At 45.7% G+C, this 60,948-nt stretch overlaps 1 protein-coding gene across 1 annotated transcript; it reads right to left on the reverse strand.

Moving 5' to 3' along the window:
- Nucleotides 1-5,205: 5,205 nt before the first annotated feature.
- Nucleotides 5,206-54,310, reverse strand: LOC140735929 (RNA-binding protein 38-like). The gene is made up of 4 exons (XM_073061541.1): nucleotides 54,040-54,310; nucleotides 47,182-47,305; nucleotides 44,695-44,749; nucleotides 5,206-6,518 (listed from the first exon to the last, which is right to left on the reverse strand). Exons 1-4 carry the CDS (start codon nucleotides 54,205-54,207, stop codon nucleotides 6,239-6,241), a joined length of 627 nt encoding a protein of 208 aa, XP_072917642.1. The 5' UTR covers nucleotides 54,208-54,310; the 3' UTR covers nucleotides 5,206-6,238.
- Between the last annotated feature and the right edge of the window lie 6,638 nt (nucleotides 54,311-60,948).

Consider the following 60,948-nt stretch of genomic DNA (forward strand, 5'->3'; position numbering starts at 1 on the left):
GGGTGAACTTTAGTTGTGGAGCAAGACTGGATAAGCTGGGTTTATTTTCCCTGAGTGTAAGAGGCTGAGAGGAAACTTGATAGAGGTACAGACAGGGTAGTTAGAATTGTGTGGGTACAAAAAACAAGAGCAAATAGGGTTAAGCTGAGAGGAGGGGTTTTAAATGTTATCCGAAGAGCAAATCTTCAATTGCCAGAGAAGGAGATGGAATCAGATATAGTCCCTACATTTGAGAGACTAAAATAGGTAAGGAAAATTACACTTAAATGGGTAAGGAAAAGAAACATACAGTCCTAATGTGGCCAAATGGGATTAGTGGTTGCTCAGGGTCCTTAATAAAGGACGCTGCCTTTCTGAGACACCACTCCTTGAAGATGTCCTGGGTACTTCGTAGGCTAGTGCCCAAGATGGAGCCGACTAAATTTACAACCTTCTGCAGCTTCTTTCGGTCCTGTGCAGTACCTCCCCCTCCATACCAGACAGTGATGCAACCTGTCAGAATGCTCTCCATGGTACATCTATAGAAGTTTTTGAGTGTTTTTGTTGACATGCCAAATCTCTTCAAACTCCTAATAAAGCTGTCTTGCCTTCTTTATAGCTACATCAGCATGCTGGGACCAGGTTAGGTCGTCTGAGATCTTGACACCCAGGAACTTGGAACTGCTCACTCTCTCCACTTCCGATCCCTCTGTGAGGACTGGTATGTGTTCCTTCATCTTACCCTTCCTGAAGTCCACAACCAGCTTTTTTGTCTTACTGAGGTTGAGTGCCAGGTTGTTGCTGCGACACCACTCCACTAGTTGGCATATCTCACTCCTGTACGTCCTCACGTCTCCATCTGAGGTTCTACCAACAATGGTTGTATCATCAGCAAATTTATAGATGGCATTTGAGCTATGCCTAGACACATCACTTATTTATTTTTTTCTATATTCTTCTTATGGCAAATTATAGATATTTGTTATTATGTTTTACAATGTACTGCTGAATCATATCAAGAAATTTCACAACATATGCCAATGATATTAAACCTGATTCTGAAGAGTCACTGCATGGTGAGGTTCTACCAATCCCCAGGGTTGTGAAGGACGGGCACGTTGTCACACAATGTTCCACTCAGTTGGATCTTGCCACGCGGCATTGGAAAGTTCCTTCAGAGGAAGCACCTTTGACCAGTAGTCCATCAGGCAGTGGTCAGCACGAAGTATCCTGCCGGCAGAGCGGGAGATAGACATGGTGGGTCCTGTGGATTGGCTCCCTGAGGAGTAGTATGTGGCTGCATCAGTGTGCCCTCATCATGGCTATGAAAACACAATGCATAGTTTGAACCTGTCCATCGCAAAGATGTTTTGCACAGAGAAACGCTTCTGACTACAGACCCATCAGGATATCCTTGTTGTTCTGCAGGAAAAGGACATGGTGGATTCAGGTGGGATGACTATCAGTGTCATTTGTCAGAATGCCCCATCACCCAAGTTCTCCAACAAGCACCAAGACCTAATTTGGCTAGTAGTGAGAACGAACTCCCACCCGCAACCCCTCCCCCCACGTCAAATCCTTCCTACACAGGCAAACCCCCCCCCCCCCCCGCTCCCACCACACACCATCCTTGAGGTGACCACAGTGTGGAGGAGACAGTGGTCCACCTCCTCATGGATGGTGCATTTGCTGAGAAGGCGTGGAGAGAGACGCTGGGGTTCACCCCGAGTGGCTCTGTAACACAGGACTCCACAATCTGTGGCCTCTTCCCAGGGATGCACACTGAGACAAACAGTGTCCATGGTTATTAACTCGGAGAAGGACACACTCTGGTTTGCTTGATGCTTGCTTGTCTTCGGTGTGAGGAGGAATGGACAGGCACATTCCTGGGTGCAGGGGTACGTGCTGAGGGACACACCGGTGCAGCAGCACCCCGATCCACCCTGCCAGGGAGGATGACAGTCGGGGGCCCTGTCACCATATAAAAATAACACCCTTTCTGCATCAAGCGGGGGAGAATTTTTCATCACAATAAGTTCCGCAGAAGCTGGAAATCCAAAGCAACACACACAAAATGCTGGAGGAATTCAGCAGGTCAGGCAGCATCTATGGAGGGGAGTAAACAGTCGACATTTCAGTCTGAGACCTTTCACCAAGACTCAGGATGAAGGATCTCAACCCAAACCGTTGACTGTTTATTCCCCAACGTAGCCGATGCCGGGCTGAGTTGTGAGTTTTATTTAGTTTCAATGCATCACTGGATCTTCTAAACAGAGTACACTCAGTAAGTTACGCCATCTCTCTGGGACAGATGATCAAAACCCTTCACCACCCATCTCCCTTGGCAACAGCTCAGCTGATTAGTGTATCCCGTGGTATGAACCGCCAATCAGCTCAGGGTCAGCTGGGCAGCCATGATAAGGAGCGAGTGAGGAGTCCTGGCCCTGGCTCTCCACCAGCTCTTTGGCCGAGACCAGAAGCCAGGTGCCTCTTGATAATCACCACAGCAGTTTGCCTAACTGCAGCCCACAGTCCTTTCTTTCTCCTGCAACGTACAAATCCAAAGGCACTCCTACGCGGATGCAAGAGGTGCCGTTGTACACTGTTGATAGTTCTAACCGAGTTTGGACTGACAGAGATCAGTTGGAAACAGCGGCAGATTCCTCACTGAGGACCTGGAGTGGAAAGTGTTGCACAGAGCATTACCACTGAGGAAATTGAGGGCCCAGTGTCTGCAAACCCACAAGTTCACTGGAGGCCAGAGGCCAAAGATGGCCTGTCCTGGGGTTATAGGACTGTGTATGTGGTGTGGGTGGGCAGGAGAGGGGCACGGGGCTTGTTTTGCTTTGTCACTTGGTGTGGTTGTTGCGCTGAGCATTATGACATGCTAATTTTGCACTGGAATGTGCGGTGACACTTGCGGGCTGCCCCAGCACACCCTTGGGTGTGTTGGTTGTTAACACAAACAGCGCACTTCACTATACGTTTCAATGTGGACGTGATAAATAGATCTCAATCTGAATCTGGGTAACAGATTCCTAAGATGGTTATGGATTTCTCAGCCACTTATACAGGGAATATGGGAGAATGCAGCCTCCATATGAGTATGAAGAGCTTGCTCCTCAACTTTTGGCTGCACTTCAGCCTCGTATTCTTGGTCACCTGATGTGGAGGGGGAGCAGGGTGGGGTAGGGTTTGACTGTGTTCTGGATAGAGATGACCATGTTGTAGTTTGAAATTGTATATAGTGTGTATCATGAAGTACTGTAATGTGATAATAAAGTATTCTTGTAATCACTGAATAAACCTCACTTGGAAAAGGAAACAGATTCCCAGCACATTATCACGTTGCTGTTTGCGGGATTTTGAAGGTCAGGGAGGGAGGGAACAGCCAGTCAGAGTACCACACACTGGGTCACAATTCTCACACTACAGATGGAGCTCAGTCAAACAGCTCACCCTGCTCCACTTTGTCCCATTCCCCCACCCCCCACGTTGGGCGCTGCACTAAGGAAAGATGTCCTGGACTGCTGTGGGGCTTGGAAGGCTTCAGTTCTCCGGACAGCCTGAATGATATTAAGCCTGTGCTGATCTGAGGAACTTTCTACAAACATTGTACAAATATCCGCTGGAGTGGATTCAGTGAAATTATTCTCTCTGCTAGAGAATTGGCAATGAAGAGCTTTGATTAAACACAAAGTACACTGCAGATGATGTGGTCAAATCAACACGTACAAACAAGCTGGATGAACTCAGCAGGTCGGGCAGCATCCGGTGAAATGAACAGTCAACGGATGCTGCCCGACTTACTGAGTTCATCCAGCTTGTTTGTACGTGTTGATTTGATTAAATTTAGGAGTAAGGATGCCAAGGAATAGCACTTCGTCTACACAAGGGAAATCATTCCATCCACACGAGGGGCAGAAGAAATACAATCGCAAGAGGCTGCCAAGGGTTGTAGACTCAGCTAGCTCCTTCATTGGCGCAGGCCGCCACACCATCGAGGACAGCTTCAAGCTGTAGCTACTCAAGATGGCGGCTTCCATCACTAAGGACCCTCCTCATCCGCAACATGCTGCTTATATATATGGTTGTATATACAACCACTGGCGGGAGCTTGAAGACCCACACTCAGTGGTTTAGGAACAACTTCTTGCCCTCCACCATCAGATTCCTGAACAGCTTTGTTATCCCTTTATTTGGCACTATTTTTGTAATTTATAGATTCTTATGTCTTTGCACTGTACTGCTGCCACAAAAAAAAAATTCACATCATATGCCAGAGATAATAAATCTGATTCTGAAAACCTTTTGAAAGCCTGTGAATCTGAGGCGTGGGCTTCATTGACACAAGAGATTCTGCAGATGCTGGAAATCTGGAGGAACTCAGCAGGACAGGCAGCAGCTACGAACGATTAAACAAGACATTTTGGGCCAAGACCTTTCTTTATGACCGGCCATCTTCAACAGTCCTAAAGAAGGGTCTCAAATTGAAACATTGATCGCTCATTTCCCTTCACAGAAGCTGCCCAACCTGCTGAATTCCTCCAACATGGTATGTGTGTGTGTGTGTGTGTGTGTGTGTGTGAGTGTGAGTGTGTGTGTGAGTGTGTGTGTGTGTGTGAGTGTGTGTGTGAGTGTGAGTGTGAGTGTGTGTGAGTGTGTGTGAGTGAGTGTGTGTGTGTGTGAGTGTGTGTGTGTGTGTGTGTGTGTGTGTGTGAGTGTGTGTGTGTGTGAGAGTGTGTGTGAGTGTGAATGTGTGTGTGAGTGTGTGTGAGTGTGTGTGTGTGTGTGTGTGTGTGTGTGTGTGAGTGTGAGTGTGTGTGTTTGTATGTGTGTGTGTGTGTGTGTGTGTGTGAGAGAGAGAGAGAGAGAGTGTGTGTGTGTGTGTGAGAGAGTGTGTGTGTTGCTCAAGGGTGGGTTTCAGTTTTCTCAGCAGGGACACATGCTAACTCAGGAAAATGGGAAGCAACATCAACTCTTCTTGCTTTGACTGCTGAAAAACTCAAGGTTTCTTGTGTGATGGCTGATATCTGGGACAGATGACAGGAGGCTAGAAGAAATCACTCAGCTTCATTCAGTAGGGGAGGGTCTTGAGGTTGTCTGCAGATCTCAGAGTTGAGGAGAAAAGCAATAAACTGGCAGTTCACCCAATATCAAATGTTGGCACCTTAGCTCCCTGTTCTGCAAGTCACAAAAGCAGCATCAGAATAAAAAGAAAAACCATTTTGAGATTTTATGCTCCTTTAATATAACATTGAAAACATTTCTCCCAATATCAGCTACGGTCTAAACAGAATGGTGGTTGTTACTTAATTGTAGCTTTGAGCCTAAAATACTTCTTCTTTTTTAAAAAATACCTTCATTAAAAAAAATTAAAAATTGCATTTATAACTTAAAACATCCCTTTCATTCCAGGAGGGTTTAAAATGCAAATTTCAAATTTCCAGTCATTTAGTTTCTGCATGTAGCCCGTCTTCTTAAAAATAAGTAGTTTCAGTACATTACAGGATATCACATAGATCGCGATCACTAAAAATTACTCATCTTTTCCCAGATAAGTAAATTTTTAAAAAATATATACCCAAGTTGAGATGATTTTAAGATTAATTACAAAATTAAGAAAATAGAACAGTGTTCTGACTACAGAAATATTGCTTCCCTTCCAAGTTTTTTTTGCATATTGAAATTAATTAGCAACCTATTAGTTTATGATTTACTAAGAATAATTTACACAATGGTAGCTGAACAACTAAGTTTTCTTCCTCTTTCCCCAGTTTTGAGCACAGATCATTGCAATAAATATGAAAAAGTTGACACATTTTTTCTCCTCTGTAAGATGTTGATAAATTAAACATTTTTATACATCAAAAAACAGCATTTAGCATGTTTTCTGTTATTTGTTCTGCTGCACTTTGTACCTCACAACGAACAGCTTTGCTGCTAACACATGGGCAGGAGGAGGGAGCGTGACGTAATCGGAGAAGGCACGGGGGAAGAACAGGAAGGCTGGAAGAGAAGAGGTGACAGAAAAGAGGAGAGGTGACTGCTTCCCTGACTTGTCCATTTTGTTTCCAGCCATTGGGCTGAGAGGGGTCAGCTGTCCCAGTTCAGGCATCAGGCTGCTGCCATCTCTGTTAATACTTGAAGCAGCTCTCCAGGTTGAGCTGCTCAAAGATCCAGTAGCAATGTTGCATCAATCACCCACATATCCGTCCACCGCAGTCCTGTTTCCAAATGGAATCCCTTCCCGCTTCCCTTACTGTAGGCGATCGGGCTGCAGCAGCTGAGGGGGGTACTGAACGAACGCAGCAGCAGTGGTACTGGGGCTGCCCCCCGCCACGGGCTGCGGTACAGTGGAGTAGCTGAAGCCCAGGTAGCTGGTGGCGGGCGACAAGGTGTACGGGTACTGCTCGTAGGCAGCGTACTGAGTGTAGGCGGCATAGTCGATGAAGGGAGAGGCGACTGAGTGAAGCTGAGTCGGCAACACCACTCCCGGCTGCACGATCGCCTGCGGGTAGAGGTACTGGGTGGTGAGGCTGCAAGAGAGAATAGCACAGGTCAGCACTGCAGAGGAAGTAAACAACCAGCACAGAAATCAAACTGAAAAAACTATTCAAAAACTAAACATTTCGGAATCTGCCAGAGGGGTGAAGAAGATTAAAATGCATTACTGTGAAGCTTTCTTTGGAAAGGAGTTAGTGATGATAAACGTCTCAAGTAAGACCAGTGTCGTAGAGTAATACAACTCTTCAGCCCAACCTGTTCATATCGACCACATTCAGTCCAGAGCCAGTCCCATACCCCCAGGTTTGGCCAATACTTCTGAGCCATGCACGTATCCAAGTGTATTTTAAATATTGTTAATGTACTTGCCTCAACCAATTCCCCTGGCAATTCATTCCATGTAACACCACACTGTGTAAAATAAGTTGCCCTTCAGCCTCCTTCTAAATCTTTCCCCACTGCCCTTCAACCTGTACCCTCTAGTTGTTTCTCCCCCTTTCCCTGGGAGAACGACACCGTTCTTTCACCCTAACTATGCCCCTTTGATTTAACTTAACAAAAGGTCTGTGAGGTCACCCTTCAGCCTCCACTGCTTCAAGGAATAAATCCAAGCCTCCCCTACCTCTCTCTAGAACTGGGGCCCTCAATTCCTGGCAATATTCCTGAAAAGAGTGCAGAGAAGAATGACATATTTCCTATATCAAGGTGACCAACACTGTACGTCATATTTCAGGGAAGGCCTCACCAACCTCGCGCAGCACAGCAGCACAATATCCCGACGCTTATAGTCACTGCCCTGACTTACAAAGGCCAACGTGCCAAACGCCTTCCTCATTGAATGCTGGGCACAGAGAGGCGGTTCTGGTGGCCTGAAATATTCACTCCATTTCTCTCCTCCTGGGTGCCCCCTGACCTGCTGAACGTTTTCAGCACTCTCTGCCTTTGAACTTTATTTTCAACTTCCAATTTTTAAAAACATAATTTACATTTTTATTCTTCTCATGAATTTATTTTCTTTTACAGAAATAATCAGCTTGCATTTATATAACTGCTTTTCATGAATACTGGACTGTTAGGACTACGAACGAGATTCAGAGGGTCATTGACAATGATAAGTTCAATGAAGACTACAGTATAACTACTACTACAGAAAAGCAGCCAAACGCTTCAGAGAAATGCTAAAATGAAGCTAAGGAGCTACCATGCTGTGAAGTTGAAACGGTCAGTGCATCTTGGTCTGCATGTATTCAAACCAGTTCCAGACACGACTGATAATAACTCAAAGGCCACTCATCCAGAGAATGGTGTCAAGCTCTACTTTCTAGGAACGGTTTAAAGCTATCCTAGATACTTGCTCCAATCCTAACACCTCTGCGACAACTTCTTGAGGAGGATAAATAGAATTGACTGATGCACAACTGATCCATCATCAGGGACCCCCTCCATCCAGGCCATGCTCTCTTCTCGCTGCTGCCAACATGAAGGAGGTACAGGAGCCTTAGGTCCCACACGACTAGGTTCAGGAACAGTTATTACCCCTCAAATATCAGCCTCCTGAACCAGCGTGGGTAACCTCACTCACTTCAACGCTGAGCTGATTCCATAACCTATGGACTCACTTTCAAGGATTCTACAACTCGTGTTCTCATCTCAGTATTACCTATTTATTTCATACACGAGAAAATCTGCAGATGCATTTATTTGTTTTGGGTTTTTCTTTGTTTGTTTGTAATCCATTATGGACGATCAGGCAATCCTCTCCATGACCTACTGAATAAGCAGCAGAGCGCCCTTCCAAACAGACTCACTCAGCTCCGCCGTCACAAGCATCGTTACAGAAAATCTTTCCGACCAAAAGCAACAAACATATACAACAGTTCCTCGCTGTGCGACAGGAGTACACACATCATAGTACAATAGTCTCTGCTTTATTATTCTGTACATTATTGTACAGTATTGCACATTGGTAAATTACTATTGTATAAGTTATTATTCTGTACATTATTAGTTAATATTATATGTATTATTAGTAATTATTGCTCAGTGTGTTTTAAATGTTGCTGCTGTAACTAAATAATTTCCCACTCAGAATCAATAAGGTACTTATTATCATTATTATTATTATTAGTAACACGGTTTATCTTATTTTGCACATAGGTTCTTTGTCAGTCTTTGTATTGACTCTGTTGTATTTCTTTGTTCTACTGTGAATGCCTGCAAGAAAATGAATCTCAGGGTAGTATATGTGACATTTACATACTTTGATAGAAATATACACTTTGAACCTGTGACTGCATTCAGCTGATGTAATTGCAATGTGAGCAGCAAAGCTCGATTGGACCCTACGGTTGTTGAACCGCAAGGGAGGAATGCCATGGTCCCCAAGTACTACAGGCAGTTGTAGAGATGGGTGGGTGCACTTGGCACAATTTGCTCTGTGTTCTCACAGAAGTGAGCAAAACCACAGGCTGAGTGAAGGAATTCCCTCACTGTTTACTGAGAATATCCCCAGTTAGAATCATAGACTGGGTGAAGTTCACGTACTCATTGCCTGTCCTGACTTCTGAAGAAGCATGGTGCAGAGGTGGCCAGTTGCCCTGCCACAGAATGTGGCATATAAATCACTTATCAAAGCTCTTGGTTATCTCATGAATCACCTAATAAACCAGAGAATAGTGGGACAATAATTGCAGGTAAGGTCAATGACTTAAGGCAAAGCAAACCTGCCTGAGTGGAAGAGTTAGACCTGAGCAAGTTGGAGACTGAATGTGGTGCATTAGAGAAGTCACCATGCCAGTCAGATGATCAGAGTCAGGGCTGGACTGGAGATACACGATGGGTGACATCGAACTGACACCGACTCCCTTGAACATCACTGAGCAGCAGTGACTTGCACCAAGAAGTTGCAAGTCCTTTAGTTTGAGGAACTAATACGGCATCAAACAACAATGCATGGCTAAGGAAGTCAGTTAACAGATCGAATCTAGCGTGACAATGTGCAAAGTGATGGACATTCATATACTTGTTTCAAAGAACAACAACGATGAAGTAATAATTCATAGAACATTCAACACAAGAGTTTCTGCAGATGCTGAACATTTTATTAACACACACAAAGCAAATCAGGCAGCATCTATAGAGAGAACTAAACACTCAATATCTCAGGCCAAGACCCTTCAGTAAGACTGGAAGGGAAGCCACAAGACCCCAAGGTATTAGGAGCAGAATTAGGCTATTTGACCCTCCAAACAAGAAGGTGGAGGGAGTTGAAGGAGTACAAGCTGGCAGGTAATAAGTGAGATCAGGGGAAGTGGAAGGTAGGTGGGTGGTGGGGGCTGGTGGATGAAGTAAGAAGCTGGAATGTGATAGGTAGAAGGAAGGCTGAAGAAGAAGGAATCTGATAGGAGACAACAGTGGACCAAAGAATGGAGGGGAGGAAGTGGCAAACCTGAGGGAGGTGATGGGCAGGTCACGAGGGCAGGGAGGGGTTAGAAATGGGTGAGAGGGCAACCATAATGGGGAATGAAAAAGAGAGAAGTGGGGGAGGGTAGGGAAGAAATTATCAGAAGTTAGAGAAACCAATATTCATGTTGTCAGGTTGGAGTCTACCCAGATGGAATATTAGATGTTGGCCTGCCTTACATTGGGCAGAATAAATCTACACTTTTATTATGAAGATATAGGTGTTATTTTATTGATTTTATTTTATTGAGATACAGCACTGAATAAATTGTTCCAGCCCTTTGAGCAACACCGCCTGCAATCCCCTGATTTAATCGTCGTCTAAACATAGGACAATTTACAAAGACCAATGAACCTACCCACCAATATGTCTTTGGACTGTGGGAGGAAGCTGGAGCACCTGGAGGAAACACACACAGTCGCGGGGAGAACATACAGACTCCTTACAGATAGTAGCAGGAATTGAGCCCACTGCTACCTGTAAGGTACTGTAACGCACTGTGCTAACCACTATGCTATTGTGCCACCCCTGAGACGGGAGATCATAAACTACCTCAGTACAGACCAGACCACCACAACGTTAGGTCTGATATAAGTGCCCAGATGACTGCTGCATTACACTGAGAGTCTTTTGCTGCAGTTGTCACCCATTTCACTATCCCAGGGATGGCCAAAGTCTCACTACTTCAAAGGGGTTATTTCCTCTGCACTCTGCTCCCCAGATCTCCATACCTTCAATTTTAAATAAGGTTCAAAGTTCACACTAAACTTATTATCAAAGTACATATATCAAAAGATAATATCCTGAGATTTATTTTCAAACAGAATGAAGACAAATACATATACTTATAACCGTATTTGCATTCTAGCCTTATGGGGTCCAACTAAGTTTGAAAACAAAGACAGCATTAACTTAATTCTCTAGTTCTTCCTAAAATTCAACCCTAAATTCCCTTTTTTGCTCACCGCAACTTCCTCATTCTTCAACGTTCTCTTCCTCTGGTCTTTGTATCCAGTGAGTATAATTTAACTCATATGTACACTCTGTGGATACTCTATTAGGTACACCTGTACACCTGTTCTTGAAGACAAATATCCAACCAGCCCATCGTGTGGCAGCAGCTCAATGCATATAAGTATACTGACATGGTCAAGAGGTTTAGTTATTGTCCAGACCAAACATCAGAATGGCAAAGAAATGGGATCCAAGTGACTTTGACTGTGGAATGATTGTTGGTGCCAGATGGGCTGGTTTGAGTATCTGAGAAACTGCTGATATCCAGGGATTTTCACACACAACAATGGTCTTACACCTTATTGTCTACCAGCACTGTATTTTCTCTATAGCTCTTCCAATTTATTCTACACTCTGTTATTGCTTTCTCTTGTTCTAGCTTAAGACACAGTATAATGATTTGATCTGTGCAAGGCAAGCTTTTCACTGTATCTCGGTACATGTGACACTAGTAATCCTGATGAAGGGTACCAGCCCGAAATATCAGCCAATCATTTCCCTCCGTAGATGCTGCCTGACCTACTTGTTGTGAATGTTGGTCCAATTCAATTCTGACCCACCGAGTTCCTCCAGCACTCTGTTTTACTTCCATCGCCTGCAGTCTCTTGTTTCCATGGGTCTCCCTGAGCTGTATGTAGCTCCATGGTCCACAATGCGAGGTGCAAGAAGGGCACCTCCGGCCCATGTTGTGACCAGACGGACAGCGTGCAGTCTGGCCTTGAGGAGGAGCTGGTGAGAGGGTGCAGAATGCTGGCTGTGGGCTGAGAAAGGGTGAGGGGTTGGTGACTGAGGGCCAGCTTTGTGAAGCCTGTCAAGAGATCATCCATTTTTGTTTCATCACCAAGGTGGAGTGGGTTTTCCTTTTGTTGCCCAGGACAACTAACCATAGGGTGAGATCTCAATGGGAGGGAAGTGGAACACCTCACTGGGCAAGAGGCAATAGTGTATCAGGTGTATGAAGGTAGGAACACGGAGTAGACCACTCGGCCCCCTCAAGCCTGCTGCACCATTCAGTGAGTGATTGGCCCTAGTCCTCGTCTCTTCTTCTCAACACCCCAAGCTTTCAAAATGTTATCTAATCCATCTTTAAATACTTCCACTGATCTTCCCTCCACAACCTTCTGGGATAAAGAATTACAGAGATCTTCTTCCTTCTGTGAAGAATCCCCTCCCAAATCTTGTAACCATGTCCCCTCATTTGAGATTCCCCCACTGGTGAAAATAATTCAACATCTACCTTGTTGTATCCCTTGAGGATCTAATACACTTCAATAGACCATCTAAATTCCAAAGAATACAATTTAGCTGCTTCTGATAAAATAATCTTCTTTTCCCCAGGAATTAGGCCAGTGAATCTCTTCTGGACTGCTTCCAATGCTGGTTTATCATTCCTTAAGGGACCAGAATTGTGCAAATATTCAGCATGTGGCCTCACCAGTACCTTATCGGGACAAACATCTCAATAGTCCTGCCTAGCAAGAGTTGCCTTTGTGTGATCTTCTGCTTTCTTTTATTTTAATGAATGCTCCTCCATTCCCTTCAAACCCACCCCCATAGCAATAGCTTGTTCTGACTTTCATAAGCGAGGAAGTCTGACTCCCTGCAGTCCAAAGCTTGCTACTGTCTCAGTCTCAACACTTGCAGATCCCAACTTGTGTGATGGTTTCCTTCCTACTGTCCCATGGAGCATCGCAAAGAGGATCTAACGATTAGATGTGGTGTGGTGTTAATGACCTCAGCACCCATCTCTTTGCAAAGCCGCTCTCCAAACATAAAGGAGGTCACGCCATCGGCTGGCTCATTGAGATACACTCATTAACCACTTTATTAGTTACTTTTTGAATAAAGTTGCCAGTGAGTGAATATTCATGGTCTTCGGCTTCTGTAGTTCATACACTTCAAGGTTTGAGGTGTTGTGTGCTCAGAGATGCTCTTCTGCACATCTTTGCTGTAGTAGGTGATTATTAGAGTCACTGTCACCCTCCTGTCAGCTTGAAGCAGTCTGGCCGTTCTCCTCTGACCTCTCTCGTTAACGAGGTGTTTTCACCCACAGAACTGCTGCTCACTGCATGCTTTTGTTTCTCACATCACTCGCTGTAAACTCTAGAGACGTTCGTGTGTGAAAATCCCAGATTAGCAGCTTCTGAGATACACAAATCACCCCACCTGGCACCAACAATCATTTCACAGTCAAAATCACTTAGGTCACATTTCTTCCCCATTCTGCTGTTCGGTCTGAAAAACAACTGAACCTCTTGACCATATCTGTATACTTTTATTCATTGAGTTGCTGCCATATGATTAGCTGATTAGATATTTGCATTAACGAGCAGCTGTACAGGTGTAGCTAATAAAGTGGCCACTGACTGTATTTCCAGCACCTTTGGTTTTAACTTCCAGTGTCAGCAGCATATTTGTCTCTTTGGTCCCCCTTCACCAAAGAAAAAGCAGCTAAAATGTTCCCCATTTCTTTCAGTGCTTCACACCCAAATCTTCTTCTGACCTTCTCTCCAAAGGCGATTTCCAGAGGCAGGACCAGCTTCCAACACCATGAAAAACCAATAAAACTGTACGTTTTCCCCATGCCCCTGTGAGCTTCCTCGGGGCACTCCAATTTCCTTCCACATTCCAAAGACGTACAGGTTGGTAGGTTACTTGGCCACGTGGGTGTAACTGGGCAGTGTGGGCTCATTGGCCCAGAAAGACGTTTTACAAGGTGCGTCTATAAATACGTATAATGAGCTCACGAGTCAGGCAGCATCTTTGGAGAGTTTCGGTCCAAAACGCCGACTGCCCATTCCCTTCGTAGGTGCTGCCCGACCCGGCGAATTCCTCCAGCATCTTGTGTGCGTTGCCTCCCATGGTGAATATCTAGCTCAGTCCCATCTGCCCTCCCTGAGTGGCAGGGACATTCGCGTGCTGGAGGGACACCGCAACCTTGGGAAGCCGTGACCTGTTCACACTCCGACAGCTACTATTTCCAGCGGCTGTCTGGAAGCCTTCCCAGGAGGGCCGGGGGACTTGGAGCCGCGTCGGGTCTGTGGAGAAGCTGCCTCTCCCAAGAGATGCAGCTGCCAATGGAACAGCGGGGAGTCTTTCCACCCGACACCACAAGTGGATTAACCCAGACGCAAGATGACAGCTGCCTCTGTCCCATCCTAGACCTGGTGGCATTGACACAGGCAGTGGCAATGACGAGGAAGGCATACCAACAGCAATACTCCATTAGGAATTTGAGGAGATTCGGTAGGCCACCAAAGACTTTAGCAGATTTCTACAGATGTACGTGAACAGCATTCTGATTGGGATTATCTCACTGACCGGTACGGAGGCTCCGATGCCCAGGGTCGAAGAGGCTGCGCAGGGTTGTTGACTCCACCGGCTCCATCACAGTCACAAGCCTCCCCACCATTGAGGACATTTTCAAAAGCCAGTGCCTCAAGGAGGCAGCATCCATCAGTAAGATTCCTCGCCATCCACGACATGCCCTCTTCTCAATAGTACTATCAGAGGGGAGATGCAGGAGCTTTAAGACCCCACTCATCATTTTAGTAACAGCTTATTCCCTCTGCCATCAGATTTCTGAATGGTCCATTAACATCACCTCACCTTCCTCTTTTGCAATAATTACTATTTTTTTTGGCAATTTTAATGTCTCTCACTCTACAGCTGTCTCAAAATAATATGTTTCACAACATATATAAATGATAATAAATCTGATTCTGATTCTGACAGACACTCACTCGGCACCCAATTATCCACCCTAACAGAGTGTAACTTATCAGCTGTGTGTCACAGATCTGCAGTATTACAAAGCTGCATGAGATCTGATTTCGAGGTAGGAGCAAAGATCAGACCCTCCTGAGGTACATAAGACTATTACACTGTAAGATCATAAAGCATAGTAACATAATTAGGCCATTCAGCCCATCAAGTCTGCTCCATGGCTGATTTATTATCCCTCTACTCCATTTTCCTGTCTTCACCTCAGAACCTTTGACGCCCTGACAAATCAAGAACCTATAACCTCTGCTTTAAATGTACCCAATGACTTGGCCTCCACAGCTGTCTGTGGCAAAGAATTCCACAGATTCACCATCCCCTGGCTAAAGAAATTGTCCCTCGTCTCTGTTCTAAATGAATCATAAGACCATAAGACACAGGAGCAGAATTAAGCCATTCAGCCTATCAAGTCTGCTCTGCCATTTTATCATGGCTGATCCTGGATCCCATTTAACCCGATACACCTGCCCCCTCACCATATCGCCTGATGCCCCAACCAATCAGGAATCTATCAAATTCCACTTTAAATATACCCACGGACTTGGACTTCACCACAGTCTGTGGCAGAACATTCCAGATTCACCACTCTTTAGCTAAAAAAAAAATTCCACTTTACTTCTGTTGCAAAAGGTCACCCCTCAATTTTGAGGCTGTGCCCCCTAGATCTGGATACCCCCACCATAGGAAACATCCTGTCGACATCCACTTTATCTAGTCCTTTCAACATTTGGTAGGTTTCAATGAGATTCCCACACATTTGTCTAAATTTTAGCGAGGACAGGCCCAAAGCTGCCAAATACTTCTTTGTTAACCCCTTCATTCCCGGAATCATCCTCGTGATCCACCTCTGGAATCTCTCCAATGACAATACATCCTTTCTGAATACTTCAAGTATGGCCTGACAAGTGTCTTATAAAGCTTCAGCATTATCTCCTTGGTTTTATATTCTATTCCCCTTGAAATCAATGCCGACATTGCATTTGCCTTCTTTACCACAAACTCAACCTATAAATTAACCTTCTGGAAGTCTTCAACAAGGACTAAGTCCCTCTGCACCCCTAATGTTTGAACCTTCTCCCCATTTAGGTAATAGTCCACAGTATTATTCCTTTTGTGAAAATGCATCATCATACATTTTCCAACACTGCATTCCGTCTGCCACTTTTTTGCCCATTCTTCCAATTTGTCCAAGTCCTGCTGTAATCACATTGCTTCCTCATTACTACCTGCTCCTCCATCTATCTTCGTATCATCCACAAACTTTGTCAATTCCAATATCTAAATCATTGACAAACAAAGTGAAACGCAGCGGTCCTAACATCGACCCCTGAGAAACACCAATGGTCTCTGGCAGCCAACCAGAAATGCCCCCTTTATTCCCTCTCACTACCTCCTGCCTGTCAGCCATTCCTCTATCCATGCCAGTATCTCTCCTGTAACACCACAGGATTGTATCTTATTAAGCAGCCTCATCTGAGGCACCTTATCAAATGCCTTCTGAAAATCCAAGCAAATGATTTCCCCTTTGTGCACCCTGCTTGTTACTTCTTCAAAGAATTTTAACAGATTTGGCAGGCAAGATTTCCCCTAACAGAAACCATGCTGACTTTGACTTATTTTATCATCAGTCTCCAAGTACCCCAAAACTTCATCCTTAATAATGGACTCCAACACTTTCCCAGCCACTGAGGTGAGGCTAACTGGCCTACAATTTCCTTTCTTTTGTCTTCCTCCCTTCTTAAAGAGTGCAGTGACATTCGCAATTTTCCAGTCCTCCGTGGCCATAACAGAGTCAAAAATCCATTAATGCACCCAATGCAATGTCCTTCTATTCTGAGGTTATACCCTCTGGTCCTAGACTCCTCCACTGTAGGAAACATCTTATCCATGTCCACTCTATATAAAACTTTCAATGTTCAATAGATTTCTGTGAGATCCCCCCTCATTCTTCTAAACTTCAGCCAGTACAGGCCTTGGGTAGCGAGTATAAAGGTAGGGTTATGAGTGATTTACATCTGGAGTGTTGCCCACAAATCTGTAATACAGTTTTGGTCTCAATAACTAAAGGAGGATATACTTGCATTGGAGACAGTGTGGAGAAGGTTCAACAGCTTGGTTCCATGGATGAAGAGGCTGCTGAATGAAGAGAGATCAAATTGTTTGGACTATATGCTCACTGGAGCTTAGAAGATTGACAGGCGATCTTATCAAGTCAAAGTTCAAAGTAAATTTATTATCAAAGTACATATGCTACATGTCATCAGATTCAATCCTGAGATTCATTTTCACGTGGGCAATCACAGAAACACAATAGAATCAATGAAAGACCACACCAACAGGACGCACAAACGGCCAATGCGCAAAATGAACAACAATGAACACATTGAAGCAATGTCCAGCAGACAATGGGATATGGTGGGGTGAAGTGAGATATAGGATCACTGACCTCTGGTGCCCTCTACTTTGAAAGCCAGCTCACTGTGGCCGCAACCTAGCAAAACCACATCCCTACCACCGGAAGCTCACTGCAGTGTTCGTGCCACATGTAAGGGGTTGTTTTTTTGGGCTGATGTGGCAGGTCCTTCACCCCTCCCCGGTGACTGAGGAGCTTGAAGTCTACCTCTGTAAATACCGCCTCCTCTCCTGCACCCAAGTATGGTAGCCTCTCGATGCTGTGTCAGTGTCACAGGCACAAAGGTCGCAAAGCACTTTACTTTCCTCTTCAATGAGTTATTGTGTTCCTTGGAAAGAATAATGGCATGTTTTGTAGGTCAGTGTATGCAATGCAGCCGTGTATTGTACGGCAGCAGGGCAAAGGAACAATGTGGTCATTGAGGAAGGGCTTGTCAACTGTCTCACTAGCCTGGAATATCAATATGGATCCCATCACCACCATGGTGCTTTCCCCTGGTTTTCTGCCTCCTCGTTTCCCAGATCACTCCGAGCAGTTCCTGTGTCAGCTCTCAGCAGTGCCTGGGCACTCATACTCCCTGCGTCTGATTAAACAATACCTTCAGGTTCAAACTCTCCTCCTCCTTTATGGACCACCTCTACTGTCTCTGCCCCTTCCTCCCTGTATCCACATCCTCTATACACCCTCTACAGTCTCTGCCCCTTCCTCCCTGTATCCACATCCTCTATACACCCTCTACAGTCTCTGCCCCTTCCTCCCTGTATCCACATCCTCTATACACCCTCTACAGTCTCTGCCCCTTCCTCCCTGTATCCACATCCTCTATACACCCTCTACAGTCTCTGCCCCTTCCTCCCTGTATCCACATCCTCTATACACCCTCTACAGTCTCTGCCCCTTCCTCCCTGTATCCACATCCTCTATACACCCTCTACAGTCTCTGCCCCTTCCTCCCTGTATCCACATCCTTTATACACCCTCTACAGTCTCTGCCCCTTCCTCCCTGTATCCACATCCTCTATACACCCTCTACAGTCTCTGCCCCTTCCTCCCTGTATCCACATCCTCTATACACCCTCTACAGTCTCTGCCCCTTCCTCCCTGTATCCACATCCTCTATACACCCTCTACAGTCTCTGCCCCTTCCTCCCTGTATCCACATCCTCTATACACCCTCTACAGTCTCTGCCCCTTCCTCCCTGTATCCACATCCTCTATACACCCTCTACAGTCTCTGCCCCTTCCTCCCTGTATCCACATCCTCTATACACCCTCTACAGTCTCTGCCCCTTCCTCCCTGTATCCACATCCTCTATACACCCTCTACAGTCTCTGCCCCTTCCTCCCTGTATCCACATCCTCTATACACCCTCTACAGTCTCTGCCCCTTCCTCCCTGTATCCACATCCTCTATACACCCTCTACAGTCTCTGCCCCTTCCTCCCTGTATCCACATCCTCTATACACCCTCTACAGTCTCTGCCCCTTCCTCCCTGTATCCACATCCTTTATACACCCTCTACAGTCTCTGCCCCTTCCTCCCTGTATCCACATCCTCTATACACCCTCTACAGTCTCTGCCCCTTCCTCCCTGTATCCACATCCTCTATACACCCTCTACAGTCTCTGCCCCTTCCTCCCTGTATCCACATCCTTTATACACCCTCTACAGTCTCTGCCCCTTCCTCCCTGTATCCACATCCTTTATACACCCTCTACAGTCTCTGCCCCTTCCTCCCTGTATCCACATCCTCTATACACCCTCTACAGTCTCTGCCCCTTCCTCCCTGTATCCACATCCTCTATACACCCTCTACAGTCTCTGCTCCTTCCTCCCTGTATCCACATCCTCTATACACCCTCTACAGTCTCTGCCCCTTCCTCCCTGTATCCACATCCTCTATACACCCTCTACAGTCTCTGCCCCTTCCTCCCTGTATCCACATCCTTTATACACCCTCTACAGTCTCTGCCCCTTCCTCCCTGTATCCACATCCTCTATACACCCTCTACAGTCTCTGCCCCTTCCTCCCTGTATCCACATCCTTTATACACCCTCTACAGTCTCTGCCCCTTCCTCCCTGTATCCACATCCTCTATACACCCTCTACTGTCTCTGCCCCTATATCTCCACTGTCTCAGTGGTTTGTAAGATGTCGGAGTCTGTAGGCCGAACAGCTTAATTCTGCTCCTATGTCTCACTATGTCTCACTGTTTTCTCATTACTTGCTAACTTTCTGTATGTCGTGTACTGACAATCCTACAGTACCACAATGCTTTGCAGTCTTGTTCGGTTTAATGACTTGCCATTTCATTCTTCCTTATAAACTAGAAATCCTCACATCTTCCCATCTTATACTCCATCAGCCAAACTCTTGCCCGCTTATTTAAAGGAGAGGTCAATTGAGATTCAGTGGCAGAGATTGAAAGGGATCTATCACGACCTATGTATGAACAGATCCATTCAAGAAGAGGAAATAATCCACAGGGTGGATCTGCAGTTCATGGCTAACAAAGGATAAAGACAGTATCGAACTTTTAAAAAAAAATTATTCAAAGGCACGTAGCTTAGCTGATCATATAGAATATAAACATAAAAACTGCAATGAGTGACTAAGTGATTTTTAAAAAAGGAGAATAAAGGGCTCATTTGAAATATTAAAGCAGATAGGTATAGCTTCTATAGATAGTTATGAAAGAATTTATAAAAGTCTGAAACAGAGTCTACTGGAGGCTGTAGAAGTCTTGGGGTTAGAGGAGCATGCTGGTGGGTGATAGTGAGAGGGAGAAACCAAGTTGCTTTGCTGTTGTTGTTTCATTGCTTGTTGTGACCTGCTTTCCTGTTGTGCCAAGGGTTGTAGGCATACTACGTTGGTACCCAAATGCGTGGTGACACTCGGGTGTTGGTTGTTAATACAGACAGCATATTTCACTGTCTGTTTCAATGTTCAAGTGGTAAGTACTCTTGAATCCTGAGAAGAGCTGCTCCGATAAAAAGTGAGTTTAGAAAATTAATAATCAAAGATAGGGAGATGGCAGAAAAACAGGAATTTTAGAAGCTTCAATTACAGAAGATACAGGTGACATCCTAGAATTAGGTGTGCATGGAGAACTGAAAGGGAGGGAGAAACTTTAGGAAAATAGCAATCACCAAGGCAGTGGCTCTGAGATAGTCATGGCTGACAGATCTCTGGGCCCTAATGAACATCATCATAGAAGTGAGATTGCTAATGAGTTGGATTTATTTTTTCAGAATTCCCTGGATTCAGGAGATGTTCCTTTGGCAAATATAACAAGCACAAAATGCTAGGGGAACTCAGCATGTCAGGCAGCATCAATGGAGGGGAATAAACTGTCGATATTTTGAACCGAGCTCCTTCAGCAGATCTGGAAAGTATGTGAGGAAAAGCCAAAACAAGGCGGTGAGGGACACCTAGGTGAGGCCAGCTGAGGGGAAATGTCACTGGTGGGACCATGTGCGAAGCTGTAATGTGGCAGGTGAAAGAGGCAAAGGGGCTGCAGAAGGAAGAAAGAAGGCGGCAAATGTAACTCTTATTCAAAAGAGAGGGAAAGCAGGAAACTGTGTTACTTAGCTTAATGCTTGTCATTGCGAGCTAATTGTCAACACAGGTAAATCATGCTTAGTCAATTTATTGAAGTAACGTGCTGTGGACGAAAGGGAACTAACAGATGTACTGATCCCAGATTTCAAGAAGCAGCTCCTTAGGTGTAACATCAGATCTTGGAGATCGGTATGTTGCCTCCTACACCACAAGGGAGACGGGAGATTGACTGAATAGCAGAAAACTGAGAGTAGGTTGTCCTCAGGTGGGCAATATGGAATCAGTTGCCTGTCACAGGGATTGGTACTGGGGCTCCAACCTTTTAAATGACATGGCTGAAGACATCTTGACACTGATACAAAGAAATGTAAGAAAGTAACTTATAATGATGACAAAAGGAGGTGACAAATGTGCAAAATAATCTGACAAATGGAGTATAATGTGGGGAAATGGAAGTTACCTATTTTGGCAGTGAAGTATTTTTTTTAAAAAAAGTATTATCTAAGTGGTGAAAGTCTGAGGAACTATGAGGTCCAAAGTGATCTGGAGATCTGAGTACATAATTCACAAAAGAAGTGTACGGAAGTAATTAGAATATAGAGGAAATTGTCACCGTTCATTGCAAGGGGAATGAGTATATGCTTCTGATCTCCTTATTTAAGCAAGGATGCAAGTTAAGCAAAGAACTGATATCTGGAGAAGATGGGTTGCTTTCTCAGGAAAGATCAGATAGGCAGGGCTTGCATCCACTAAGCTTTGAAAGGGCAATATGCATTTAATTTAAGATCTTGAGGAGTCTTGACGGGGTGAGTGTGGATAGGAAGCTGTTTCTTCTTGGAGAATAAATACTGTGTGTGGCTATTTAAAAATAAATGGCTGCACCCTTAAGGCAAGATAAGGGTAATATTTTACTCTTAGATTATTCCAAGTCTTTCGACCTCTTCCTCAAAGGATAGTGGTAGCAAGATCTTAGACTATTAAAGCAAAGATTAATAAACAAATAATGGTGGGGTTGAAAAAATTACTGGGAATGGGCCAGAGTGTGGATCTACAGTCACTGTCAGATCAGCAGTGACTTTGCTAAATTGGTGAACAAGCTTGAAGAGCCTATTCCAGCTCCTGATTCATACACTTTGAAGTTCGACTGCACTCAGAGTATTGTGTTCAGTTCCGATCACCTCGTTATAGGAAGGATGCGGAAGCTTCAGAAATGGTGCAGAGGTGATTTACCAGGATGCTCTCTGGATTAGTTAACATGCTTTGTGAGGAGAAGCTGAGTGAGCCAAGGCTTTTCTTTTTTGAGTGAAGGAGGATAAGAGATGATTCGATAGAGATCTATCAGCCAGTGCCTTTTTGCAGGGCAGCTACGGTTAACACCAGAGGGGATCATTTTCATGTGATTGGTGGAAAGCACAGGGAGATGTTGGAGGTAGTTTGAGGTAGTCAGAGGGTGGCAGGTGCTGGGGGTGGTGGCATTAGGGACATGGCACATGGACATAAGAAAACATGGAGGGTTATGGGCTGTGCAGGAAGGCAGGTTTAGTCTTGTCAGCATACATGATGGGCCGAAGGTCCTTTGCTGTGCTGTCTTGTTCTGCTTGCTATGTTCTAAGCAATTAAGCATCAGAATCAAGCCTCAGTGTGGTTCCTTGGTGCCCAGTTCCAGACGGAAATCACCCCACCTCATTACACCCTCCGGAACTTCTCACGAGTGTGATCCACCATCGATCTCTTCACGAGAGCCGCTGAATCCCTTGGGACATCACACGAGAGCTGAGACAAACTGGCTGCAGTCACTGTGCCTGGGAAAGGGGCAACAGCCATGAACGCAAAGTAATAAGTTGAACAGGGAAGAGTCTGGATTGGAAACAGGCTCTAATCCAACAATGGAAGAGGATGAACTTGCTTGTTTCTCCCTCACCCATTCTCACGGCAAGAAACACTCAAGTCTGATTTGCCAGCCAGGTGAGAGGACACTTTTCTACAGTGGCTTTGTGACCATGGAAACAACCATGTCATCGCCACAAACAGTGAAGGGGGTGAGCAATGGTGAGGTGGGTCCAGGGGATGAGCCAAGATGATGTGTTGCAGAATCATTGTAGATGTAGTTCCGTACAACTGGCTCGAGTGTGAAGTCAGATTACTCTGGGTGCTGAGAGGAGAAGTTGAGGCCTGGGCAGAGGAGATTCGATGCCTGTTCAACTGGCCCGGCAGCAGTTTGGATCACTCTGGGTGCTGAACTGATTTGAGGGCTGGGCTCAGAGCGAGTCACTGGGTGATACGGTCTAGCCCTGAACCTTTTGCTGCAGCAATGCCCAGGTCCTAACGTGAGGTACTCTACACTGATTGAGCAATTTAAATGCTGGCCCAGATTGGATGCGAGAGCAGATTTTTCTCATTCTCCACGATGACCACTCCTCTCTTCATGGTGCTGAGACTATGAACACTGCCCCCACTGCTGCGCTCCGTGCCCCCTAATATGATGAACTGACAAGCGAGGCTTTGGGCCTACTCCAGGCTGCAGATCTGAGGACTCAATTTTGATTTGGATTGTCATTGTTAGCTTCAAGTGTTTCCATGAATTGTGTTTCTCCCCCCTTTTTCTTGCACATCGAGTATTGGTCTTTTATTTTTATTTTCATTCTTTTTTCTTTCATTTGGTTCTTTCGGATTTCTTGCTTTATGGCTACCTGTGAGCAAACAAATCTCTAAGTTGTATAATGTATACTTTCTTTGACTTAAAATGTACTTGAATCTTGAAAGCATACTACCTCACTCTATGAAAATTAAATTTGAGCGTAAAACTAAGGCTAAATCACCAGGTGATCTAGCATCCAAACTAACTACGTATTCACTGAAATCAGATTACAGTATATCATCTTCCATAGAGAGTTTATTGAAACCTATCAGAACAACATCAGAAAAAGGGGGACATCTGTTCTTCCCTTTCTATTTTGCCAGTTATTTTACTACCTTCCCGTTCGATACACCAACCAGTACACCCCAAATACCTCAACATAAAAATGGAGGGAGGAAAGAATATTGTCCATCTGCAGTGCCTATAAAAAATGTTCACCCCCACCTTCCCGGAAGTTTTCATGTCTTATACCTTTACAACATTGAATCAGAGAGGATTTAATTTGGCTTTTTTGACACCGATTAACAGAAAAAGACTCTTTTGTGTCAAAGTGAAAACAGATTTCTGGGTGGTGAATACATCTCAGCTCAACCAGGTGCTACCTGACCTGCTGACTCCTCCAGCTTTTGTTGATCCAGACTTCCAGCATCTGCAGCCTCTCTACTCCCCCTTGCTCATAACTGAAGGGGGGCTCCCTTAACTGAAACATTCACCATTTCCCCTCTCCATAGATGCTGCCCAACCTGCCGAGTTTTCTTTGTGTCTCATGTTGGCTCAGTTTTCCTGATCCTACTCATCCAAGTCCCACCCTAACGGGAAGGTGCTGGGACTTCGAGGAGTAGAATAAGAAAAAAAGCATCTCACAGACTACACAGCTTTTGGAGCTGCTCACTGCTGCCAGTAAGCCATCTCAACTTGTCCTATCACAGATAATCCTTTTGTTTACTTTAGAAATACAATACAGTAACAGACCCCTTCAGACCAACAAGCCCACGCTGCTCAACTACACCCATGTGACCAGTTAATATACTAACTGGTACGTCTTTGGAAAGTGGGAGGAAACCAGGGCCCCCAGAAGAAACTGACAGTCATTGGGAGAAGATCCACACTCCGATATCTATCTATCCCTCCCCCACCTCTCTCCTACTACCTGCCATCTCTCTTTCCCAGCTCTGACAAAATGTTGACTGTTACCCTTTCCACAGATGCTGCCTCGCCTACTGAGTGCTTACAGCACTTTGGCGTTTTAAAATCAGTGATTTAATTTCCTATTTTGCAAGCTTCACCCTCCCGTTCCATATCACCACAGTCTAGACTCTCGATGTTATCAGATCCGTCGTTGCCATTTGCTCTGATACTGGATGTACTGGAACCAGGATAGTAAGCACAGTAGAGGTCCTTCAGCCCACAATCTTGTGCCAACCTACATTATCTGTGAAACATTCACTGTGCCCCAGCCCAATCAGATTATTTCTGTCCTATAACTTTCAGGCGAGAGACAAACTGGTCTGGCAGTATGAGGACGCACTGCAGTCACCAGAGTGCCAGCTGGTGGTGTAGCAGCATCAGCACTGGACCTCAAGGCCGATGGTCCTGAGTTCAAACCCAGTCAGGTCCCAACCTGGGCAGCAGCAGTATCTGTGCAGAAAAAATGTCTGCAAACTCCCTGCAAATAGAATCATGCAACTTTGACAATGGACACGGGATAAAAGTTCTCAGTGAGGGGCCAGTGGTGGAGAACCCCACAGGATCAATCCGTGGCTTTGTGATAAATTCAGAGACGACACACCAGTATGGTTCTACCTCATTAGGAGCTTGAAGAAATTTGCTATTAAATGTAAACAGACGTACAGGGGAGAGCATTCTGACTGGTGATATCACCGGCCGGTACACTGCATAGAACTGAAAGAGGCTACAGAGGGCTATAGACATGGCCAGCTCCATCACAGGCACAAGCCTCCCCACTTCCAAAAGGCAGCAGCTCAAGAAGGCAACATCCGTCGTTAAGGATTCTCACCTTCAAGGCCATGCCCTCTTTTCATTACCGTCAGGGAGGAGGTACGAAGATCCACACTCAAAACTTTTAGAAACAGCTTCTTCCTGTCCACCATCAGATTTCTGAAAGGTCCATGAACACACTATTCCTGTTTTACACTACATATTTATTTATCTGCAAACTTAATAGTAGTTTTTATGTCTTGCAGAGTACCGCTGCCACAAAGTTTGGCAGGGGATGGGAACCAGAGGGATAGGGCTGAAGATTGAGCTGTTGGTTTACAACTAGGTGCTGTGTGTAGAGAGGTTGTCAAGAAGGACAGGCAGATGAGAGAGCAAAGTGCCAGTCAGAGGGGTGAACTGAAGTGTAATATGGGGACAGAATCAAAAAGGGTAATGAATACAGGACTAAAGGTGTCAGAGTTTCATGCACCCAGTATACGGACTAAAGTAGATGATCTTGTACACAGTTAGAGATTGGCAGGTGTGATGTTATGGGCATCACTGAGTTGTGGTTGAAGGAAGATCATAGTTGGGAGCTTAATATCCAAGGATATTGAAGGGACAGGCAGGTAGGCAGTGGGATAGCTCTGTGGGTAAAGAAATGAAATCAAGTCCTTCGAAAGAGGTAATAGGAGATCAGTAAGTATAGAATCCTTGTGGGTAGAGTTAAGAAATTGCAAGGGTGTAAAGACCCTGATGGGAATTATACACAGGCCTTAATTGTGTACTGATACTTCACAATTAATATTGTGAATATTAATATTAATTGTTATTAATATTGTGATTGGTAGTCAAGTGCAGATTGCAAAGGAAGATAAAAATGGCAAGTAGGAAGGGAAAAGTTGTGATAGTCATGGGGGATTTCAATAGGCAGGTAGATTGGGAAAATTAACTTGGTGCTGGATTCCAGGAGAGGGAATATGTAGAATGTCAATGAGATGGCTTTTTAAGAGCAGCTTGTGGTTGAGTTCTCGAAGGAAAAGACAATACTGCATTGGGCATTATGAGATGAACCAGAGTTGATTAGGGAGCTTAAGGTAAAGGAACCCTTAAGGATGTAGTGATCGTAATATGTTAAAATTCACCCTGCAGCTTTGAGAAGGAGAAGTGACGTCAGAAGTATCAGTACTACAGTGGAGTGAAGGGAATTACAGAGGCATGAAAGAGGAGCTGGCCGAAGTTGATTGGGAGGCGTCACTAGCTGGGATGATGGAAGAACAGCAATGGAAGGTGCAAGATAAATACATCCAAAGAAATAGTAGTATTCTAAAGGGAGGATGAGGCAAACGTGGCTGACAAGGGAAGTCAAAGGCAGCATAAAAGGAAAAGAGAGAACATATAGAATAGCAAAAAATAAAGTTAGAGAATTTGGAAACTTTTAAAAACCAACAGAAGGGAACTAAAAAAGGCATAAGGAGGGAAAAGTTGAAGTATGAAGGTAAGCTAGCCAAAGTTTTTTTTTTCCACATATATAAATAGTAAAAGAGAGGAAAGAGTGAATATCGCTGTGCTGGAAAATGACACTGGAGTAGTAATGGCAGACCAAAATGACAAACTTAAAAGTATTTTGCATCAGACTTCACTATGGAAGACACTAGCAGTGTGCCAGAAATGTGAAAGTGTCAGTGATAGAAGAGAGTGTAGCTGCTATTACTAAGGAGAAGGTGTTTGTGAAGCTGAAAGGTCTGAAAGGTAGATAAGTCACCTGGACCCAATGGATGACACCCCAGGGTTATGAAAGAGGAAGCTGAAACAATTGTGGGGGCATTAGTAATGATCATTCATGAATCATTAGATTATGGAATGGTTCCACAGAACTAGAAAACTGCAAATGTCACCCCACTCTTTAAGAAGCGAGGGCAGCAGAAAAAAGGAAATTATAGAACAGTTAGCCTGACTTTAGTGGTTGGGAAAATGTTGGAACCCATTATTATTATTATTAAAGAGTAGGCTTCCGAGTACTTGGGGGCTCATGATAAAATAGACCAATGTCAGGATGGTTTCCTCAAGGGGAAAACTTACCTGATGAATCTGTTGGATCTTGTTGAGGAAATAATATGCTGGATAGACAAAGGAGTCCGTGGATGTTGTTTATTTGGATTTTCAGAAAGCCTTTGACAAGGTGCCGCACATGAAGCTGCTGAACAAGATAAGAGGCCGTGGTATTACAGGAGAGATACTAGCATGGATAGAAGATTGGCTGACTGGCAAGAGGCAAAGAGTGAGATAAAAGGATCCTTTTCGAATCGGTTCCATCAAGACTAGTGTATTCTGAAGGGATCAGTGTTGGGGCCGCTTCTTTTCACGTTGTATGTCAACGTTTTGGATAAAGGAATTGATGGCTTTGTGGCCAAGTTTGCAAATGATGTAGAGATAGGAGGAGGGGGAAGTGTTGTTGAGGAAGTAGAGAGTCTGCAGAATGATTTAGACAGATTAGGAGAACAGGGAAAAGAAGTGGTAGATGGAATACAGTGCAGGGAAGTGTATGGTCATGAACTTCAATAGAAGGAATAAAGGCATAGATTATTTTCTAAACAGGAAGAAAATTCAAAAACCAGAGGTGCAAAAGGATTTGAGAGTCCTTGTTGAGTTGGTGGGCAGGAAGGTAAATATAATGCCAACAGTCATTTCCAGAGGGTTAGAATATAAAAGCAAGGATGTAGTCCTGAGGCTTTATAAGACATTGGTCACAACATTTGGAACATTGTGAGCAGTTTTGGGCCTCTTATCTGGCATTGGAGAGGTTCCAGAGGAGATTCACAAGAATGATTCTGAGAATGAAAGGGTTAACATATGAAGAGTATTTGATGGCCCTGGGCCTGTACTTGCTGGAGGTGGTGAATCTGTGGAATTCATTACCACAGACAGCTGTGGAGGCTAAGTCATTGGGTATATTTAGAGCAAAGGTTGACAGATTCTTGATTAGAGAGGTCTTCAAAGGTTACGGGGAGAAGGCAGGAGAGTAGGGTTGAGAGGGGTAGAAAATCAGGAATGATGGAATGACAGAGAAGACTTGATGGGCTGAATGGCCTAATTCTGCTCTAATGTTTTAGGGACTTAAAATAACACATTTCACAACATATGACAATGACTCTGAGTCAATGCTTCTTCACAAAAAATGGAGCTGTTGTCGAGGTGGCTGTGCTTTAAATAAGAACAGGATTCACAGACAATTAAGTCTTCTTCAATTCAGTGAAGAAGCCATGAATGTGGGTTAGGCCAGCAGCGCGTCATTGTCTGTGCTTGCTGTTGTTAAACAGGCCAGCTTTCTTCTTCTCTGCTTTGGGAAGGGAGGGAGATTTTACCATCTCACAGAGAGCTTACTCCATTTTAAAAGCTGCTAACTCGACGCAAGAGGTGAAGCTCAAGCATAAAATCCAGCTGCGCATTCACAGAAATAGGCCTTTCGGCCCACCGAGGTTGTGCTAGCCACATGAATCCCAGTTTATTCCCCTGACACTCCCACAGATTCTACCATTCTCCTACATATTGAAGGCAACTGACAGCGGTCATTTACCATTCAGGGTTGGTGTCCGACAAGCTGGAGGAAAATCTGTAAATGTAAGTCAGTCAATGAAAGAAACAAACCCACAGTTATCAACAAGCAATAAGCCATAAGAAATGACAAGACTTCCAATACTGGACAGTATAGTCTGTAGAGATGCTCCAGGAACCCAAGTTCAATCCTGACCTTAGGTGCTGTCTGTGTGGAGTATGCACGCTCTCCCTGTGACCACCTGGGTTTTCTAAAAGCACCCTGGTTTTCTCCCACATCCCAAAGTATAAGTTGGTGCATTAATTTACCACTGTACGTTACTCCCAGTGCAGAGGACTTGTAGGAGAATCCGGGGTAGTTGGCCCATGGGAAAGGACAAGTTTCAGAGAAACAGGGTTCATGGGTTTGCTCTGAAAGCTGTTATAGGCTTGATGGGCCAAAGGGCCTCCACTTCCATCAACAGGATACATGCATTGTTGACATTTTTGCACTTTGCCTGCTCTGCATTTTTTCTGTAGCTGCTACACTTTATTCTGCATTATTGTTTTACCTTTTTCTATCTCAATACACTGTGTAGTGATCTGATCTGTATGAACAGTAAGACAAGCTTTTCACTGTATGTTGGTACTTGTGACAATAATAGGCAGAGGCGGCAGCATTTGCTGCATGATTAACTCATCCCAGTGCACAGATAGTGTGGCTGTGTCTCAGTCCTGCTTCAGTAAACATCGAACAGTTAAGTGTTGTCTATTCTATCCGCTGAGTGAGAGTTCCCCTTATTCTGTTTGCAGTGTACATTCCGTCCCTGACCAGTTCAGGTTGGCAGTGGAGGAGGTATGCACTATGATCAGTAGTCACAAGACAGCACACCCTAATGCCTTCCTAGCCACTGTGGGAGCTTCAACCAAGCCAACCTGGAGAAGTCTCTGACAAACTACCAGTAAAATGTAACCTGTGGTACCAGAAGGCGACATCCATCGTGAAGGACTCTCACCACCCGGACATACCCACTTCTCATTGCTACCATCACGCAGGAGATACAGAAACCTGAAGACCCACACTCGATGTTTTAGGAGCAGCTCCTTCCCCTCCACCATCAGATTTCTGTAAAGTCCAAAAGCCCACAAACACCCCCTCACTATTCCTCTCTCGCACTATTGGTTTATTTTTTATTTATTGAGATGGTGTGCAAAATAAGCCCTCCCGATCCTCACAACACCCAGTGATCCCCGGATTTAATCCCATCCTATCACAGGCCAATTTACAATCACCAATTAACCTACCAGCCAGTACCTCTTAGGACAGTGAGAGGAAATCTGAGGAAACCCATGCAGTCGCGGGGAGAAGGCAGCAGTGGGAATTGAACCAGGGTTGCTGATACTATAAACCATTGTGCTAATGGCTAGGCTACCATGCCACCCTGTAACTTGTCTTGCAATACTATCAAGCAGGAGGTACTGTAGCACCAGAACAAGGTCTGTTAGGATGGGAAATAGCTTCTTCCCCCACTCTCCGAGGCGCTGAACTACCTGCCACCACCCAGGTCTCATCACATCTGAAACGCCAGTAGCGTTCTACTGTTTGCTTTTTAAACTTGTGCTGTAAATGCACCTTATGCTAAATGTCAGTCTTCGGGGATATATTTTATTACCTATAATTTATCTGTGGTAAATTACAACGTGTTGTGTGTGAGTTACGTGGGCTGTGTTGAGCACCTTGGTGCGGAGGAACATCGTCTTGTTTAGCGATATGCACGTGTACTGTTGAATGACAGTAAATTTGAACAAAACAACAAATTTCATCATTTCTGTCAGTGACAATAAACCTGATTCTGCATAAAGCAATGCCAATACTCAGTGAATAACGTGGGAAATGTATTCTCTTCACAGCATAATTATGAATACACAGGCCCTGAGCGGCCACGGACTGGTGCTGCAGACACAGGAAAGGTCAAGCTGACCTTTAGCGGAGAGTCAGGCAGGTGATGCTAATCCCCTTGAGAAGAGGCTGGATGGTGTTGACAGGGAATAAACAACAGATGTCCGAGAGATCAGGCCAGGGAGGTGCTGTCCCAGGGAATGACTGCTGCCTGAGGAGAGGAAATACTGAAGCTGGGTGTGTAGCTGAGTGTGGGAGGGAAGGCGGTGGTGCCAGGGAAAAGGGGCGTCCGATTGGGGTAGAAGAAGGGAGATAGGAATGGAGGAAGGAAGGGAGAGTGAGGAAGACTGGTGAAGGGGAAGAAGGGAAGGGAGAGTGAAGGAGACCAGGGAAGAGGGGAAGGGAGACTGGGGAAGGGAGACTGGGGGAAGAGGGGAGCAGAGGGTGACAGAGACTAGGGAAGGGGCACACTGAGAGGTGTGTTCTGCATTCAGGCAGCTCTGGATGGTAGAGGTGAGGGGAATTCTGGGCAGTGTGAGTGAGGGGCAGGAAGGGAAAGAATCTCTGGGAGATTGAAGTACAAGAACCACAACCCCTCCCCATACCCTGCTTTTCTCGGAAGTAGCCACAGGTAAATGCTCCCATATCAGTCAGACATTAGCAGGTCATGCCCTAGCCACTGAATTGAAAATCATCCTTCCACGATAAACAGTATAGATAGCAGTCAGACACAGCAGCCAGAATATAATAAATCACAAAGATCAAGTTCAGATAACCAGCCTTTCCGGTTTGTGATGGAAGGTCAATCACCTGTAAACTTTACCTCTGCTTTTCTCTCTCCACAGATGCTGCCTGGTCTGTGCATTTCCAGCAACTGTCCCCTGCTCTTTATTTGACTAAATGCTACACAGGAACCAGCCTCCCCTCCATGAACTCTAACAATACCTCTTGCTGCCTTGGTAGAGATTCTCTCTTCCTCCTCCTCCCATCAGGCAGAAGATACAAAATCCTCAAAGCAAGTACCACCAGGCTGAAGGACAGCTTCTCTCCCATGGTTATACAAATATTGAACAGACCTCTTGCATGTTAAGATGAATGTTTGACCTCACCATCTACCTCAACAGGGCTTTGCATTTATTCTCTGTTTTCCCTGTAACTGCAACACTCTTCTGCACTTTCTTACTGTCTTCCATTGTATTACCTCAGCTTGTTGATATGATGAAATAATCCTGCAGTCCACTGGCCCCTCTGTCAGCTTCCGCAGTGGGAACGCGGAATACAATCAGAGACCACGGGAGTGGGACAGGGCCAGACAATGGAATCACAGTTAGCCTTTCCCTGGCACCTCTCAGTGCTTGTGAGATGAACCGCTCCTTCCTAGCTGCACATCTACTCTCGCTCAGATTTTGGGGAGCATCTTGTTTCCACATCCTTCTGCTACTATCCAGGGAGATGAGAATACTGAAGCCACGCTGACTGCGCAGGCCAGATGAAGGCCACCGAACGCTTCCAAAGCAGGAGCCAGTAGTGAATGGTGGCAGCCAGAGCAATCCCACTCAGAACCTCCCTCACCTCCTACTGGCTGCAAAGACGACCAGAGTGTGGAGATGGGAACTGCTGTCCTCAGCTGGTCTGCTCCGTAACCAGCTCGATCTCTTCTCAGCAAGGTTCAGCAGTCACTCTGAGGAACCAGCTCCAGACAAGCACTCTGCATCAGTGAAGAATCGAGACTGCAGATGCTCCATGCTGGGATCCGGAGCAACGCCCGATCTGCTGGAGGAACTCAGCAGGTTGGGCAGCATCTGCTGGAGTGGTGGTGGGGAGGAACATTCGCAGCTTTGGGTCAAAACCCCACATCATGGGCGATACCTTCCCTCCCACAGATGCTACTTGACTTTGAGTGGTCCCTCCAGCAGCCTGTCTGTCACTCTGAATTAGGTTTTAAAGAATTCACACAGCTATGGGGAAAGGAGAGAGTGAGACACCCACAGAGATACGATGGACTGAATGGCCTGCTTCCCTGGTGTATTAGAAATGGGCATATAAACGGCCCTTGCCAGTGACACCTGTAATCTTCTACAAAACTTATTTTTTTTTTTTTAAAAAGAGGCTGTTGTGTTCAAAAACCTCCTCCAACTGAAACAAAGACACCCACACACAGCACCAGATAAATCCCTGGTTACAAAGCACCACAGCTGTAAACAGCAAAGAAACCCACATACCCACAGCAGTCCTGCCCCCGAGCTTCCCTCGTACTCAGCATGCACATCTCACACTTGTCTGCATTAACTTCCACCTGTCCTGCGCCATTTGGGAGGGAGAGCAACTTGTCCAATGTAATGAACAGTGTAGAAGGTGCTGTCTGGAATTCAACCTCGCAAGGTACTGTCACTATCAGAGCAGAGAGCTGAGAAGATTTAATTGGCGTTTCCTTCCTATGAATTACTCAACAGTGATATAGTGTGCACAGGAAGATTATTTTGACTGTGAGATATCAGGCAAATCATCTGTATGAAGGATGTAAGTAATAATGTCAATTCAGTGACAAAGAAACAATTTAGAAATATGACATTACATGATACAATTGCAGAGAGAGTGCATGAGTCACACACAGAAACAGGCCCTTCAGTCCATCTAGTCCATACTAACCTGATCTACCTATTCATCTACCTGCACCCTGACCATCCCCCTCGAACCCCTTCCATGAACCCTTCTCTTAAATCGAGCCTGCATCAACCACTTCCACACTCACACCACCCTCTGATTCTATGAATATTTCACACTTGGGCAAACCATTCAACCCCAGAGAGGATAAATATCTCAACGAAAAGGAAGATACAGTGATGTTAATAAAGAATGGGGTAGTGGGTGTATCTATCAATTGTCAAATACAGACCTAGTAGGCTGAATGGCCTCTCACAAGTAAAAATCAATGTTTCTTCTACACAATCAGAAGAACCCCAGCATTCAGGAGCCACCTAAAGCCACCTAGCATGGATCAGATTTTTAAAAAATGGACTCAAGCTTCATAGCAACTCCCTGTTGCCATGGAAGCGGCAAACACAAGATGGAATTGGGCTGATTGAATGAAATCTTTGACTTGTGTTGAAGGGAATACAGTCCAGTCCGCCAAAACATTTGTACAGGAACACTGCAGCAACATCTGCTTGATTTACTGATTCACAATGCACAAACCCATCGCTTAAAATTAAAGCGGGAAATATTCAGCAGGTCAGGCAGCATCTGCTTGGCTAAGTGAAGTGGGGAAACTCCCCAAACAGGAAAGAAATGCTTGCAATATCACACCTTAATGACTATAAAGCAAATGGATTTCAAAAGCAGAGAAAAACACTATTTACTTATGGGTTAACACACAAGACAGAGGATTTACTTTCAATGATTCCAACCAGGGCAAGCTGAGGGGGTGGAGGGTAACAAGCAGGAAGGAAGGACAAAAGGGAAGGCCTGTGTTACACATGATTAATTCAACTGACAGCAGCAATGATGGTGCTGCTTAAAGTGTGATGAAAACAGATCAAGGGTGCCTTCGAAGGGTCTCAGCCTGAAACATTGGCTGTTTATTTCTCTGCTGTGCTGAGTTCCTCCAGCATTTTGTGCGTTGCCTTGCACCAACATTCACTTTGTCACTTAATGTCACCCATTTCCTCCCTCTAAAGCCCTGCTCCACCTCTCAGGACACTTCCCCACTTCCCTCTTGCCCCCAACTCCTTGCTCTTTCTGCTCCCCACCCCCACAGCTCTATGGAGAGGCGATCTCAGTGTCTCTCTCCGTAGCTGCAGCCCAACCTGCTGAGTATTTCCCCCAGCTTTAACCATCACAAGACTAACACGCTCAAAGGGAAAAGCAGACAAACTCTGACTTCAACCTGAGCCTCAGTGGAACTCAGCTCTCATCTCACTATATCTAAAAGCATTGCTGAGATCACAGGCTTGCCAGCTCATTTCCATGGCAACTGTGGCTTTGACTGCACTAGTGCAGAGCAAATCTACTTCCTGTACCTTTCGGAGTATAACAGAATGTGAAGAACACTGAAACAACACCACAAGTACATATAAACACAACGTTGTTTTCAAATGGAGCAAATTCCTGAGCATGCATTGCTTAACTCACACACACACTCTCTCTGTGCAAAGTTCACTCCCATTTCAGTTTTTAAAATGGCTTCCTACCAAAATTTACTACAAAGCAATGAACCATGTAGGTTCTTAACATGATATTTTTTCCATAAAGAACTCTTTCCTGGTGATGTAACATCTTCCCACACCACAGAGCCTCACACATTTCCCACCTCAACCATCCCTCATTCTCCTTCAGCTAGTTCACCAGCTCTCAATAGCCAAATCTGCTCCTTCCCCTCGTCTTCACTCCTCTTGACCATGACCAAAATCTCTGGGTCTTCATCTTCCATCTCGCCAACCTTCCCTTCAGTAGATCCTCTGCTAAATTCCAGTTACTTTAATGAGGTCACAGGGAGAAAGGCCCTAGAGTTTTTCCAGCAACACACAGTCCTGCCACCCAAACATCTCCCCTTCTCTTTCAGGAAAGGTTCCACCTTTGCTTCTATCCAATGCTTCTTCAACAGCCTTTGGCTCTTCCAAACACACAAGGGAAAATTCATCCACATAGTTTTCCTCAAACCAACATCGTTTACACAAAAAAAAGGAGACTGATTTGCCTCAAAACATGGCCATTACACACTGGGGTTCTCCCCTACTCTGAGAAAATGGATGCCAAGCATGTAATGCAGGTCCACACTCCCACTACTGAAAAGACGATGCATGATGAATAGAATTATTATTTGAACACATTAGGAAATGTTAAGCTAGTTTCCACTATTCAGGAAGTAGGAGGTGTGTGGCACTATCTATAGTCTGGAGATGCTGAGAAATAAAAGTGTGTTGGCAAGCTCCCTAGGAATGGCTCAGCCTATGACGTCAGTCCACCTGGGTTGATGTAAAGAGCAGAAGCAGAAAGAGGTGGAATTATCACTCTGTGGCCACTTTAATAGGTACACCCGCAAGCTGCTCATTAATGCAATTATCTAATCAGCCAATTGTGTGGCAGCAACTCAAACCATAAAAGCTTGCAGACATGGTCAAGAGGTCCAGTTGAGGAAGGTGATTGACTGTGATGCTGCCACAGGAGATATGGCTAGGTTGGGAGGTGAGGTAGGAAGGAAGGGGTCGAGATATCATGGTGTTGGAGGTAGTGAGCAGATGTTATTGGGTGATAAAAGTTATATGGAGGAAGACAAATGGCAGGTTTCTGGGAAATGGAAAAGTAAGCCATGATTGAGGATTGCAATGGCTTATCATCCACTGACGGAAGCAATAGATGGGATTTAAATAGAGTTTTAAGGTATTGCTGAGTTTTGGATGCAGATCTGTTTCTGATATCAATCTGATCAACTTAACTAAGGATTTGAAAAAAATGTTAAGAGATATTGTGGGTGCAAGATCTTTAACAGACTGGGCACTCGTAGTGTTTTGTAAAGTTAATAAGCAATATAAGAAAGCCTTATGTTTAAAAGCTGTGGGAGGAAGGAATCATTGAATGACAGTGGCTTTGAGGAGTATTCATAGGAGTGCCTCTACATTTATCCATGAACCAAATTAAAAATAACTTAGTCAGGCAAATTTGATACCTAACTTAAACGATCTTCTGTTAAAATAGGAATGCTCTGTGTGTATGCACTACTATTCAGTTGGTTGGGGGGGGGGGGGAAGAGAGGGGTGGGGATGAAGGTTGGGGGGGCTGGGTTAAACAGTCAAAATGTAATTGGCAACTGGTTGTATTGAATGTAATTTGTTGGTGTTGCAATAAATTAGTGATAATTTTTTTTCAAATAAAACTTAGTCAGGGAAAAGTTGTAGACACCAGATGTTTAAAAGAGTTTCATGGTGGAGTAAGAACATATTGCTTATCAGTGTTGATTAAATTTGATGGTAAAAAGGCTGCTGGATAGGGTTACTTTAGGTTCTGACTTGGGTAGTTTGAGTCTGTATGCTGCACCGTCTGAGATGTTTTCAGTGTCAGAGGTTTGGGCATGTAGCAGCTGTGTGAAGGTGTAAGAAGTGCTGTGGTAGATGTGGTGGAGAACATGTGTATGTTAATTGTGGAGAAGACAAATGTAGCAATTGTGGAGGGGAACATAGCTCCACTTATGCAGGGTGTCCTGTATATAAGAAAGCTGTGGAAGTGCAGATTTTCAGGTAGAAATTGTCATATCATGTGCAGAGGCCCTTCAGGAAATACAAAAGTCAGTGTCAGTGGGACCTATTAATATCCAGAATGCAGATAAATTAGAGTCAGTGTAAAGTGCATGATTTTATAACAAAGGATTGTTGATAAACTAAAATTTATTACTTTTGTGGTAGATATAGTGAATTGTACAGCACAAACTAAAAGCAGGACTCAAAAAAATTTAAAGTTACATTTAAAGCTGCAAAAACCATCCAGAGGTAAATGACAGGGGTTCCCAATCTTTCTTATGCGATGGATCCCCACCATTAACCAAGGGGTCCATGGACCCCAGGTTGGGAACCACTGCTCTAGAAGTTATTAATGGTGCTTTACAACAAGTTCAGAATTCTAAGGTTTAAATGTTTTTTTTTCCTTTTTACATTTTTTCTTTTCTTTTTTGTTATTCAGACAAATCATCAGAATAGGGAAGAAATGTCAAAGTGCCAGACAGGGTGGTTTGAGCATCTTAGAAACTGCTAGTTTCCTTGGATTTTCACACACACACAGCAATCTCTAGAGTTTACAGATAATGAAGCGAGAAACAAAAAAAATACAGTGCGTAGCAGTTCTGCGAGCGAAAATGCCTTGTAATGAAAGAGATCAGAGGAGAATGGCCAGATTGGTTCAAGCTCACGGGAAGGCGACAGTAATTCAAATAACTACACGTTACAGAAGAGCATCTCGGAATGCACAACATGACAAATCTTGAAGTGAATGGGCTACAGCAGCAGAAGACCATGAATGTACTCAGTGGCCACTTTATTAGGTACAGGAGGAATCTAATAGAGTGCCCACTGAGTGTATATGCCTATTGCACATTTTCAGGCAGTTACAATGATCGAAGTATTCTTGAAGCAATGACATGCTTCAACTGAAGATACTACTACATGATAGCGTAATGCTATTACAGCGCAAGTTGTAAGATCAGGGTTGGATTCCGCCATTGTCTGTACAGAGCTTGTACAAACGTTTGTACATTGTCCCTGTAACCACACGGATTTCCTTCTGCTCCTCTGGTTTCACCCCACATTCCAAACACTTTTGATTAGGGTTATTGACTTGTTGGCATGTTACGTTGCTGCCAGAAGTGTGGCAACAGTTGTGTGCTGCTCAGCGCAATCCTCGCCAGTTTGACTTGACGCATATTGCTGTACACTTTCGTGTAAGCGAGACAAATGAAGTTAATCTCTTTCAATGCAGTAGACACATCAACCAGTCATTGGCAAACGTAAAATGCACAGAAAGAAATGTCCTAAATTCCTGATGTCTTGTGATACGCAAATGCTGCCCTTGCCACTGGGCAGAAAGGCTGGAAGTTATTCAAAGTGGCCCTGGACAGATGTTCTGCAACTGCTCACCCAAACAGTAACTGAATAGGAAAGGTTTACAGGGATATAGGCCAAACATGGGCAAAATGGGACTAGCTCAGATAGGCGTATTGTTTAGTATGGATAATCTCCATGCTGCGTGACTCTACAACGCTCTAATGCACTGCAGGGCCATTCTCTGATGATCACCTGACCCAGAAGTCAGGATGGTTTCATAGTCAAGCTACAAAGTCAACAGGGGAGATGTGGGAGGGAACCAGAACCCATGCCGTCACAGGGAGGATGTACAGACAGAGGTGGGAATCAAACAGCAATCAGTGATCACCGGTGATGTACAGCGACTGCGCTAACCACTGCATTTCCATGCCACCTCTCCCCTTATGTGAAGGGGGAAGGATTCGCAGCGTTGATGAAAGGTGGGTAATACATGCCCAAATCAAAATGGTTTGTAAATTGGGAGGGAACTGGAGTTGGTGATGTTCCCAAGGCCTTGCTGCCCTTGTTCTAGGTGGCAGAAGGCACAAGTCGGGGAGGTGTGGTCAGAGCAGCCTGTGTGAATAACCAGTAATGCAGATGGCACTGTGCACCAGTGCTGGAGAGAATGAATGTGCAGTGTGCTGGATGAGTCCCAATGAACAGGGGCATCAGTAAGCAGACTGTTGGACCTTCCATCACTTCACCGGAGGCTGAGGGCAATTGTAATGGGTAAAGATTAAATTAATTCAAATGTGGGCGGTAAACCCTTCATGTCCAGACCCAGAGTCCAGATGAAAGGTCTCTACTGAAACATCAGCTGAGTTCCTCCTGCATCCTGTTTGTTGCTCCAAACTCCAACATCCATGTCTGATTTTTACCAATTGGGTACACCAGGGCAATTTCCCACAGCCAAGTACATGTGAAGCCCTAGATGTGGTTAGAAAGTTTTCAGACCACCATGTCAACAAACTTGTATATTGCCAAAAGGACTGCAAACTTCCAACACTAGCCAACTTGGATCGAGAATTATTTCCTCCCACCCCTTCCATCAGGCAGAAGATGCAAAAGCCTGAAAGCACGTGCCACCAGGCTCAAGGACAGCTTCTACCCCACTTATAACACTATTGGATACTGCCCTAGTACAGAGAGATGGACTCCTGATCTCAACCTACTTTATGACCTTGAACTTATGGTCTACCTGCACGGCACTTTCTCTGTAACTGTAACACTTTATTCTGCACTCTGTTTTGCCTTGCATTACCTCAATGCAGATAATGAATTTATCTGTATGGACAGTTTGCAAGGCAAGTTTTTCCACTGTACCTAGGTACATATGACAATAATAAACAGTTTACCGATTTAAAACAGTAGCAAGCCAACATGAACACCGATTCTCTGTGAAGACCATCTTCAATTTCTTCCTTCTCTGTTGAGTGTGTAACCTAACTGGTTATGATTAATTATATCTCCAGGACATCTACATGCAGCGTACCAGCATTAGAAGCTACATTTCAAGCCCTCGAGTTTGTTGGTTTGGTCGTCTTCAGTTGTCAGTAAGCTTATATTATAGCAGAACATCAGAAATAGGAGCAGGAGTCAGCCAGCTGGCCTGTTAAGCCTGCACCGCGACCCAACAAGATGATGACTGATCTTCCATCCCAACATTTTCACATCCTAACATCCTGATTCTGAGAAAATTTCGCCTCACTTAACTCCCCTTATTCTGAAACTGTTCTTGGCTCCACAATCAGAAGATACTTCTGCCCTGCTGAGCTCTCAGTACAGCATCAACCATAGAACTATAGAACACTACTGCACAGTACAGGTCCTTCAGCCCTCCATGTTGTGCTAACCCTTATAATCCTAAAAAAAAGTACTAAACCCACACTACCTCATAACCCTCTATTTTTCTTCTATCCATGTACCTGTCCAAGAGGCTCTTAAATACCCCTAATGTTTTAGCTTCCACCACCATCCCTGGCAAGTCATTCCAGGCACTCACAACCCTCTGTGTAAAAAAATTTACCTTTTTCTCTTTGCCACATTCAAACTCAAGACTGCTTAGCTGGCTAGGTTTGTGTGGCCAATTCTGACATTTCTGACTGCCAGTCAGTCTACCCTTTATTTTATTTAGGGACACAACACAGTAACAGATCCTTCCGGCTCAACGAGCCTGCACCACCTAATTACACTCATTTGTCCAGTTAACCTGCTAATCCATACGTCTTTGGAATGTGGGAGGAGACAAGAGCACCCTGTGGAAACCCATATGGTCACGGGGAAGGTGCACCAACTCCTTACAGACAACAGCAGGAAAGGAATCCAGATTGCAGCCACATTAGAATTTAGAATTGTTAATCTGGATTAACAGTTCGGACTCACAATCAAAAATCCTAGCCAGCAGATCACGACATAGTCCAAACATACCATGCTGGATCTTTATTTTTTGGAGCACAGGAGAACGAGAGGTGATTTCATACAAGTTCATAAAATCATGAGGGGTATGGATCAGTGGACGGTTACAGTCATTTGCCCTCCCCCCAAGGATGGGTCTCCAAATTTACAGGGTGCAGACCCAAGCCAAGGGAGAGAGACCCGAGAGGTAACTTCTATACAGAGGACAGTGAGTACCTGGAACGAGCTGCCAGAGGAAGTGGTCGAGGCAGGGTCAGTTGCAACATTGCGGCGGCATTTGGATCAGTACATAGAGGGAAATGGCTTAGAGGCCTATGGTCTAAATGCAGGAAAATGGAACCAGCTGGGAGGGTACAGTTGTCAGCATGGGCCAGTTGAACCAAAGGGCCGGTCACCATGCTCTATCACTCCACGACTTTATATCAGATTCACCACGGTCTTTGGGGCAACGGAATTTGATGCCCCTTCTCAGACCACCCCCCTGTGCACACCAACTCCAGGGAAAGTGACTATGCTCACCTAGGGACTCCTCAAGATCATATTAAACAAAAATAGTTAAATTATCAGTGCATCCTCATGTAGGAAAAATATACCCTCACAAGGAGCAGTCAGAGGTATCAAAACATTAAGAGAACTTGCAAATCTGAGGTAGAGCGATTGGCTGAAGGAAGCCCCTGGCTCAAACTCTGTCCCCGACAGGAAAGAACAGTCCAAAGGTTCAGGCTCTTTCTGTATTTCCAGCAGCCCATCTTCACCTCCAGGCAACAGCAAGAACCCAGAAATAAAGCCTGGATGCGCTTGGCACAGTGCAACCCGGCTTAGAAAGTAATAGCACTATGAAGGAAAGGCAAGTTATAGAAACCTCGAGCTGGCACACAGAGGAACAGTGTGTATGTGAAGGTGGGGGAGGGTTAAGAAACTAGATTGGCTACAGAGGTTGATAGGACGGGAAAGGTGTGTGGCATGCTTGCCTTTACAAGTTGAAGCACTGGTTTTTAGAGTCAAGAGTTCAATGCTACATTCAGGTTTAAGTTTGCTAAGGTGGCCGAGTCAAAGGTGGTGATGAACCAGCACATGGAAGGGAGATTGAAAATCTGATTGAACGGTGTCACACAAATTCAAAGTCAGCAAAGCCAAAGAGCTGATTGTTGACTACAGGAGGAAGTAACTGGAGGTCCACGAACCAGTCAGTAATTTTAAATTCCTTAGTTTTATAACATCAAAGGATCTGTCCTGCGATCAGTATACAACTGCCATTACAAAGAAGGCATGACAGTGACTCTACTTTCTTAAAAGTTTGCGAAGATTCAGCATGTCACCTAAAACTTTGACAAACTTCTATAGATGCACAGTGGGGGGTATATTGACTAGTTGCATCACGGCCTGGTGTGGAAACACTAATGTCCAAGAACAGAAAAATCTACTAAAAGTAGTGGATACAGACCAGTCCATCATAAAAAAAGGCTCTCCCCACCACTGAGCACATTTACAAGGAGCACTGCCACGAGAAAGCAGCATCCATCGTCAAAGACCCCTACCATCCAGGCCATCCTCTCTACTCACTGCTGCCATCAGGAAGGTGGTACAGGAGCCTTAGGTCCCACACCACCAGGTTCAAGAACAGTTATTACCCCTCAACCATCAGGATCCTGAACCAGAGTAGAAAATTTCACTCACCTCAACTCTGAATTGACTCCACAACCTATGGCCTCACTTGTAAGACTCTACAACTCATGTTCTCAGTATTATCTATTATTATTGTATTGACACATTGGTTGTCAACCTTTGTGTGTGCAGTTTTTCATTGATCCTATTGAATTTCTTTTTGCTACTGTTAATGCTTGCAAGAAAATGTAACATGGTAGCATAGTGGTTAGCAAAATGCTTTACAGTACACATGACCAGGGTTCGATGCCTGCAAGGGGTTTGTACCTTCTTGTGACCACATGGGTTTCCTCCCACAGTCTAAAGACGTACCACTTGGTAGGTTAATTGGTCATTGTAAATTGTTCCATAATTAGGTTAGGATTAAACTGGGGGGACTGCTGGGCAGTGTGACTCGAAGGGCCAGAAATTTACTTTGAACTTTGTATATTGCAGCCTTATAAACTTTGATAAAGGTCACTTCTAGAGCATTGCATTGAATTTTGGCCACCCCATTATAGGAAGGATGTGGAGTCTTTGGACTGGGTGCAGAAGAGATTTACCAGGATGCTGTCTAGATTAGAGGATATGTGCCACAAGGAGACGTTGGACAAACTTGGATTGATTTCTCTGGAGCGGTAGAGGCTAAGAGGAGACCTTAAGATTTAAGATTTTGAGAGGAGTTAACAGCCAGTATCCTTTTCCCAGGGTCAAATATCTAATAAGTGTATGAACAGCGAGGAAGTTTAAAGGAGATGTGTGTGTCAGGTTCTATCTTCTATGCTGTGGTTGACAAACCTTAAGCCACTAAGTATGAAGGAGGAAAGAATCAAAGTGTTGGAATTTTGTTGTTATTTGAAAGCCTGTGGATGGAAGGGAGAGGGAAAGATGACCTATTCAATTAATGTAATGCCTAGCAAATTCACCTCAGATCAGTGACACCACTCCCTTGTCTGAGGGACAACTTTGAATCAGAGCAGGAAGCAGCTTTGGGTTTTCCTGACCAGAACAGCTCCGAGCCCCCGTCTGCAGCAGCAAGACTGTTAGACAGCAACAGTCTCAAAAATATTTTTTTTCCCCTCAGAAAGAGCAAAATATAAAAGGGAGGATCAATCAGACAAAAACACAAGAACCTCTGTCAGAGCAACACAGAATTCAATCATAAACACAAGAGATTCTGCAGATGCTGAAAATCCAAAATAGCCCACACACAAAAAGAAAATCTGCAGATGCTAGAAATCTCGAGCAACACACACACACACACAAAATGCTGGTGGAACTCAGCAGGCCAGGCAGTGCCTATGGAAAGGAATTAAGAACTGGAAAGGAAGCCAGGATAAAAAGATGAGGGGAGTTGGGAGGGAGAGAAAGGAAGGAGTATAAAATGGAAGGTGACTGGTGACATTCCTCTGGCCAGGAATCTAACGTGATGTGAAAGATTCAGTTGAGTGTGAGCTCATCTGAACAACAATCAAAAACTCTGCTTATCCAGGGAATGGGAATTCAACACACTGTACTCAGGGCTGGAAGTTCTTCAACAGGGGGTCTGTGACTGTGTGTGTGGTCATGCAAGTGTGGGTGGTTGACATGTGTAAGTGGGGGTGGGTGTGAACGTGTGTGTGGCAAAATGTGCACACAAGCATCTAACGGGGTGTGTACATGTGCGTCTGTCTCTCTGTTTCTGTGACACCAGCGAATCTGCAGATGCTGGAAACCCAGATCTTCCCCCTTCATTTCCAGCCTCGATGAAGGGTCTCGGCCCGAGACGTCAGCTGTTTATTCATTGCCATAGACGCTGCCTGACCTGCTGAGTTCCTCCAGCATGTTGTATGTCTATCTGCACACACTTGGTGCCCTTGTTCACAAGGCCCAGGCATAAAACACACATCACCTGCAAGTCACTGGAGGTTCCAAACTCTCCGATTGTACAAACCCAGCACTAGGTCCCACACATGTACCATATACAAGGAGACCAATCAAGAGTTAGAAGCAAGACAGGGAACGGGGTTGGGGGTGGGGGGGGGGGGCAGGTGAACATTCCAACACCAAGATGAAGGCGGTTTAGTCTCAGGAGTGCCATGGAAATGGAGTTACCCACGTCCTATCTGACTGGCAGCCTGCTCTTCCGCTCCAGGGTTGGAAGATTACTGCTCCTCTCTCAATTCAGAGACCCCTGGCTCGACTCAACACGAGTCACACCGCTCTCACTAGCTGTCCGCAAGGCCTCAGCCAGCAGCATACTCCTCTCTAAGTTCAAAGGTTGCATGGTGGAAAGGCAGTGTACAAATGCAAGGCACGGGGCACTATTTATAAAATAAACACTCTTTGCTCTTACCCGAGGGGTCGTTGGATCAGAGCCGGGTGGATCTGCTGGACACCCAGAGCAAGCCCTGGAAGAAAAACAGATTGGAAAGATGATAAGCCAAACATAATCAACACTGGCCACAAAGGGTAGAATTTTCTGGTGGCTATCCATTTTAATTCCAATCCCCATTGCTATTTTGACATGGGAGTCCACTACCTCCTCTACTGCTATGACGAGGCCATGCTTAGTTTAGAGGAGCAACACCGTAGTCCATCTGATGGCATGATATTGATTTCTTGAACTTCTGTTCATTTCTGCTCCCTGCCACTTCTCTCTTTGTCCTCGTCCCATTCTGGCTCTCCTCCTACTCCTCCTCTTCACCTGCCTATCACCTCCCTCTGGTGCCCCTCCTCCAGCCCTTTCTTCCACGGTCCACTGTCCTCTATCAGATCCCTTCTACTTCAGCCCTTTACCACTTCCTTCTACCACCTCCCAGCTTCTCAATCCATCCCCCCTCTCCCACCTTCCCCCTCCCCTGACAGCTTGTACTCTTTTCCTCTCTCTCCACCTTCGTATTCTGCTTCTTCCCCCTTCCATTCCCATCCCAGAGAAGGGTCACCGACAGAAATGTCCACCGTTTATTCTCCTCCACAGATGCTGCATCACCCGATTTCCTCCAGCATTACGTGTGCGTTGCTCTGGATCTCCAGCTTCTGCAGAATGACTTGTGTTTATGGTCGCTGCCTGGGCTGACCTCCTCACTTTCTATCCCAGCCGGGCTCTCTTCCTCATCTGTCTGGCTGCAGGGGTCGGGGGCACAACTCGCCCCCAGTCAGTACTGACTCTGCTAAACCTCTGCCTCCAGAGGAAAGAGTGTTGTGCAAGCTGAAGTCATTGGCACAAGAGCTTCTGCAGATGCTGGAAGTCTGGAGCAATAAACACACACAAAATGCTGGAGGAACTCAGCAGGTCAGGCAGCATCTGTTGAGGGAAATGAACAGTCAATGTTTCAGGCAGAGACACTCCTCAGCACTGAAGTGGTGACTATTTCCCTCAACAGATGCTGCCTGACCTGCTGAGTTCCTCTAGGATTTTGAGAGAGTCCAGGTCATTGTCCATATGTCCCAAAGGGCCAGTTGCCTCAACCAGTGTCCTGGGAACAAGAGTGACATTTCTGTCATGGTTTTGAGAGTTTCAGATCCTTCCTTGGACAGGACAGAGACGTAGTTTGGTGGTTAGGCAGTTTGGGAGGGACCGTGCTTCTCTGCTGCTCACAGAGGTAGGTGAGCTTGTGGAATTCACTCCCAGACAACTGTGGAGATCAAGTCATTGGGTACACCTTAAGTGGAGTTTGACTGGTTCTTGATTAGTCAGGGTGTCAAAAGTTACAGGGAGAAGGCAGGAGAATGGGATTGAGAGGGATAATAAATCAGCCTTGATAGAATGTCGGAGAAAACTTGATGGGCCAAATAGCTCACGTCTGCTCCACTGTTCTATAGTCTTATGCTTTAATTGTCAACAGGACTAGAAGTAGGAACGTAGTCAATATAAAAAGTGGGGGAGGAGCGGAGGGGCAAGGGGCAGAGGTGATTGGTGGACTGAGGGGAGGGGGAGCAGTGAGGTGAGGACCGGAGGTGATTTGTGGACTGAGGAGAGGGACGGATGAAGAGCAGATAGAGCCAGAGACAGGGAGGGCTGTGGTAGGCGGGTGAAAGATGGAGACAGGCAAACAAGTGAAGATAAAGACAGATAGGAGGAACACACAGGGTTACCAGAGGAAGGGAGAACACAGAACGGTACAGCATAGTACAGGCCCTTTGGCCCACAATGTTGTGCCAACATTTGAATCTAACCCTTCCCTCCCACAGGTGATCATGGGAACCATTGGGTGAAGAGGTGAACAAAGGATGAAGGGATGAAACCAGAGGGGATGGGGAGAGCCAGTGAGTGGAAGTGTGTGGGTGGAGCTGGGAAGGGGAAAGAGGACCAAAAGAAATGGAGGGGGAGAATGAGAAAAGGGGACAAACTAGGGGGACTAGAGAAGGGGTTGGGAGCCAGAGGTGAGCGTTTGGCTCTCATACCCAGGATTAGGTTGGTGTCGGTAATCTGGTCTCTCCGGAACGCTTCAGCTGGCTTGAACCGTGTTACCAGCTGGTCTGTTGCTGCAGATCCCTTTAACCAGGGAAGTCTGTTGAGTTAATCCAAGTGGGACACCCATATCTGACAATCAGAAGAGAAATTAGCTGATTCCCATCAAGTCCCAAGGAAGATGTGGACAGGGAATTAATCAAGAGTAACTTCAAAGGAGCAATTTAGAATCGGGTTTTGGGTAAACTTTGTATCAGGACTAACAGTGCAGAGGAAAGGTAGAGGGGGAGCAGGCTTTAACCAGGAGTGAGGGGTGAGGGGCCCGTGTCACAGAGAGGGTACGAGATCCAGTTAGTCAGTTTGGTTGACTGAGGAACACATCCAAACAGGTTGTCACAACAACAGCAGTGGCAGCCCAGAGTTACTCACCAGTTTGAACAGCTCTTGGCTTCGCCCCCAGATAGGCCAGGTTGACATTGGCTTTTCTGCCATCGATGATGGGGTTGGGATCCTTACAGGCCCGTTCTGCGGAGATTCTGTCCGCCATGGTGACCTACCAGACAGATGGAGAAGTCAGTGACGTGGAGCTCCCCAAGTGGGGCACGCAGAAGGGCAGTAGAGGTGAGCACGACACCAACGAGCAAGTTCAATTCCCGCTGTTGTCTGTAAGGAGGTTGTACGTGCTCCTTGTGTCCGTGGGGGTTTTCTCTGGCTGCTCCGGTTTCCTCCCACATTCCAAAGACGTATGGGTTAGTAAGTTGAGGGCATGTAATGTTGCTGCCTGAAGCGTGATGATGCTCAAGGGTGCCCCCACCACATCTTGGACTATCTTGCTCATTCATGCAAACAACGCACTTCACTGTATGCTTCCACATCTTGATGTACACGTGACAATTAAAGCCCATCTTTAAGTCAGCTCATAAACAACCATGCTACACCCAGACCCTGGGCCGGAGAAGCTGAGTCAACTGCACACTCTGGCCAACGCTGACCCTGCCAACCATAGCAGCCATTGGCCAGGGAATCTGAGACACCACAGACTGGGCTGCGGTATGTATGGGTGGGGGAATTAAAATTAACCCAACACTCACAGGAATTCCCAAATTATGTGGGACTTTTCCTGTCTTCAGGAACCCTCAATGCAGCAAGAGCCATGTTGTGCACACAGCATACCCTAGACGTAAACAAAGTGAGGAACACTACAAGTCGGCAGATAGGATTGGCCAGGACATCATCCGACACCCAACAACATCTACGTTTCCTTCTAGTATCAGGTTTAATACCGCTGACATATGTTATAAAAAGTATTGTTTTGTGGCAGCAGTACATTGATATACATAAAAGCTTAGGACACTTCAGAGTCTGGAGTTTGTAGAATAACGCCAAGGAGAATGGGTGTGTTTTATCTGGGCGCTCCAGTCTCCTTCCACAATCTAAAGACATACCGGGTACATTAACTGGCCATTGTAAACTGCCCTGTGAGTAGGTTAGGGTTTTGGGGTTGCTGGTGTGGTGTGACTCTAAGGACCAGAAGGACCTACTCCACCCTGTATTGCTAAATCAGTAAAAAAAATTATCATAATTTACAATAAATATAAATTAGTGGTGCAAAAATAATGAGCTTGTGCTCAAATGTTGTTTCATTGTTCATTCATCCAAACACTTCCCACATCCTCCTTCCTGCCCCTCCTCCTACCAGACCACTTCCACAGCATTCAATAAAGAGTAAGCCCAAGAGACTCCCTCAGTACCGAGCTAGGCCAAAAAGCTTGGGTTTGCACGCAGCTCTTTGGAGTGGACATGTACCATCAGCCTCCCGAAAGCTGCTTTGGGAATGGAACACAATCTTTCTGCTGGATGGGACTGCGTTTACAGTTTGGCGCATGGTTCTGACATGGGGCAACTTGGAGCACGCCCCATTCATCCACTGAAATCCGGCCCCGCGGATCCCCCGGTCAAGTCACAGCCTACTCTCAGCCAATGGCTGCACACATCAGTCCTCCCACATCTCAGGACATCCAGCGACTGCACTGGAGAATGGACTAGGGCGCAGAGAACATCATCTGTTCCTGACAGATAACACACCAGGCACAGAAGTGGTCAACTCCCTTCGACAGCTATTAGCCACAGCAGATGGGGAGCAGGACGAGGGTTTTACTTCACTCTTACAAATGGTGCAAGCTCCCACCTTTATTACTTTTGCAACTAGGCAGCTGGTTTGAGCTGTGTCTGATTTCGCAAACAGCAGCAAACTGTTTGAATTCTTCCCACCCCCACCCCCCATGACCTCCTCATTTTTCTTCCCTTCTATAAACAAACCCTGAGGCAAAGTCTCGTCAAAGCCCTTCAAAACAGCAAGACCCTGAGATAGCAATAGCTGGGATCTTACTGTGCTTAACACGACCATGTTCTTGTATTCAACAGGCCAAACTCTCGTCTTGCTCCTGCCGTTGGGAAGCAGGTACAGGAGCCTTGGGTCCCACACCACCAGCTTCAGGTACAGTTACTACCCTACAACCATCAGGCTCCTGAACCACCTCAACTCTGAACTAACTCCACAGCCCTATGGACTCACTTTCAAGGACACTATAAATCATGTTCTCAGTATTACTTATCACTATCGCATGTTCTTTTTTGTATTCGCCCAGATTATCTTCTTTTGCACGTTGGTCACTTATCAGTCTGTGTGCAATTTTTCATTGATTCTATTGCATTTCTTTGTTCTAGACTGAATGCCCGCAATAAAGTGAAACTCCGGGTAGTACAGTATGTGCTGACATATATATGTACTTCGATAATAAATTTATTTTAAACTCTCACCACTACCTCTTTCTCCCCCCCCCCCACACACACAAATTACAACAGCAGAGTCGGGTGCAGGAGGCTGCAGCAAGGAGCTCGAGTGAATGTTCCATCCTACCAGAAACGAAAAATTTACGCCAGCCCTTTCTGCAGCAGGGTCCCTTCAGAAAAGAAGATACCACTGCATCTGAGGTGTGGGGTTACCCCTGCACTGGGCAATGAGCACTCTAGAAGTGCTCATTTCCCAGCCCTATATAGATCATTTCGGTTTTTGTGGCAGAGAGGGGGAATAAAGTTTGTGCCCTGTCTAATCTTTGGCCCCAGGAACCATTTAAATTCGAAGTGTTAAACAGATGAATGAATGATAAAGGAAAAACAGAGTCACCCTGGCATCTGCTGATACTGAACTCAAACATTTCAAAAACAGAACCAACTAGCAACAACATTCCTTTGTGTGGGTGACTTAGTGTCTCAGTGGTAAAAGCTGACAGTGCAGGTCAGGTGAGTGCCGGGGAGGGGGGGGGGGGGGAAGAGTTGGGGGGAGTGGAAGGGAGGCAAAACACTACAGATGCTGGACATCTGAAATAAAACCAGAGAGGGCTGGAAACACTCTGCAAGTCAGGCAGCTTCTGTGGGGAGAGGAAGGGAGTTAACATTGCAGGTGAGAGTTTTCTTGTGCAAATTCTCAGATGGATCCAGACTCAAGATTGTTTAATGTCATTTCTAGTACACAAGTGTGAAGGAGAACAAAATAATTGTTACTCCGGATCTGTGTGTGTGTGTGTGTGTGTGTGTGTGTGTGTGTGTGTGTGTGTGTGTGTGTGTGTGTGTGTGTGTGTGTGTGTGTGTGTGTGTGTGTGTGTGTGTGTGTGTGTGTGTATAGTTAACCAGAAAACAAACAGATCCCACCACCCCCCCCCCACCCCCCAGCTACCAACACTGACCAATCTCAGCCACTCCAGCTAACCATGCCTCTCCCTCTACGTTAATGCAAACCCCTGCCACCTCTGGGCTCATCTCACTTCTATGGAGCTGCTGTCACAACAGGAGATTGTCAGAGCCTCTACAGAAAAGGGTGCATTTCTTTAGAGATTGGAACATAAGAACATAGAACATTACTGGCCCTTCGGCCCACAATGTTGTGCTGACCACGTAACCTACTCTAGAGACTGCCTAGAATTTCCCTAGTGCATAGCCCTCTATTTTACTAAGCTTCATATACCTATCCAAGAGGCTCTTAAAAGATCCTATTGTATCCTCCTCCACCTTCACCAGCAGCAGTGCATTCCACTCTGTGTGAAAAACTTACTCCTTACATCCCCTCGATAGTGTTTTCCAAGCACCTTAAAACTATGCCCCCTTGTGCTAGCCATTTCAGCCCTGGGAAAAAGCCTCTGACTATCCACACGATCAATGCCTCTCATCATCTTATACACCTCTATCAGGTCACCTCTCATCTTCCGTCACTCCAAGGAGAAAAGGCCAAGTTCACTCAACCTATTCTCATAAGGCACACCCTCCAGTCCAGGCAACATCCTTGTAAATCTCCTCTGCACTCTCTCTATAGTGTCCACATTCTTCCTGTAATGAGATGACCGGAACTGAACACAGTACTCCAACTGGGGACTGACTTGGAGATGAAGTAATGGTCTCATTCTGTCTGTGTTCCACTGCCCTCAGACAACATGCCTGAATGAGAAACAGGAAATGCTGGAAATACTCACCAATACTGGCTCTCATTTCTTTCTCCACAGATGCTGCCTGACCAGCTGAGTGTTTCCAGCATTTCCTGTTTCCATTTCAGATTTCCAGCATCTGTTGTTTCTTTTTATGTTTATGCAAATCTGAATAATCTAAATCGGTTCTATAGAACTCTAGTTAGACCCCACTTGGAATATTGAGTTCAGTTCTGGTCTCCTCATTATAGGGAGATGTGGAAGCTTTAGAGAGGGTGCAGAGCAGATTTACCAGGATGCTGCCTGGACTGGAAAGAGGATAGGCTGAGTGAGGTAAGGCTTTTCCTCTTTAGAGTGAAGGAGAATGAGAGGCATCTTGATAGTGGTGATAATAGGACAGCCAGGAACTTTTTCCAAGGGCAGAAATGAATAATGCAAAGGAGCATAATTTTAAGGTGACTGGAGGGAAGTATGGGGGGGGGGGGATGTCAGGGGTAGGGTTTTGTTTACACAGAGAGTGGTGGGTGCATTGTACACTGGGCCGGGGTGCTAGTAAAGGCAGATACATTAAGGATGTTTAAGAGGCTCGTAGATAGGCACATGGATGATAGAAAATTGGAGGGCTATGTGGAAAGGTTTAGCTTGATCTTGGAGTAGGTTAAAAGGTCTGTACAACATCATGGGCCGAAGGGCCTGTACTGTGCTGTAACATTCTATATTCCATGTTCTAAATGGTCATAGGAAAACTACAAACAGTCAGACCCCTCTCTTCTTCCCGGACTCTCCATGCATCTCCCTGACCTTTCTTCCATCTCACTGCCCCCAGCCCCAGAGCCAGTCATTTCTCAGTGCCCTTTTGTCACACACCATCTGGGGCAATGCACCCTGTCTGCCTCTCAGAACTGAGAGAGTCACCACATTCTGGACGAGCCTCAGCCGGCAAGATGCTGGACACCCAATACCCAAGAGGGCGGGAACAACCAGTTGCTCAGGTCATTGGCCCCTGGGTGATGACCACCCCTCCCCAACTCACCGGCATGTGGAACTCAGCACAGTCCACACTCCTGCCAGGATCGCCCAACATTACCCAGGGCTGGTACCAATGGGAAATGATGCCCAGCTACCACTGACCAAACCGCACTGCCCACTGAGAACCTGCTACCCAGCCAACACCGGCCACTGGCATATAGGAAGCTGTTTTGGGTTACCATTAGCCACCTGAGCCAGTGGGGAACTGCCACCCAGCTATCACTGGACACTGGCACCAGGGGGAGTCCATCATCAGCCACCTCTGGGCACTGGCACCTGCTTTGTGGTCACAGTTCCCAAAGTAGGGGCCACCCTATCCACTCTCGTCCCTGTGCCACTCCAGAGCAGATCCACTCCCCGCCCCCATTCCTACAGACCCTACCACTCATCCCCAGCCTATTCCCCCTCCCAGCCAATCCCCCAAAACCTCCTCCATCTCCTCCCTAACCCTTACCCCTAGCAGTCTCTTCCTGCCTCTTTGCCTTGCCCCAGTCCTACCTTCAACCTTTGACCAATGCCCACTCTCATCTTCTCTACAGTATCCTCTAACTCCTTCCTCTACCCGACCTCTACCACCTGTCTGCCCCTCCAATTCTGCCCCACCCCCACTCCTTCTTCAGAACTGATCATTGGTCTATTATTGTCACATGACAGAGTGAAGCGTTTTGTTGGTGGACCATCCAGACACATCATTCAGTAAGCAAGCACAGTAAGGTGGTATAATGTGGGGGAGGGGTACTGAATTCAGAATATTGGGTTACAATTCCCAAAAAAAAAAGACAGTGCAGGCAGATAAATAAGCTGCAGGACTATTAGGGGGTAAACAGAGAGTACGGGCTTATTTTTATCATGCCAGAGGTTTAAGATAGCAGTTCCTTGCCCTCGTCCAGCCCAGTGGGGTAGAGTCCCCACTCTCCGCCCACAGACACACACGGTGAACCGGGGCTCTCTCCACTCTGGGGACAGGGAAATTGACAGACGGTGTAAAGTGGAATGAAAATACCGAGGGCGTGGGGATTAAAAAGCACCCGCACTAAACCACGTCAGGTCAGCAAAGAGCAAGATAGCAACGCTTTAATTTGTAACCATTGGATTGAGAACGGCTTAAATATGGCTCGTGTGTAAATAAACCTCTGCAGTTTTTTCTAAAAGAGCGAGTGAGGTTGGTGCAGTCGGGAGCGCAAGGAGCCGGGGTCGAGCACCTGTTGTCCGCTAGTTCAAGCATTTCCTTCAAGAGCAGGAATTCGCTCAAAACACACCACACCGCGTCGGTTGAGAACTTCTGCTTTTAACAGCAGTGAAAAGAGGAAGGCTCGGTTCTCAGCGGGACTGCAGGTGCGGCGTGAAGGGAGGGGGTGCTCAGCTGGAACCGGCGGCAAAACGGGGGCAAAGGGGAAGCCGTGGGGGGCACAATCAGCCTGGCATTTCCCCCTCACACCCTAAACTGGAATATCACCCCGATCGATCCTTAGCGTTTTGAACCATCCAGATGGTTTATTATTGCCCCCCAGACCCCCCCCCCACCTTTTTTTGGGCCACTGGCCTCTAATCCTCGACTTATTGCCCTTGTCGTGAAGCTCGAGTTCTGAACATATCTCGACCCTGGGGTCGAATTTTATTCCCTCTCTTCACCCCTTGGATCCTGGTTTATTTAATCACACCCTCCTGGACCCTAAAATGTCCATTCACACCCTCCCCCCACCCAGAATTCGTGGCAATTTATTTACCCGTACCCCGGACCCTGACAAGCGGAGATGGCCGCGCTCTCCCCGGGACTTACGAAGCCGTATCCGCGGGATTTGCCAGTCTGCCGGTCAGTGATCACCACCGCCTCCTCGATGTCCCCGAACACCTCGAAGTATCTCCGCAAGGACGCGTCGGTCGTGTGGTAGGGCAAGCCGCCCACGAAGATCTTGGTGAAGGTAGTGTCCTTCTGCAGGGTGTGCATGCTGCCAGGGGCTGGAGAAGGCGGCTGGTGACGGGGGACAGCGGACTGTCCATGCAGACACACACCAGACAGCACTCGCCTGCTGCCAGCCGCCGACGCCGTCCTTTTAGTACGAGCCCGCCCCCCACTCGGCCCCTCCTCGCAGCGGCTCCATTGGACCGGGCTGAACCCGCCCTCGCTCCCCGGGGACTCGCAGAGCGTGCGGGCGTGTAGTACGCTCAGTCGCAGGATCCGTACCCAAAGTTGGGCGTCTCCAGGCTTGGCCCTTGCTGAAGCCCAGCACAAAGGCAACATAACTGCGGGGCACCCCGGCACCCGCCCCGCCCCGCCCCGAATCTACCACTTGGGACACAAGCAGATGCTGGAAATCTTGAGCAACACACAAGGAAAAGTCCTCCAGTATATTGGGCTACAATGTCCTGGAGGACAGTGCCCTGCGAGTGTTACTTATAATTGTCAGCGTGCTGGAAATCGGGAGATGGCGATGGCGGGAATTCCCGGTAGTATGTGTGTAGAGGGGGAGAAGAGAGTGAACTCTGATCGGGAGCGCCCAGTGCCGACACCAATTTAAGATTCCGTCACCACCCTCCCTCCCCACACGGGAGAGAGTGATAGATAGATAGATACTTTATTCATCCCCATGGGGAAATTCAACATTTTTTCCAATGTCCCATACACTTGTTGTAGCAAAACTGATTACATACAATACTTAACTCAGTAAAAAAATGATATGCATCTAAATCACTCTCTCAAAAAGCATTAATAATAGCTTTTAAAAAGTTCTTAAGTAGTTTACTTAAATACATTAAATACAATCAACCCCGGCACTTTAACATATCTTACTCCTGGCGGTTGAATTGTAAAGCCTAATGGCATTGGGGAGTATTGACCTCTTCATCCTGTCTGAGGAGCATTGCATCGATAGCAACCTGTCGCTGAAACTGCTTCTCTGTCTCTGGATGGTGCTATGTAGAGGATGTTCAGGGTTTTCCATAATTGACCGTAGCCTACTCAGCGCCCTTCGCTCAGCTACCGATGTTATACTCTCCAGTACTTTGCCCACGACAGAGCCCGCCTTCCTTACCAGCTTATTAAGACGTGAGGCATCCCTCTTCTTAATGCTGCCTCCCCAACACGCCACCACAAAAAAAAAGAGAGTGTTCCTCTCTTCCCAGCGCCCAAGTATGCGGGCAACCCTAGCAGGTAATAGACCCGCCGCTTCCGACCACCTGTCACTTAATCCTCTGTCCCACATCTCGATCTTCGGACCCCTTCCTCACTGTTCCAACATTAACTCGATTGGAAGTACCTCATCCATCACCCACGTAAGCTGCAGGCCAACCCCGTGTGAAGTGTGTTATTTCAGAAGGTATTCCCTTTCCTAACCGGGGGGAGGGGGGTGAGTCCCAGGGTGTTGTACCCCAAAATGATCCATACCCAGGAGAGGCTGGACCGCCCTGGAATCCAAGGGGTTTCTGCGGGAACTCCGGTTCCCTCCCACATCCCAGTAAACATCTTGCTAGGTTAATTGGCCATTGTAATGTTCACTTGCGTTTGTGTGAGTGGTAAAATCTTCAGTGGAGTTGAGGGGGACATGGAGAGAATAACAAATGAGATTGTTGTATGATTGGGGTCATTGGGTGGTTGGCATGGATGATGGGCTGAATGGCCTATTTCCCTATCTCTAAGACTAGGGCTCTGTGATTCTGCTTCTCCATTGCATCCTCACACACCTGATTATGTGGAAGGTAAGCAGCAGGGTACACCAACAATCTCAGCCAGCTGGCAAAACAGGCTGAAAAAATGTCAGGTGGAATTTAATACAGACAAGTGTGAGATGTTGCACTTTGGGAGGATAAGCCAGGGTAGGATTTACACAGTGAATAATGAAGCTAAGAGAATACTGATGCAATGCAGGTAAATAGGCCATAAAGGTAGATTTTGGCACATTGCTTCTGGTCAAGCTGGCACGGAGCTATGGTGTCCATCTAGTTGTGACTCAGTCTTGGTTGAGATTTTTAGATTCACAGGGAAGGTTTTGAGGGCTGCACAGAGTTAGGGGACAGGTTAGGGATTAGGAGTTAGAGGTCAGAGGTAGTAAGCGAAGAGTTGGGGCCAGGAGCCCAAGTCCAGATTGGAGCACGCCACAGTAGAAGACCAACGATCCCCATGGACGGATCTCAGGTCGGCACTGAGGATGTAGACCAGCAATCCCAGTGATCAGTGACTGAGACTGGCCCCGTGGGTGAGGGCTAGTAACCCAACCTTGCAGGGTGGTAAGTCCTGGGATCAGTCGTCCATTCAGGCAGGAGGCACGAGGGCCAGTAAACCCTCCCCCACCAGGTCATTAAGTCCCAGGTTCTGATGTCTATACAAGTCTGGAGTTTGAGGCTCAGTGTTCAAAGCCCATGAAAAAGTGAGCAGCTTCAAAATCTTCAAGGATCTGTCCTAGACTCAACACATTGATAGAATCATAAAGGCACATCAGTAGCTCTGCTTTGTTCAGTTTGAGGAGATTTCAAAGTTCAAAGCAAATTTTATTATCAAAGAACATGTATGTCACCATATACAACCCTGAAATGTATTTTCTTGTGGGCATACTTAATAAATCTATAGAATCGTAACCATAACAGAGTGAATGAAAGACCGCCCAGCAAAAGCATTCAACCAGAGTGCAGGAAAACAAACTGCAAATATAAAAACAAGAAACAATAATAATAAATAAATTAACAATAAATTTCAAGAACATGAGATAAAGAGACCTTGAAAGTGAGTCCACTGGAGGTGGGAACATTTCAGTGATGGGGCAAGTGAAGCCGAGTGAATTTATCCTGTTTGGTTCAAGAGCCTGATGGTTGAGGGGTAATAACTGTTCCTAGAACAGAGGGCATGAGTCCTAAGGCTCTTGTACCTTCTTCCCGAAGGCAGCAGCGTGAAGAGAAAAAGTACTGGGTAGAGGGGGTTTCTGATGCTGCTTTCCTGTGACAGTACTTCATGTAGATGTTGGGAGGGCTTTACCCGTGATGGACTGGGCTGTACCCACTACTTGAAGGACACTGGTGTTTCCATACCAGGCTGTGATGCAGCCAGTCAATATACTCTCCACTAAGCATCTATAGAAGTTTGTCAAAGTTTTAAATGTTATTTGGAATGTCTACAAACTCCTAAGTAAGTAGAGACGCTGCCATGCTTTCCTTCATAACTGCACTTACTTCCGTTGTGGGCCCAGGACAGGTCATCTGAAATAATAATAACATCTAGGAATTTAAAGTTGCTAGCCCTTTCCATCTTTGATCCTCCAATGAGGACTGGTCCATGGACCTCTGGTTTCCTTCCCCTGAAGTCTATAATCAGCTCCTTTTTCTTGCTGACATTGAGTGAGAGGTTGTTGTTATGACACCACTCAATGCAGATTTTCAATCTCTTTCCTGTACTCTGATTCATCACCGCCTTTGAATTGGGCTATGACTGTGGTGTCATCTGCAAACTTGACTGACATTAGAGCTGTGCTTAGCCTCACAGTCATAAGTGTAAGAATAGAACAGAGGGCTAAGCACACAGCCTTGTGGTTCACCTGTGCTGATGGAGATTGTGAAGGAGATGTTGTTGCCAATTCAATCTGACTGGGGTCTGCAATTGAGGAAATCGAGGCAACGCACACAAAATGCCTGGCCTGCTGAGTTCCTCCAGCATTTTGTGTGTGTTGCTTGTATTTCCAGCATCTGCAGATTTTCTCTTGTTTATGAGGAAATCTAGTATCCAATTTTACAAATAGGTATTGAGCCCAAGATCTTGGAGTTTATTGATTAGTTTTGAGGGGATGATGCTATTGAATGCCAATCTGTAGTTGATAAAGAGCATTCTGATGTATGCATCTTTGCTGTCCAGATGTTCCCGGATTGAGTGAAGAGCCAATGAGACGACATGTGCTGTGGACCTATTGCTTGGCTAGGCAAATTGGAATGGATCTAAGTCACTTCTCAGGCAGTAGTTGATGTTCAATCATAACCCCTCAAAATACGTCATCACTGTGATTGTAAGTTCTACTGGGTGTATTTCATCAAAGACTCTTGCAAATTTCCACACATGCACAGAATTGTAAGAGATAAACAAAGGGTTGTAGACCCAACTACTCCATCGCAGGCACAACCCTACCCACCACTGAGGACATCTTCAAGAGGCAGTGCCTCAACAAGGCAGCATCCATCATCAAGGACCATCACCTACCTGGGACATGCCCTCTTCACCTTACTACCATCAGGAGGTACAGGAACCTCAAGACCCACTCTCCATGATTCAGGAACAGCTTCTTCCCCCATCATCATATTTCTGATTGGTCCATATGAACACATAAACAGTATCACATTATTCCTTTTTTTTTGCACTTTATTTATTTTGTAAATTTATGTACCTGAACTGCACTGCTACCACCAAACAACAAATTTCACCTCGTGTAAGACAGTGATAATAAGCTTGATACGAGGAAATCTGCAGATGCTGGAAATTCAAACAACACACACAAAATGCTGGTGAAACGCAGCAGGCCGGGCAGCATCTATAGGGAGAAGCACTGTTGACGTTTCGGGCTGAGACCCTTCGTCAGGACTAACTGAAAGGAAAGATAGTAAGAGATTTGAAAATCTCTTTCAAATAAGCTTGATTCTGGTTTGGATTAGGGAAGGGAAAGACTACAGTGAAATTTGTTGAGAAAGGCAAACATTTTAAAATGCAGATACAGCTTCACCAGAAACCAGTTGAAATCAGCACAGGTGTTCAAAGTTCAAAGTAAATATATTATCAAAGTATGTATATGTCACGGCATACTACACATACAGTAGCCTCATTTTCTTGCAGGCATTCACATTAGAACAAAGAAATAAAATAGAATCAATGAAAAACTACACACAAAGAAGGAGAAAGGACCAATGTGCAAAAGAAGACAAACTGCAAATATATACATAAATAGATCGATACTTACATTCATACGTACATACACACAGAGAAACTGAGTCGTAGAGGTCTACTACTCATGTTAGTACTTGGTGTGCTGGGGATTATTGCGTGAGTTCAGACACGACAGCGTTTCAGATGACCAGCCCAGACATGGGTCCTGAGGTAACAATGAATGAGAGTGTAAGTGACTAAATTCTATTCCTCTTCTTCACCATCTTCACTCCCTTCAATGCTAAGTTCAGCGCAGATCAAGGCTGAATTTGAGATGTTCCTGGTACATCGACCGAACAGAGGGTCTGCAGACATCAGTGGGTGGAAGGCAGCCGAACCTCACCGAAAATAGTGGGTCATATCTGGGACCTCCCCTAACCCCACCCTCAACAAAGCAGTCCCCTAAATTTTCAGGAACTTCTGAAATAATCCAGTCCACAAGCTCACTAGGAAACAGGTTGGCAGACACAGTCTCTGAAATCTGAGACAGGCAGAATAAAGAGGGGAGGCCAAAGAGTAGGTGCTCATCGTAATGCCTTCACCAAAATCTTCCGCTGTTTCATCAGGGATCTTCTTTCCATAATAAGGCTGGAAGTTGATTGCACAATATTCAAAGTAGGTTTGAGTATACCAAAGTTTGGAAAGATTGCATCTGGAATATTGTGTGTCTTATACTGCTCTTAACTAAAGAAGGATGAGTTTGTGATGGACGGATGTACAATGGAGGTTTACCAGATTGATTCCTAACGTGGATTCCTAGGAAGAGATCGGGTGTCTATTAACTACAGAGGTATGAGAGCTGGTCTATTGAAAGGTACCAAATTCTTACAAGCTTTGGCAGACTAGATAGAGAGATAAATGTTTCCATCAGGGAAGAGGCTACGCAGCATTAGCTCCAGGGCAACTAGACTCATAAACAGGTACTTCTCCCAAACAGTGAGGCTGATCTACACCTCCACCCATTAACCCATCCCACACACACCTCCCTCACTCTCCCAGACTGCAGATTAATAAATAATCCTATCTCTCTATAACTGCTGAAGTGCTCTCAGGATTAGAGTCGACCACACTCACTGGCAGCCATCTACAGTACAGCTGCCCCCTGCAGCATGATCTCTAACCCACCCCCCCAACACACACACACACACACACACTCTCTCTCTCTCTCTCTCTCTCTCTCTCTCTCTCTCTCTCTCTCTCTCTCTCTCTCTCTCTCTCTCTCTCTCACTCTCTCTCTCTCTCTCTCTCTCTCTCTCTCTCTCTCTCTCTCTCTCTCTCTCTCTCTCTCTCTCTCTCTCTCTCCCTCTCTCCCTCTCTCCCTCTCCCTCCCCACCTTCAAACTGTGAATTCTGAATGTGTTAAAGCTTCATTCTGTCCCCACTGGGCCATCCTTCCCCCCAGTCTGCTAAGGCAGATTCTCAGCTGTCCCTACACCTTGTGCTCAGTGAGGTTCCTGCTAATTAAGGCAAAGGGATTCTGTCTTTGTTCCTACTAATGGTTCTGCAGAAAATCCTACACAATCTCGATGAATTATCTCCAAGCAATTGCATCTCAGACTGCAGATGCTGGAACTTGAGAATTAAAATGTCAGGGGATGCTGCAGAACTCACCAGGTCAAGCAGCATCCGTAGAGAAAGGTGAGGCTGACACCAGACCAATGAGCTTATAACTGATTTTGAAATTCTCAACGTTATTCTAGTTTCTCCATGCCCAGCCCGTCAGTCTTGGCATCGCTTGCAAATCTCCGGCTCCCTTCACGCCCTCACGAAGACAGCCTCCTAACACTGAACCTCCACT

This window comes from Hemitrygon akajei, chromosome 11 (genome assembly GCF_048418815.1).
Source record: "Hemitrygon akajei chromosome 11, sHemAka1.3, whole genome shotgun sequence".
Classification (NCBI taxonomy): Eukaryota; Metazoa; Chordata; class Chondrichthyes; order Myliobatiformes; family Dasyatidae; genus Hemitrygon; species Hemitrygon akajei.

Excerpts from the sequence above, each read along its gene's own strand:
- LOC140735929 (XM_073061541.1), bottom strand. The coding sequence starts at position 54,207 with ATGCACACCCTGCAGAAGGACACTACCTTCACCAAGATCTTCGTGGGC. Across the intron at positions 44,750-47,181 it reads GCCAAGAGCTGTTCAAACTG|GGCTTGCTCTGGGTGTCCAG; the intron begins GTGAGTAACTCT and ends TTTTTCTTCCAG. Across the intron at positions 6,519-44,694 it reads CTGATCCAACGACCCCTCGG|CCTCACCACCCAGTACCTCT; the intron begins GTAAGAGCAAAG and ends TCTCTCTTGCAG.